The sequence below is a fragment of the Triticum urartu genome, chromosome 4A (genome assembly GCF_056163025.1).
Source record: "Triticum urartu cultivar PI428250 chromosome 4A, HENAU_Tu73, whole genome shotgun sequence".
Classification (NCBI taxonomy): domain Eukaryota; kingdom Viridiplantae; phylum Streptophyta; class Magnoliopsida; order Poales; family Poaceae; genus Triticum; species Triticum urartu.
Window position 1 is genome coordinate 21,612,121 of NC_141876.1, and position 72,089 is coordinate 21,684,209.

General features: G+C 43.9%; 3 protein-coding genes and 1 long non-coding RNA gene across 5 annotated transcripts; 2 read left to right on the plus strand and 2 right to left on the minus strand.

Annotated features, from left to right (window-relative positions):
• The first annotated feature begins 33,045 nt into the window (after positions 1-33,045).
• Positions 33,046-37,669, plus strand: LOC147974544 (uncharacterized). The gene is made up of 3 exons (XR_015600150.1): positions 33,046-33,369; positions 34,651-34,724; positions 35,992-37,669. It is a non-coding gene; the product is annotated as an uncharacterized LOC147974544 (long non-coding RNA).
• Positions 37,670-38,367: 698 nt separating this feature from the next.
• Positions 38,368-42,753, plus strand: LOC147974545 (FLUCTUATING-LIGHT-ACCLIMATION protein 1, chloroplastic-like). Its single transcript, XM_087517558.1, has 6 exons — positions 38,368-39,154; positions 40,480-40,582; positions 41,109-41,164; positions 41,509-41,673; positions 41,996-42,109; positions 42,418-42,753. The coding sequence occupies exons 1-6, from the start codon at positions 38,507-38,509 to the stop codon at positions 42,508-42,510; spliced, it is 1,179 nt and encodes a 392-aa protein (XP_087373684.1). The 5' UTR covers positions 38,368-38,506; the 3' UTR covers positions 42,511-42,753.
• A 471-nt stretch (positions 42,754-43,224) lies between these two features.
• Positions 43,225-45,605, minus strand: LOC147974546 (proteasome subunit beta type-2). Its single transcript, XM_087517559.1, has 3 exons — positions 45,319-45,605; positions 45,053-45,176; positions 43,225-43,766 (listed from the first exon to the last, which is right to left on the minus strand). Exons 1-3 carry the CDS (start codon positions 45,474-45,476, stop codon positions 43,407-43,409), a joined length of 642 nt encoding a protein of 213 aa, XP_087373685.1. The 5' UTR covers positions 45,477-45,605; the 3' UTR covers positions 43,225-43,406.
• Positions 45,606-46,166: 561 nt separating this feature from the next.
• On the minus strand, positions 46,167-58,750 carry CLC-D (chloride channel D). Of its 2 annotated transcripts, none has more exons than XM_087517557.1 (23): positions 58,342-58,750; positions 58,181-58,253; positions 57,004-57,225; positions 56,882-56,928; positions 56,704-56,802; positions 55,919-55,993; positions 52,010-52,098; positions 50,499-50,639; positions 50,348-50,418; positions 49,768-49,847; positions 49,531-49,680; positions 49,371-49,430; positions 49,219-49,293; positions 48,688-48,839; positions 48,430-48,565; positions 48,200-48,331; positions 48,019-48,096; positions 47,888-47,943; positions 47,723-47,800; positions 47,338-47,494; positions 47,159-47,260; positions 47,017-47,058; positions 46,167-46,540 (listed from the first exon to the last, which is right to left on the minus strand). In XM_087517557.1, exons 1-23 carry the CDS (start codon positions 58,549-58,551, stop codon positions 46,523-46,525), a joined length of 2,343 nt encoding a protein of 780 aa, XP_087373683.1. In that variant the 5' UTR covers positions 58,552-58,750; the 3' UTR covers positions 46,167-46,522. The 2 variants fall into 2 exon arrangements, with proteins under 2 accessions (XP_087373683.1, XP_048549739.2); XM_048693782.2 differs by having other exon boundaries at positions 47,012-47,058.
• Between the last annotated feature and the right edge of the window lie 13,339 nt (positions 58,751-72,089).

Consider the following 72,089-nt stretch of genomic DNA (forward strand, 5'->3'; position numbering starts at 1 on the left):
ACCATAGTCCTCGATAATATTGTAGTGGTGCTTAGGTGAAGCCCTGAGATAGTAGAACATCAAGATCGTCACCACGCCGTCGTGCTGACGGAACTCTTCCCCGACACTTTGCTGGATCGGAGTCCGGGGATCGTCATCGAGCTGAACGTGTGCTAGAACTCGGAGGTGCCGTAGTTTCGGTACTTGATCGGTCGGGCCGTGAAGACGTACGACTACATCAACCGCGTTGTGCTAACGCTTCCGCTTCCGGTCTACGAGGGTACGTAGACAACACTCTCCCCTCTCGTTGCTATGCATCACCATGATCTTGCGTGTGCGTAGAAATTTTTTTGAAATTACTACGTTCCCCAACAGTGGCATCCGAGCCTAGGTTTTATGCGTTGATGTTATATGCACGAGTAGAACACAAGTGAGTTGTGGGCGATATAAGTCATACTGCTTACCAGCATGTCATACTTTGGTTCGGCTGTATTGTTGGATGAAGCGGCCTGGACCGACATTACGCGTACGCTTACGCGAGACTGGTTTTACCGCCGTGCTATGCACACAGGTGACTAGCGGGTGTCAGTTTCTCCAACTTTAGTTGAACCGAGTGTGGCTACGCCCGGTCCTTGCGAAGGTTAAAACAGCACCAACTTGACAAACTATCGTTGTGGTTTTTGATGCGTAGGTAAGATTTATTCTTGCTTAAGCCCGTAGAACCACGTAAAAATTGCAACAAACAAAATAGAGGACGTCTAACTTGTTTTTGCAGGGCATGTTGTGATGTGATATGGTCAAGATATGATGCTAAATTTTATTGTATGAGATGATCATGTTTTGTAACCGAGTTATCGGCAACTGGCAGGAGCCATATGGTTGTCGCTTTATTGTATGCAATGCAATCACCCTGTAATGCTTTACTTTATCACTAAGCGGTAGCGATAGTCGTAGAAGCATAAGATTGGCGAGACGACAACGATGCTACGATGGAGATCAAGGTGTCGCGCCGGTGACAATGGTGATCATGCGGTGCTTCGAAGATGGAGATCGCAAGCACAAGATGATGATGGCCATATCATATCACTTATATTGATTGCATGTGATGTTTATCTTTTATGCATATTATCTTGCTTTGATTGACGGTAACATTTTAAGATGATCTCTCACTAATTATCAAGAAGTGTTCTCCCTGAGTATGCACCGTTGTGAAAGTTCTTCGTGCTGAGACACCACGTGATGATCGGGTGTGATAGGCTCTACGTTCAAATGCAACGGGTGCAAAACAGTTGCACACGCGGAATACTCAGGTTAAACTTGACGAGCCTAGCATATACAGATATGGCCTCGGAACATGGAGACCGAAAGGTCGAACGTGAATCATATAGTAGAAATGATCAACATAGTGATGTTCACCATTGAAAACTACTCCATCTCACGTGATGATCGGACATGGTTTAGTTGATTTGGATCACGTGATCACTTAGATGACTAGAGAGATGTCTGTCTAAGTGGGAGTTCTTAAGTAATATGATTAATTGAACTTAAATTTATTATGAACTTAGTCCTGGTAGTATTTTGCAAATTATGTTGTAAATCAATAGCTCGTGTTGTTGCTTTCATATGTTTATTTTGATATGTTCCTAGAGAAAATTGTGTTGAAAGATATTAGTAGCAATGATGCGGATTGGATCCGTGATCTGAGGTTTATCCTCATTGCTGCACAGAAGAATTATGTCCTTGATGCACCGCTAGGTGACAGACCTATTGCAGGAGCAGATGAAACGTTATGAATGTTTGGCTAGCTTAATATGATGACTACTTGATAGTTTACTGCACCATGCTTAACGGCTTAGAATCGGGACATCAAAGACGTTTTGAACGTCATGGACCATATGAGATGTTCCAGGAGTTGAAGTTAATATTTCAAGCAAATACCCGAGTTGAGAGATATGAAGTCTCCAACAAGTTCTATAGCTAAAAGATGGAGGAGAATCGCTCATCTAGTGAGCATGTGCTCAGATTGTCTGGGTACTACAATCGCTTGAATCAAGTGGGAGTTAATCTTCCAGATAAAATAGTGATTGACAGAATTCTCTATTCACCATCACCAAGTTAGTAGAACTTCGTGATGAACTATGATATGCAAAGGATAAATTCCCAAGCTCTTCGTAATGCTGAAATTGACGAAGGTAGAAATCGAGAAAAACATCAAGTGTTGATGGTAGACAAGACCACTAGTTTCAAGAAAAGGGCAAAGGGAAAAAGGGGAACTTCAAGAAGAACAGCAAGCAAGTTGCTGCTCAAGTGAAGAAGCCCAAGTCTGGTCCTAAGCCTGAGACTAAGTGCTTCTACTGCAAAGGGACTGGTCACTGGAAGCGGAACTACCCCAAGTGATTGGCGGATAAGAAGGATGGCAAAGTGAACATAAGTATATTTGATATACATGTTATTGATGTGTACTTTACTAGTGTTTATAGCAACCCCTCAGTATTTGATACTAGTTCAGTTACTATGATTAGTAACTTGAATCAGGAGTTGCAGAATGAACAAAGACTAGTTAAGGGTGAGGTGACGATGTGTGTTGGAGGTAGTTCCAAGATTGATATGATCATCATCGCACACTCCCTATACTTTCGGGATTAGTGTTGAACATAAATAAGTGTTATTTGGTGTTTGCGTTGAGCATGAATATGATATGATCATGTTTATTGCAATACAGTTATTCATTTAAGTTAGAGAGCAATTGTTGTTCTGTTTACATGAATAAAACCTTATATGGTTACACACCCAATGAAAATGGTTCATTGGATCTCGATCGTAATGATACACATATTCATAATATTGAAGCCAAAAGATGCAAAGTTAATAATGATAGTGCAACTTATTTGTGGAACTGCCATTTAGGTCATATTGGTGTAAAGTGCATGAAGAAACTCCATGCTGATGGACTTTTGGAATCACTTGATTATGAATCACTTGATGCTTGCTAACCATGCCTCATGGGCAAGATGACTAAGACTCTGTTCTCCGGAACAATGGAGCGAGCAACATATTTGTTGGAAATCATACATACTGATGTATGTGGTCCGATGAATATTGAGGCTCGCGGCAGGTATCATTATTTTCTGATCTTCATAGATGATTTGAGCAAATATGAGTATATCTACTTAATGAAACACAAGTTTGAAACATTTTAAAAGTTCAAAGAATTTCAGAGTGAAGTGGAAAATCATCATAACAAGAAAATAAAGTTTCTATGATCTGATCGTGGAGAAGAGTATTTGAGTTACGAGTTTGGTCTTCAGTTAAAACAATGTGAAATAGTTTCACTACTCACGCCACCTGGAACACCACAGCATAATGGTGTGTCGGAACGTCATAACCGTACTTTATTGGATATAGTGCAATCTATGATGTTTCTTACCGATTAACCACTATCGTTTTTGGGGTTATGCATTAAAGACAGCTGCATTCACGTTAAAAAGGGGCACCATCTAAGTCCGTTGAGACGACACAATCTGAACTGTGGTTTGGCAAGAAATCAAAGTTGTCGTTTCTTAAAGTTTGGGGTTGTGATGCTTATATGAAAAGGTTTCATCCTGATAAGCTCAAACCCAGATCGGAGAAATATGTCTTCATAGGATACCCAAAGGAGACTGTTGGGTACACCTTCTATCACAGATCCAAAGGCAAGACATTCTTTGCTAAGAATGGATCATTTCTAGAGAAGGAGTTTCTCTCGAAAGAAGTGAGTGGGAGGAAAGTAGAACTTGATGAGGTAACTGTACCTGCTCCCTTATTGGAAAGTAGTTCATCACAGAAATCTGTTCCTATGACTACTACACCAATTAGTGAGGAAGCTAATGATGATGATCATGTAACTTCAGATCAAGTTACTACCGAACCTCGTAGGTAAACCAGAGTGAGATCCGCACCAGAGTGGTACGGTAATCCTGTTCTGGAGGTCATGTTACTTGACCATAACGAACCTACGAACTATGAGGAAGCGATGATGAGCCCAGATTCCGCGAAATGGCTTGAGGCCATGAAATCTGAGATGAGATCCATGTATGAGAACAAAGTATGGACTTTGATTGACTTTTCCAATGATCGGCGAGCCATTGAGATTAAATGGATCTTCAAGAGGAAGACGGACGCTGATAGTAGTGTTACTATCTACAAAGCTAGACTTGTCGAAAAAGGTTTTTGACAAAGTTCAAGGTGTTGACTACGATGAGATTTTCTCACTCGTATCGACGCTTAAAGTCTGTCCGAATCATGTTAGCAATTGCCGCATTTTATGAAATCTGGCAAAATGGATAACAAAACTGCAATCCTTAATAGATTTCTTAAAGACGAGTTGTATATGATGCAACCCGAAGGTTTTGTCAATCCTAAAGGTGTTAACAAAATGTGCAAGCTCCAGCGATCCATCTATGGACTGGTGCAAGCATCTCGGAGTTGGAATATACGCTTTGATGAGTTGATCAAAGCATATAGTTTTATACAGACTTGCGGTGAAGTCTGTATTTACAAGAAAGTGAGTGGGAGCACTACAGCATTTCTGATAAGTATATGTATGACATATTATTGATCGGAAATAATGTAGAATTATTCTGCAAAGCACAAAGGAGTGTTTGAAAGGAGTTTTTTCAAAGAAAGACCTCGGTGAAGCAACTTACATATTGAGCATCAAGATCTATAGAGATAGATCAAGACGCTTGATAAGTTTTTTTCCAATGAGTACATACCTTGACAAGATTTTGAAGTAAGTTCAAAATGGAACAGTCAAAGAAAGAGTTCTTGCATGTGTTACAAGGTGTGAAATTGAGTAAGACTCAAAGCCCAACCACGGAAGAAAGATAGAAAGAGAATGAAAGTCATTCCCTATGCCATGGCCATAGGGTCTATAAAGTATGCCATGCTGTGTACCAGATCTATTGTATACCCCACACTAACTTTGGCAAGGGAGTACAATAGTGATCTAGGAGTAGATCACTGGACAGCGGTCAAAATTATCCTTAGTGGAATAAGGATATGTTTCTCGATTATGGACGTGACTAAAAGGTTCGTCGTAAAAGATTACGTCGATGCAAGTTTTGACACTAATCTAGATGACTCTAAGTCTTAATCTAGATACATATTGAAAGTGGGAGCAATTAGCTAGAGTAGCTCCGAGCAGAGTATTGTTGACATAGAAATTTGCAAAATACATAAGGATCTGAATGTGGCAGACCCGTTGACTAAACTTCTCTCACAAGCAAACCATGATCACACCTTAGTACTCTTTGGGTGTTAATCACATAGCGATGTGAACTAGATTATTGACTCTAGTAAACCCTTTGAGTGTTGGTCACATAACGATGTGAACTATGGGTGTTAATCACATGATGATGTGAACTATTGGTGTTAAATCACATGGTGATGTGAACTAGATTATTGACTCTAGTGCAAGTGGGAGACTGAAGGAAATATGCCCTAGAGGCAATAATAAAGTTATTATTTATTTCCTTATTTCATGATAAATGTTTATTATTCATGCTAGAATTGTATTAACCGGAAACATGATACATGTGTGAATACATAGACAAACAGAGTGTCACTAGTATGCCTCTACTTGACTAGCTCGTTGATCAAAGATGGTTATGTTTCCTAGCCATAGACATGAGTTGTCATTTGATTAACGGGATCACATCATTATGAGAATGATGTGATTGACATGACCCATTCCATTAGCTTAGCACCTGATCGTTTAGTATGTTGCTATTGCTTTCCGAAGGAGAGGACGTCACCGAGCCGAACGTGTGCAGAACTCGGAGTTGCTGTGCTTTCGGTGCTTGGATCGGTCGGACCGTGAAGACGTACGACTACATCAACCGCGTTGATATAACGCTTCCGCTTACGGTCTACGAGGGTACGTAGACAACACTCTCCCCTCTTGTTGCTATGCATCACCATGATCTTGCGTATGCGTAGGAATTTTTTTGAAATTACTACATTCCCCAACAGTGGCGTCCGAGCCAGGTTTTATGCGTTGATGTTATATGCATGAGTAGAACACAAGTGAGTTGTGGGCGATATAAGTCATACTGCTTACCAGCATGTCACACTTTGGTTCGGCGGTATTGTTGGATGAAGCGGCCCGGACCGACATTACGCGTACGCTTACGCGAGACTGGTTTTACCGTCGTGCTATGCACACAGGTGACTAGCGGGTGTCAGTTTCTCCAACTTTAGTTGAACCGAGTGTGGCTACGCCTGGTCCTTGAGAAGGTTAAAACAGCACTAACTTGACAAACTATCGTTGTGGTTTTGATGCGTAGGTAAGAACGGTTCTTGCTCAGCCCGTAGCAGCCACGGAAAACTTGCAACAACAAAGTAGAGGACGTCTAACTTGTTTTTGCAAGGCATGTTGTGATGTGATATGGTCAAGACGTGATGAGATATAAGTTGTTGTATAAGACAATCATGTTTTGTTGAAGTAATCGGCAACTGGCAGAAGCCTTATGGTTGTCTCTTTATTGCATAAGATGCAAGCGCCAAATAATTGATTTACTTTATCGCTATGCGATAGCAATAGTTGCAAGAGCAATAGTTGGCGAGACGACCATGTGATGACACATTGATATAGATCAAGATGATGGAGATCATGGTGTCATGCCGGTGATGATGGAAATCATGACGATGCTTTGGAGATGGAGATCAAAGGCACAAGATGATGATGGTCATATCATGTCACATATTTTGATTGCATGTGATGTTTATCTTTTATACATCTTATTTTGCTTAGTTCGACGGTAGCGTTATAAGATGATCTCTCACTAATTATCAAGGTACAAGTGTTCTCCCTGAGTATGCACCGTTGCGAAAGTTCTTCGTGCTGAGACACCACGTGATGATCGGGTGTAATAGGCTCTATGTTCAAATACAACAGGTGCAAAACAGTTGCACACGCGGAATACTCAGGTTATACTTGACGAGCCAAGCATATACAGATATGGCCTCGGAACACGGAGACCGAAAGGTCGAGCGTGAATCATATAGTAGATATGATCAACATAGTGATGTTCACCAATGAAACTACTCCATCTCACGTGATGATCGGACATGGTTTAGTTGATTTGGATCACGTGATCACTTAGAGGATTAGAGGGATGTCTATCTAAGTGGGAGTTCTTAAGTAATATGATTAATTGAACTTAAATTTATCATGAACTTAGTCCTGGTAGTATTAGCATATCTACATTGTAGATCAATAGCTCGCGTTTAGCTCCCCTGTTTTATTTTTGATATGTTCCTATAGAAAACTAAAGTTGAAAGATGTTAGTAGCAATGGTGCGGATTGGATCCGTGACCTGAGGTTTATTCTCATTGCTGCACAGAAGAATTATGTCCTTGATGCACCGCTAGGTGACAAACCTATTGCAGGAGCAGATGCAGATGTTATGAACGTTTAGCTAGCTCAATATGATGACTACTTGATAGTTTAGTGCACCATGCTTAAACAGCTTAGAATCGGGACTTCAAAGACGTTTTGAATGTCATGGACCATATGAGATGTTCCAGGAGTTGAAGTTAATATTTCAAGCAAATACCCGAGTTGAGAGATATGAAGTCTCCAACAAGTTCTATAGCTAAAAGATGGAGGAGAATAGCTCAAGCAGTGAGCATGTGCTAAGATTGTCTGGGTACTACAATCGCTTGAATCAAGTGGGAGTTAATCTTCCAGATAAAATAGTGATTGACAGAATTCTCTAGTCACAATCACCAAGTTAGTAAAACTTCGTGATGAACTATAGTATGCAAGGGGTGACGAAAAGGATTCCCGAGCTTTTCATTATGATGAAATCGATGAAGGTAGAAATCAAGAAAGAGCATCAAGTGTTGATGATTAACAAGTCCACTAGTTTCAAGAAAAGGGCAAAGGGAAAGAAAGGGTACTTCAAGAAGAACAGCAAGCAAGTTGCTGCTCAAGTGAAGAAGCCCAAGTCTGGACCTAAGCATGAGACTAAGTGCTTCTACTGCAAAGGGACTGGTCACTGGAAGCGGAACTGCCCCAAGTATTTGGCGGATAAGAAGGATGGCAAAGTGAACAAATGCTATATTTGATATACATGTTATTGATGTGTACTTTACTAGTGTTTATAGCAACCCCTCGGTATTTGATACTGATTCAGTTGCTAAGAGTAGTAACTCGAAACGGGAGTTGCAGAATGAACAGAGACTAGTTAAGGGTGAAGTGACGATGTGTGTTGGAAGTGGTTCCAAGATTGATATGATCATCATCATACACTCTCTACACTTTCGGGATTAGTGTTGAACCTAAATAAGTGTTATTTGGTGTTTGCGTTGAGCATGAATATGATTTGATCATGTTTATTACAATACGGTTATTCATTTAAGTTAGAGAATAATTGCTATTCTGTCTACATGAATACAACCTTCTATGGTTATGCACCCAATGAAAATGGTTTGTTGAATCTCGATCGTAGTGATACACATATTCATAATATTGAAGCTAAAAGATGCAAAGTTAATAATGATAGTGCAACTTATTTGTGGCACTGCCGTTTAGGTCATATTGTTGTAAAGCGCATGAAGAAAATCCATGCTGATGGGATTTTGGAATCACTTGATTATGAATCAGTTGATGCTTGCGAACCATGCCTCATGGGCAAAGATGACTAAGACTCCGTTCTCTAGAACAATGGAGCGAGCAACTAACTTATTGGATATAATACATACTGATGTATGAGGTCCGATGAGTGTTGAGGCTCGCGGCGGGTATCGTTATATTTCTGACCTTCACAGATGATTTGAGCAGATATGGGTATATCTACTTGAAGAAATGTAAGTCTGAAACATTTGAAAAGTTCAAAGAATTTCAGAGTGAAGTGGAAAATCATCGTAACAAGAAAATAAAGTTTCTACGATCTAAGATCGCAGAGGCGAATATTTGAGTTACGAGTTTGGCCTCCAATTAAAACAATGTCGAATAGTTTCACAAAACTCATGCCACCTGGAACACCACGGCGTAATGGTGTGTCCGAATGTCGTAACCATACTTTATTAGATATGATGCGATCTATGATGTCCCTTACCAATTTACCACTATCATTTTGGGGTTATGCATTAGAGACAGCTACATTCACGTTAAATAGGGCACCATCTAAATCCTTTGGGATTTTGGAATCACTATGGTTTGGCAAGAAACCTAAGCTGTCGTTTCTTAAAGTTTGAGGTTGCAATGCTTATGTGAAAAAGTTTCAACCTGATAAGCTCAAACCCAAATCGGAGAAGTGCGTCTTCATAGGATACCCAAAAGAAAATGTTCGGTACACCTTCTATCACAGATCCGAAGGCAAGATATTCATTGCTGAGAATGGATCCTTTCTAGAGAAGGAGTTTCTCTCGAAAGAAGTGAGTGGGAGGAAAGTAGAACTTGATGAGGTAACTGTACCTGCTCCCTTATTGGAAAGTAGTTCATCACAGAAATTTGTTCCTGTGACTACTACACCAATTAGTGAGGAAGCTAATGATGATGATCATGTAACTTCAGATCAAGTTACTACCGAACCTCGTAGGTCAACCAGAGTAAGATCCGCACCAGAGTGGTACGGTAATCCTATTCTGGAGGTCATGTTACTTGACCATGACGAACCTACGAACTATGAGGAAACGAGATGAGCCCAGATTCCGTGAAATGGCTTGAGGCCATGAAATCTGAGATGAGATCCATGTATAAGAACGAAGTATGGACTTTGATTGACTTGCCCAAAGATCGGCGAGCCATTGAGATTAAATGGATCTTCAAGAGGAAGACGGACGCTGATAGTAGTGTTACTATCTACAAAGCTAGAATTGCCGCAAAGGTTTTTGACAAGTTCAAGGTGTTGACTACGATGAGAGTCTCTCACTCGTATCTATGCTTAAGTCTGTTTGAATCATGTTAGCAATTGCCACATTTTATAAAATCTGGCAAATGGATAAACAAAATTACATTCCTTAATGGATTTATTAAAGAAGAGTTGTATATGATGCAACAAGAAAGTTTTGTCAATCCTAAAGGTGCTAACAAAATATGCAAGCTCCGGCGATCCATCTATGGACTGGTGCAAGCATCTCGGAGTTGGAATATACGCTTTGATAAGTTGATCAAAGCATATAGTTTTATACAGACTTGCGGTGAAGCCTGTATTTACAAGAAAGTGAGTGGGAGCACTACAGTATTTCTGATAAGTATATGTGAATGACATATTGTTGATCGGAGATAATGTAGAATTATTTTGCAAAGCATAAAGGAGTGTTTGAAAGAAGTTTTTCAAAGAAAGACCTCGGTGAAGCTGCTTACATATTGAGCATCAAGATCTATAGAGATAGATCAAGACGCTTGATAAGTTTTTCAATGAGTACATACCTTGACAAGATTTTGAAGTAGTTCAAAATGGAACAGTCAAATAAAGAGTTTTTTCCTGTGTTATAAGGTGTGAAACTGAGTAAGACTCAAAGCCCGACCATGGCAGAAGATAGAAAGAGAATGAAAGTCATTCCCTATGCCTTGGCCATAGGTACTATAAAATATGCCATGCTATGTACCAGATCTATTGTATACCCTACACTATTTTTGGCAAGGGAGTACAATAGTGATCTAGGAGTGGATCACTAGACAGCGGTCAAAATTATCCTTAGTGAAATAAGGATATGTTTCTCGGTTATGGAAGTGACAAAAAGGTTCGTCGTAAAAGGTTACGTCGATGCAAATTTTGACACTGATCCAGATGACTCTAAGTCTCAATCTGGATACATGTTGAAAGTGGGAGCAATTAGCTAGAGTAGCTCTGTGCAAAGCATTGTTGACATAGAAATTTACAAAATACATACGAATCTGAATGTTGCAGACCCGTTGACTAAACTTCTCTCACAAGCAAAACATGATCACACCTTAGTACTCTTTGGGTGTTAATCACATAGCGATGTGAACTAGATTATTGACTCTAGTAAACCCTTTGGGTGTTGGTCACATGTCGATGTGAACTATGGGTGTTAATCACATGGTGATGTGAACTATTGGTATTAAATCACATGGCGATGTGAACTAGAATTATTGACTCTAGTGCAAGTGGGAGACTGAAGGAAATATGCTCTAGAGGCAATAATAAAGTTATTATTTATTTCCTTATATCATGATAAATGTTTATTATTCATGCTAGAATTGTATTAACCGGAAACATAATACTTGTGTGAATACATAGACAAACAGAGTGTCACTAGTATGCCTCTACTTGACTAGCTCGTTAATAAAAGATGGTTATGTTTCCTAGCCATAGACATGAGTTGTCATTTGATTAACAGGATCACATCATTAAGAGAATGGTGTGATTGACTTGACCCATTCCGTTAGCTTAGCCCTTGATCGTTTAGTTTGTTGCTATTGCTTTCTTCATGACTTATACATGTTCCTATGACTATGAGATTATGCAACTCCCATTTACCGGAGGAACACTTTGTTACATGAATACCCCTACGGATATTTCCTCGCACTTGCCGAGTATCCGCTCATCCCCAGTTGTTCAGGTGTTTCACAAAGGTCTTCGAAATACCATTCGATCTCCTAAAAATCATCAACAGCCTATTGCTCTCGAAATTCTTACTCGCTTGCATTATGATTGATCCCATAAGTATGGTAATCTTATTGGCATCCTTAGTCATTATCAGTTTGAGTCGGTTGAATCAATATGTTGTGAATGCTCGCAATCCTTAATCAGATCCTTCATCTCGTCCTTCCGGCTCAAACGTCATTTTAAACATGAGCTGGATCTCGACCAATCAAATTGCCTTCGATTGTACCCCTAAGGCTATTCAACTTATCCATCCCTAATCAGAGCATTGCTTCTAATCCTTCGTTTTGGGAACCAATATTATTTCTACCTAAGCATCAGACTAATCAGGTGATTCTTGAATCTGATGCCTCTGCATTCTTTCTTTCTCTGAGTGAGTATCGATACTCACATCAGCTTTGTTGTGGATCGCCCGATCCATTGTTGGATTTTTATCCGACAGTGTCCTTCATATTCAATCACCTTGTGAGTTCTTCCCCTGATACATAATGTCTTTGGTAAATTGTATTCTCTGCTTGGCCAACCATGCTCTGCTTTCGAGCTTCTGTATTTACTTTTGAAACTTGTGGTATATGTTACTAAGATGCCCGATGGGTTGAACCTATGCCTTCCCTTAGTCCGTGAGAACCCGAAAGTTTTCACAAGTCATACTCTTCCGGTGTTCTACCAGATAAAATTCCAACACTACAGTTATATCAAAGTGAGAGGTGAATGAAATGATCTGCATTAAAGAAGTGGGAGTCGACCTTGAACTTTGTGTTCATGCCCATGAAAATGATGTAGACCGTCTCGGAAGCTTCTGGCAAAATGATTATCCAACTTTGATTCGTTCGATATTCTTGAAATTGATTCCTTACAGTTATGGTTCCGACCATGCTGTCTTGATCTGATATATCTTATGGGAATTCATTCCAGTGCCTCGTCTATTTTTGGCAAGGTTGAAGTATCTACTGTCATAGGTCAATGAATCGGTTCTACTTCTATCATGTTCTACCTTTGAGTATTACCTCCTGGTATCTTGGAGATGTCTTGCCATTGCACCACAGCTTACTAACTTTGTTGAAGTAATGTCTTTCCTTGTCGTAATCACTCTACGGGTTCTGGGTTGTTATCAACCAAGGACACCGACTAGTGAAATTATTCCGCACTACAAATCAAATACCCCTAGTATGTTTACTAGGAAATTCTGAACTCAATCTGGTCATTCCTAGACTATCGGCTGCATCCTGGTCTTGCTACCTTTGACTGTGCTACCTTGTCATTCTCTGGTGCACGTATTCTTCAGTGTGTGAGCACGACTTACGTCAAGCTTTCAACATCTTGTTGTTTTCCTTGAAAGGCAACCTTGGTTCCGAGCTTTCCTCTTATATATTGATCCTATAACTTGCCACTTCGTCATTTCCTTGCTTGTTGCCATTGTTATTTGATTGCATCCTCTTGAAACCTCCCGGCAAATGTGTCGGATCACCTTCAACACTTTGACTTCTTCCGAGATGTCAACTGTGTTCATGATGAGAAATACCCTCCTTGCCCTCGATGATTTTTATTATCATCGACAACACCCTTGACTTCCTTTCATCGCAAACTTGTCCACATAATGAATGCAACTTGCTCTCCAGCTAGTGTTGTGTTCTGCCTTGAAGTATTACTGTCTATTATGTCGAGAATGTTGTTGGGATTGCTCCACCTCTTACAAATTCTCAGCATGATGATACTTCTCACCATCACCATTCTTCCTTGGCCCCCATGTTGTTTTTAACCAGGATACCAATATGCCAACGATGCTGTTTGAGTTCTGTATTTCTAGCAACCCTATTGCTTTCTTAGACTGTTGGTTATTGAGCCGTCACTCTAACATTGATCTTGCTGCCTAAGGTCATACTTCGGTCACACCCTTCAACTAATGATTGATGGTATATGTTTTCCTAGAGCATACAACATTATATCATTTGAATTGACAAGTGTCATCTTCTTGTTCACATTATTGTGGAAAGCCATCCGTTTGGAATTCTCGATGAATTGTCGCTGAGCCCATCAGCCACCTTCTCATCCCCTCCTTGGTTTAATGATGAACTATTGTTTCAGGAACCCGCTCCCATAGTTCATTTCCCGAGAATCTTGCAATGTCATTTCGTCTATTTGTGTTGCACCTTTTCTTCTCGGACATCCTGAGTCTGAGGTATCATGACACCTATCGGATCTGAATCTCGGTCAGATATGATGGTTGGGACATTTCCAAGAGTTATAACATTGGTCTTTATATGACCCGGTAAGGTGATGTCATGCCTAGCACACCTGGCCGGAGGACCTATTATTATAGTTTCCTTTTGGCAAGGTTAGTCATTCTTCCTTGAGGAAATTGTAAGACTTATTCTATAAGTTGTTCCTGATGGATCCTTTTTGTTTCCAAAGTCTGATCTTCACCTGTTGACCATGTCAATGCTATCTCGAAGCATGTCTATGATACTCCAATTTTCAACAGGAACATTTAAAGCCCAATGTTAAATGTTTCCTGCTCAATTATCTAAACACCGCTGTATGGGTAATTGTTGGGGAACGTTGCAGAAAACAAAAAAAATTCTACGGTTTCACCAAGATCCATCTAGGAGTTCATCATGCAACGAGTGATTAGATGCATCTACGTACCTTGTAGATCGCGAGCGGAAGCATTCAAAGAACGTGGATGAGGGAGTCGTACTCGACGTGATTCGAATCACCGAAGATCTTAGCACCGAACGGACGGCACCTCCGCGTTCAACACACGTACGGAACAACCACGTCTCCTCCTTCTTGATCCAGCAAGGGCAGAGGAGAGGTTGAGGGAGATGGCACCACCAGCAGCACGACGGCGTGGTGTTGATGGAGCTGCAGTACTCCGGCAGGGCTTCGCCAAGCACTATGGAGGAGGAGGATGTGTTGGAGAGGGAGAAGGAGGCAACCAAAGGCGTGGATGAAAAGCCCTCCTACCCCCACTATATATAGGAGGGCCAAAGGGGGGGCGCCGTCCCTAGGAGATCCAATCTCCTAGGGGGGTGCGGCCAAGGGGGAGGAATCCCTCCTCCCCAAGGCACCTAGGAGGTGCCTTCCCCTCCTAGGACTCTTCCTCCCTTGAAACCCTAGGCGCATGGGCCTCTTGGGGCTGGTGCCCTTGGCCCATGTAGGCCAAGGCGCACCCCCTACAGCCCATGTGGCCCCCCGGGACAGGTGGCCCCACCCGGTGGACCCCCGGGACCCTTCCGGTGGTCCCGGTACAATACCGACAACCCCGAAACTTGTCCCGATGCCCGAAACAGGACTTCCCATATATAAATCTTTACCTCCGGACCATTCCGGAACTCCTCGTGACGTCCGGGATCTCATCCGGGACTCCGAACAACATTCGGGTTACTGCATATACATATCCCTACAACCCTAGTGTCACCGAACCTTAAGTGTGTAGACCCTACGGGTTCGGGAGACATGTAGACATGACCAAGATCGCTCTCCGATCAATAACCAACAGCGGGATCTGGATACCCATGTTGGCTCCCACATGCTCCACGATGATCTCATCGGATGAACCACGATGTCGAGGATTCAAGCAACCCCGTATACAATTCCCTTTGTCAATCGGTATGTTACTTGCCCGAGATCCGATCGTCGGTATCCCAATACCTCATTCAACCTCGTTACCGGCAAGTCACTTTACTCGTACCGTAATGCATGATCCCGTGACCAGACACTTGGTCACTTTGAGCTCATTATGATGATGCATTACCAAGTGGGCCCAGTGATACCTCTCCGTCATACGGAGTGACAAATCCCAGTCTCGATCCGTGTCAACCCAACAGACACTTTCGGAGATACCTGTAGTGCACCTTTATAGTCACCCAGTTACGTTGTGACGTTTGGTACACCCAAAGCACTCCTACGGTATCCGGGAGTTACAGGATCTCATGGTCAAAGGAAAAGACACTTGACATTGGAAAAGCTCTAGCAAACGAACTACACGATCTTGCGCTATGCTTAGGATTGGGTCTTGTCCATCACATCATTCTCCTAATGATGTGATCTCGTTATCAATGACATCCAATGTCCATAGTCAGGAAATCATGACTATCTGTTGATCAACGAGCTAGTCAACTAGAGGCTTACTAGGGACATGTTGGTGTCTATTATTCACATGTATTACGATTTCCGGATAATACAATTATAGCATGAATACAGACAATTATCATGAACAAGGAAATATAATAATAATGCTTTTATTATTGCCTCTAGGGCATATTTCCAACAGTCTCCCACTTGCACTAGAGTCAATAATCTAGTTACATTGTGATGAATCGAACACCCATGGAATTCTGGTGTCGATCATGTTTTGCCCTAGGGAGAGGTTTAGTCAACGGATCTGCTATATTCAGGTCCGTATGTACTTTACAAATCTCTATGTCTCCATCTTGAACATTTTCACGAATGGAGTTGAAGCGACGCTTGATGTGCCTTGTCTTCTTGTGAAACCTGGGCTCCTTGGCAAGTGCAATAGCTCCAGTGTTGTCACAGAAGAGCTTGATCGGCCCCGACGCATTGGGTATGACTCCTAGGTCGGTGATGAACTCCTTCACCCAAATTGCTTCATGTGCTGCCTCCGAGGCTGCCATGTACTCCACTTCACATGTAGATCCCGCCATGACGCTCTGCTTGCAGCTGCACCAGCTTACTGCTCCACCATTCAACATATACACGTATCCGGTTTGTGACTTAGAGTCATCCAGATCTGTGTCGAAGCTAGCATCGACGTAACCCTTTACGACGAGCTCTTCGTCACCTCCATAAACGAGAAACATGTCCTTTGTCCTTTTCAGGTACTTCAGGATATTCTTGACCGCTGTCCAGTGTTCCTTGCCGGGATTACTTTGGTACCTTCCTACCAAACTTACGGCAAGGTTTACATCAGGTCTAGTACACAGCATGGCATACATAATAGAACCTATGGCTGAGGCATAGGGGATGACACTCATCTCTTCTATATCTTCTGCCGTGGTCGGACATTGAGCTGAGCTCAATTTCACACCTTGCAAAACAGGCAAGAACCCTTTCTTGGACTGATCCATTTTGAACTTCTTCAAAATCTTATCAAGATATGTGCTTTGTGAAAGACCTATGAGGCGTCTCGATCTATCCATAGATCTTGATGCCTAATATATAAGCAGCTTCTCCAAGGTCCTTCATTGAAAAACTCTTATTCAAGTAGGCCTTAATGCTGTCCAAAAGTTCTATATCATTTCCCATCAAAAGTATGTCATCTACATATAATATGAGAAATTCTACAGAGCTCCCACTCACTTTATTGTAAACACAGGCTTCTCCATAAGTCTGTGTAAACCCAAACGCTTTGATCATCTCATCAAAGCGAATGTTCCAACTCCGAGATGCTTGCACCAGCCCATAAATCGAGCGTTGGAGCTTGCACACCTTGTCAGCATTCTTAGGATCGACAAAACCTTCCGGCTGCATCATATACAATTCTTCCTTAAGGAAACCATTAAGGAATGCCGTTTTGACGTCCATTTGCCATATCTCATAATCATAGAATGCGGCAATCGCTAACATGATTCGGACGGACTTCAGCTTCGCTACCGGTGAAAAAGTCTCATCGTAGTCAACCCCTTGAACTTGTCGATAACCCTTAGCGACAAGCCAAGCTTTATAGATGGTCACATTACCATCCGCGTCTGTCTTCTTCTTAAAAATCCATTTATTTCCTATGGCTCGCCGTTCAACGGGCAAGTCAGTCAAAGTCCATACTTCGTTTTCATACATGGATCCTATCTCGGATTTCATGGCTTCTAGCCATTTGTCGGAATCCGGGCCCGCCATCGCTTCTTCATAGTTCGAAGGTTCACCGTTGTCTAACAACATGATTTCCAAGACAGGGTTGCCGTACCACTCTGGTGCGGAACGTGTCCTTGTGGACCTTCGAATTTCAGTAGGAGCTTGATCAGAAGTATCTTGATCATCATCATTAACTTCCTCTCTAGTCAGTGCAGGCACCTCAGGAACATTTTCTTGAGTTGCGCCATTTTCCGGTTCAAGAGGTAATACTTCATCAAGCTCTACTTTCCTCCCACTTACTTCTTTCGAGAGAAACTCTTCCTCTAGAAAGGACCCATTCTTGGCAACAAAGATCTTGCCTTCGGATCTGAGGTAGAAGATATACCCAATAGTTTCTTTAGGGTATCCTATGAAGACGCATTTTTCCGATTTAGGTTCGAGCTTTTCAGGTTGAAGTTTCCTGACATAAGCATCGCATCCCCAAACTTTTAGAAACGACAGCTTAGGTTTCTTCCCAAACCATAATTCAAACGGTGTCGTCTCAACGGATTTCGACGGTGCCCTATTTAAAGTGAATGCGGCAGTCTCTAAAGCATAGCCCCAAAAGGATAGTGGTAAATCGGTAAGAGACATCATAGATCGCACCATATCTAATAGAGTGCGATTACGACATTCGGACACACCATTACGCTGAGGTGTTCCAGGCGGCATGAGTTGTGAAACTATTCCACATTTTCTTAAGTGTGTGCCAAATTCGTGACTCAAGTATTCTCCTCCACGATCTGATCGTAGAAACTTGATTTTCCTGTCACGTTGATTCTCAACTTCACTCTGAAATTCCTTGAACTTTTCAAAGGTTTCAGACTTGTGTTTCATTAAGTAGACATACCCATATCTACTTAAGTCATCAGTGAGGGTGAGAACATAACGATAGCCACCGCGAGCCTCAACACTCATTGGACCGCACACATCAGTATGTATGATTTCCAATAAGTTGGTTGCTCGCTCCATTGTTCCTGAGAACGGAGTCTTGGTCATTTTACCCATGAGGCATGGTTCGCACGTGTCAAATGATTCATAATCAAGAGACTCTAAAAGTCCATCTGCATGGAGCTTCTTCATGCGTTTGACACCTATGTGACCAAGGAGGCAGTGCCACAAGTATGTGGGACTATCGTTATTAACTTTACATCTTTTGGTATTCACACTATGAATATGTGTAATATTACGTTCGAGATTCATTAAGAATAAACCATTGACCATCGGAGCGTGACCATAAAACATATCTCTCATATAAATAGAACAACCATTATTCTCGAATTTAAATGAGTAGCCATCTTGTATTAAACGAGATCCTGATACAATGTTCATGCTCAAACTTGGCACTAAATAACAATTATTGAGGTTTATAACTAATCCCGTAGGTAAATGTAGAGGCAGCGTGCCGACGGCGATCACATCGACCTTGGAACCATTCCCGACGCACATCGTCACCTCGTCCTTCGCCAGTCTCCGTTTATTCCGCAGCTCCTGCTGTGAGTTACAAATATGAGCAACAGCACCGGTATCAAATACCCAGGAGTTACTACGAGAACTGGTAAGGTACACATCAATTACATGTATATCAAATATACCTTTGGTGTTGCCGGCCTTCTTGTCCGCTAAGTATTTGGGGCAATTCCGCTTCCAGTGACCACTTCCCTTGCAATAAAAGCACTCAGTCTCGGGCTTGGGTCCATTCTTTGGCTTCTTCCCGGCAGCTTGCTTGCTGGGCGCGGCAACTCCCTTGCCGTCCTTCTTGGAGTTCTTTTTACCCTTGCCCTTCTTGAACTTAGTGGTTTTATTGACCATCAACACTTGATGTTCCTTCTTGACTTCTACCTCTGCTGATTTCAGCATAGCAAATAATTCAGGAATGGTCTTCTCCATCCCCTGCATATTGAAGTTCATCACAAAGCTCTTGTAGCTCGGTGGAAGCGACTGGAGGATTCTGTCAATGACCGCATCATCCGGGAGATTAACTCCCAGCTGAGTCAAGCGGTTATGTAACCCAGACATAGTGAGTATGTGCTCACTGACAGAACTATTTTCCTCCATCTTACAGCTGAAGAATTTGTCGGAGACTTCATATCTCTCGACCCGGGCATGAGCTTGGAAAACCATTTTCAGCTCTTCGAACATCTCATATGCTCCATGTCTCTCAAAACGCTTTTGGAGCCCCGGCTCTAGGCTGTAAAGCATGCCGCACGAACAAGGGAGTAGTCATTGGTACGTGCCTGCCAAGCGTTCATAACGTCTTGTTCTACAGGGAGAACAGGTGCATCACCTAGCGGTGCTTGTAGGACATAATCTTTCTTGGCAGCTATGAGGATGATCCTCAGGTTCCGGACCCAGTCCGTGTAGTTGCCGCCATCGTCTTTCAGCTTGGTTTTCTCTAGGAACGCGTTGAAGTTGAGGACTACGTTGGCCATTTGATCTACAAGACATTTTGTAAAGATTTTAGACTAAGTTCATGATAATTAAGTTCATCTAATCAGATTATAATGAACTCCCACTTAGATAGACATCCCTCTTCTAGTCATCTAAGTATTACATGATCCGAGTTGGCTAGGCCGTGTCCGATCATCACGTGAGACGGACTAGTCAACGTCGGTGAACATCTTCATGTTGATCGTATCTTCTATACGACTCATGCTCGACCTTTCGGTCTTCTGTGTTCCGAGGCCATGTCTATGCACATGCTAGGCTCGTTAAGTTAACCCTAAGTGTTTTGCATGTGTAAAACTGTCTTACACCCGTTGTATGTGAACGTAAGGATCTATCACACCCGATCATCACGTGGTGCTTTGAAACGACGAACTTTAGCAACGGTGCACAGTTAGGGGAGAACACTTCTTGAAATTGTTGTGAGGGATCATCTTATTTACTACCGTCGTTCTAAGTAAACAAGATGCAAAACATGATAAACATCAAATGCAATCAAATAATAATAGTGACATGATATGGCCAATATCACATTGCTCCTTTGATCTCCATCTTGGGGCTCCATGATCATCTTGTCACCGGCATGACACTATGATCTCCATCATCATGATCTCTATCATTGTGTCTCCATGAAGTTGCTCGCCAACTATTACTTCTACTACTATGGCTAACGCATTTAGCAATAAAGTAAAGTAATTTACATGGCGTTTCTCAATGACACGCAGGTCATACAAAATAAAGACAACTCCTATGGCTCCTGCCGGTTGTCATACTCATCGACATGCAAGTCGTGATTCCTATTACAATGGTATGAACATCTCATACATCACATATAGATCATTCATCATTCATCACAACTTTGGCCATATCATATCACAAAGCACTTGCTGCAAAAACAAGTTAGACGTCCTCTAATTGTTGTTTGCAAGTTTTACGTGGCTGAAGTAGGGTTCTAGCAAGAACGTTTTCTTACCTACGTGAAAGCCACAACGTGATTTGTCAACTTCTATTTACCCTTCATAAGGACCCTTTTCATCGAATCCGCTCCAACTAAAGTAGGAGAGATAGACACCCGCCAGCCACCTTATGCAACTTGTGCATGTTAGTCGGTGGAACCGGTCTCACGTAAGCATACGTGTAAGGTTGGTCCGGGCCGCTTCATCCCACAATACCGTTGAAGCAAGATAAGACTAGTAGCGGCAAGAAAGTTGACAACATCAACGCCCACAACAAATTGTGTTCTACTCGTGCAAGAGAACTACGCATAGACCTAGCTCATGATGCCACTGTTGGGGAACGTTGCAGAAAACAAAAAAAATTCTACGGTTTCACCAAGATCCATCTAGGAGTTCATCTCGCAACGAGTGATTAGATGCATCTACGTACCTTGTAGATCGCGAGCGGAAGCGTTCAAAGAACGTGGATGAGGGAGTCGTACTCGACGTGATTCGAATCACCGAAGATCTTAGCACCGAACGGACGGCACCTCCGCGTTCAACACACGTACGGAACAACCACGTCTCCTCCTTCTTGATCTAGCAAGGGCAGAGGAGAGGTTGAGGGAGATGGCACCAGCAGCAGCACGACGGCGTGGTGTTGATGGAGCTGCAGTACTCCAGCAGGGCTTCGCCAAGCACTATGGAGGAGGAGGATGTGTTGGAGAGGGAGAAGGAGGCAACCAAAGGCGTGGATGAAAAGCCCTCCTACCCCCACTATATATAGGAGGGCCAAAGGGGGGGGCGCCGGCCCTAGGAGATCCAATCTCCTAGGGAGGTGCGGCCAAGGGGGAGGAATCCCTCCTCCCCAAGGCACCTAGGAGGTGCCTTCCCCTCCTAGGACTCTTCCTCCCTTGAAACCCTAGGCGCATGGGCCTCTTGGGGCTGGTGCCCTTGGCCCATGTAGGCCAAGGCGCACCCCCTACAGCCCATGTGGCCCCCCGGGACAGGTGGCCCCACCCGGTGGACCCCCGGGACCCTTCCGGTGGTCCCGGTACAATATCGATAACCCCGAAACTTGTCCCGATGCCCGAAACAGGACTTCCCATATATAAATCTTTACCTCCGGACCATTCCGGAACTCCTCGTGACGTCCGGGATCTCATCCGGGACTCCGAACAACATTCGGGTTACTGCATATACATATCCCTACAACCCTAGCGTCACCGAACCTTAAGTGTGTAGACCCTACGGGTTCGGGAGACATGTAGACATGACCAAGATCGCTCTCCGGTCAATAACCAACAGCGGGATCTGGATACCCATGTTGGCTCCCACATGCTCCACGATGATCTCATCGGATGAACCACGATGTCGAGGATTCAAGCAACCCCGTATACAATTCCCTTTGTCAATCGGTATGTTACTTGCCCGAGATCCGATCGTCGGTATCCCAATACCTCATTCAACCTCGTTACCGGCAAGTCACTTTACTCGTACCGTAATGCATGATCCCGTGACCAGACACTTGGTCACTTTGAGCTCATTATGATGATGCATTACCGAGTGGGCCCAGTGATACCTCTGTTGGGGAACGTAGCATAAATTCAAAAAAATTCCTACGTGTCACCAAGATCAATCTATGGAGTCATCTAGCAACGAGGGAGGAGTGGATCTACATACCCTTGTAGATCGCGCGCGGAAGCGTTCAAGAGAACGGGGTTGATGGAGTCGTACTCGTCGTGATTCAAATCACCGATGATTCTAGCGCCGAACGGACGGCACCTCCGCGTTCAACACACGTACGGAGCAGCGACGTCTCCTCCTTCTTGATCCAGCAAGGGGGAAGGAGAGGTTGATGGAGATCCAACAGCACGACGGCGTGGTGGAAGTAGCGGGATTCCAACAGGGCTTCGCCAAGCGCTGCGGGAGGAGGGAGATGTGTCATGGGAGGGAGAGGGAGGCGCCAGGGCTCAGGTATGTTTGCTCCTCCTTTTCCCCACTATATATAGGGCCAAGGGAGAGGGGGGGGCGCAGCCCTTGACCCTTCCTCCAAGGAAGGGTGCGGCCAAGGGGGGGGAGGAGTCCATCCTCCCCAAGGCACCTCGGAGGTGCCTTCCCCCTTTAGGACTCTCCCCTTTTTTTTCTCTCTTGGCGCATGGGCCTCTTGGGGCTGGTGCCCTTGGCCCATATAGGCCAAGGCACACCCCCTACAGCCCATGTGGCCCCCCGGGGCAGGTGGACCCACCCGGTGGACCCCCGGGACCCTTCCGGTAGTCCTGGTACAATACCGATGACCGCGAAACTTGTCCCGATGGCCGAAATAGCACTTCCTATATATAATTCTTTACCTCCGGACCATTCCGGAACTCCTCGTGACGTCCGGGATCTCATCCGGGACTCCGAACAACTTTTGGGTTACCGCATACTAATATCTCTATAACCCTAGCGTCACCGAACCTTAAGTGTGTAGACCCTACGGGTTCGGGAGACATGCAGACATGACCGAGATGACTCTCCGGTCAATAACCAACAGCGGGATCTGGATACCCATGTTGGCTCCCACATGTTCCACGATGATCTCATTGGATGAACCACGATGTCAAGGACTTAATCAATCCCGTATACAATTCCCTTTGTCTAGCGGTACGATACTTGCCCGAGATTCGATCGTCGGTATCCCGATACCTTGTTCAATCTCGTTACCGGCAAGTCTCTTTACTCGTTCCGTAACACATCATCCCGTGATCAACTCCTTGATCACATTGTGCACATTATGATGATGTCCTACCGAGTGGGCCCAGAGATACCTCTCCGTTTACACGGAGTGACAAATCCCAGTCTCGATTCGTGCCAACCCAACAGACACTTTCGGAGATACCTGTAGTGCACCTTTATAGTCACCCAGTTACGTTGTGACGTTTGATACACCCAAAGCATTCCTACGGTATCCGGGAGTTGCACAATCTCATGGTCTAAGGAAAAGATACTTGACATTAGAAAAGCTTTAGCATACGAACTACACGATCTTTGTGCTAGGCTTAGGATTGGGTCTTGTCCATCACATCATTCTCCTAATGATGTGATCCCGTTATCAACGACATCCAATGTCCATGGTCAGGAAACCGTAACCATCTATTGATCAATGAGCTAGTCAACTAGAGGCTTACTAGGGACATGGTGTTGTCTATGTATCCACACATGTATCTAAGTTTCCTATCAATACAATTATAGCATGGATAATAAACGATTATCATGAACAAAGAAATATAATAATAACTAATTTATTATTGCCTCTAGGGCATATTTCCAACAGTCTCCCACTTGCACTAGAGTCAATAATCTAGTTCACATCGCCATGTGATTAACACTCACAGGTCACATCGCCATGTGACCAACATCCAAAGAGTTTACTAGAGTCAATAATCTAGTTCACATCACTATGTGATTAACACTCAATGAGTTCTGGGTTTGATCATGTTGCTTGCGAGAGAGGTTTTAGTCAACGGGTCTGAACCTTTCAGATCCGTGTGTGCTTTACAAATCTCTATGTCATCTCCTAGATGTAGCTACCACGTTCTATTTGGAGCTATTCCAAATAACTATTCTACTTGGAGCTATTCTAAATTGTTGCTCCATTATACGTATCCAGAATCTCTACTCAGAGCTATCCGGATAGGTGTTAAGCTTGCATCATCGTAACTCTTTACGTCGAACCCTTCATCACCTCCATAACCGAGAAAATTCCTTAGTCCACTAGTTACTAAGGATAACTTTGACCGCTGTACTGTGATCCATTCTTGGATCACTCTTGTACCCCTTGACTGACTCATGGCAAGGCACACTTCAGGTGCGGTACACAGCATAGCATACTGTAGAGCCTATGTCTTAAGCATAGGGGACGACCTTCGTCCTTTCTCTCTATTCTGCCGTGGTCGAGCTTTAAGTCTTAACTTCATACCTTACAACTCAGGCAAGAACTCCTTCTTTGACTGATCCATCTTGAACACCTTCAAGATCATGTCAAGGTATGTGCTCATTTGAAAGTACCATTAAGCGTTTTGATCTATCCTTATAGATCTTGATGCTCAATGTTCAAGTAGCTTAATCCAGGCTTTCCATTGAAAAACACTTTCCAAATAACCCTATATGCTTTCCGGAAATTCTACGTCATTTCTGATCAACAATATGTCAACAACATATATTCATCAGAAATTCTATAGTGCTCCCACTCACTTCTTTGGAAATACAAGTTTCTCATAAACTTTGTATACACCCGAAAACTTTGATCATCTCATCAAAGCATACATTCTAACTCCGAGATGCTTACTCCAGTCCTTAGAAGGATTGCTGGAGCTTTGCATACTCATTAGCATCTTTCAGGATTGACAAAACCTTCCGGTTGTATCACATACAACCTTTCCTCAAGAAAATCATCGAGGAAACAGTGTTTGACATCCTATCTGCAAGATTTCATAAATAATGCAGTAATCGCTAATATAATTCCAACAGACCTTTAGCATCGCTACGGGTGAGAAAGTCTCATCGTAGTCAACTCCTTGAACTTGTCGGAAAGCATCTTAACGACAAGTCGAGCTTTCTTAATGGTGACATTTACCATCATTGTCCGTCTTTCTTTTAAAATCCATCTGTACTCAACAGCCTTACGACCATCAAGTAGTTCTTCCAAAGTATACACTTTGTTTTCATACATGGATCCTCTCTAGGATTTAATGGCCTTGAGCCATTTATCGGAATCCAGGCCCACCATCGCTTCTCCATAGCTCGTAGGTTCATCGTTGTCTAGCAACATGACTTCTAAAACAGGATTATGTACCACTCTGAAGTAGTACGCATCCTTGTCATCCCACGAGGTTTGGGAGTGACTTGATCCGAAGTCTCATGATCAATATCATAAGCTTCCACTTCAATTGGTGTAGGTGCCACAGGAACAACTCTTTGTGCCCTGCTATACACTAGTTGAAGTGACGGTTCAATAACCTCATCAAGCCTCCACCATCCTCCCACTCAATTCTTTTGAGAGAAACTTTTCCTCGAGAAAGGACCCGATTCTAGAAACAATCCCTTATTGCTTTCGGATCTGAGACAGGAGGTATACCCAACTGTTTTGGGTGTCCTATGAAGATGCATTTATCCGCTTTGGGTTCGAGCTTATCAGCCTGAAACTTTTTCACATAAGCTTCGCAGCCCCAAACTTTTAAGAAATGACAGCTTAGGTTTCTCTAAACCATAGTTCATACGGTGTCATCTCATCGGAATTACGTGGTGCCCCTTTTTAAAGTGAATGTGGTTGTCTCTAATGCCTAACCCATAAACTATTGTGGTAATTCGATAAGAGACATCATGGTATGCATCATATCCAATAGGGTGCAGTTATGATGTTCGGACACACCATCACACTATGGTGTTCCAGGCTGTATTAGTTGTGAAACAATTTCCACAATGTCTTAATTCTATGCCAAACTCGTAATTCAGATATTCATCTCTATGATCATATCATAGATCTTTTATCCTCTTGTCACGACGATCTTTCAACTTCACCCTGAAATTACTTGAACCTTTGAATAATTCAGACTCGTGATTCATCAAGTAAATATACTCAACATCTACTCAAATCATCTGTGAAGTAAGAACATAACGATATCCACTACATGCCTCAGCACTCATTGGACTGCACACATCAAAATGTATTACTTCCAACAAGTTGCTTTCTAGTTCCATTTTACTGAAAAACGAGGCTTTCAGTCATCTTGCCCATGTGGTATGATTTGCATGTCTCAAGTGATTCAAAATCAAGTGAGTCCAAACAATCCATCTGTATAGAGTTTCTTCATGCATATCTACCAACAAACATGGTTCGCATGTCTCAATCCTTTCAAAAATGAGTGAGTCCAAAGATCCATCAACATGGAGCTTCTTCATGCGTTTTATACCGATATGACTTACGTGGCAGTGCCACAAGTAGGTGGTACTATCATTACTATCTTATATCTTTTGGCATGAACATGTGTATCACTATGATCGAGATTCAATGAACCATTCATTTTAGGTGTAAGACCATTGAAGGTATTATTCAAATAAACAGAGTAACCATTATTCTCCTTAAATGAATAACCGTATTGCGACAGACATAATCCAATCATGTCTATGCTCAAAGCAAACACCAATCTCGATGGTAGAAGGAGCGTACGATATTTGATCATATCAACATTGGAAACACTTCCAACACATATCGTCAGCTCACCTTTAGCTAGTCTCCGTTTATTCCGTAGCTTTTATTTCGAGTTACTAACCCTTAGCAACCGAACCGGTATCTAATACCCTGGTGCTACTAGGAGTACTAGTAAAGTACACATCAACACAATGTATATCCAATATACTTCTATCGACCTTGACAGCCTTCTCATCTACCAAGTATCTAGGGTAATTCTGCTCCAGTGGTTGTTCCCCTTATTACAGAAGCACTCAGTCTCGGGTTTGGGCTCAACCTTGGGTTTCTTTACTAGAGCAGCAGCTGAATTGACGTTTCATGAAGTATCCCTTTGTTCCCTTGCCCTTCTTGAAACTAGTGGTTTCACCAACCATCAACAATTGATGCTCCTTCTTGATTTCTACTTTCGCGGTGTCAAACATCGCGAATATCTCAAGGATCATCATATATATCCCTGATATATTATAGTTCAACACGAAGCTCTAGCAGCTTGGTGGTAATGACTTCGGAGAAACATCACTATCTCATCTGGAAGATCAACTCCCACTTGATTCAAATGATTGTTGTACTCAGACAATCTGAGCACAAGCACAACAATTGAGCTTTTCTCCTTAGTTTGCAGGCTAAGAAAATCGTCGGAGGTCTTATACCTCTTGACGTGGGCACGAGCCTGAAATCCCAATTTCAGTCCTTGAAACATCTCATATGTTTCGCGACGTTTCAAAAACGTCTTTGGTGCCTCAACTCTAAACCGTTTAACTGAACTATCATGTAGTTATCAAAACGTGTATGTCAGATGTTCGCAACATCCACAGACAACGTTCGAGGTTCAGCACACTGAGCGGTGCATTAAGGACATAAGCCTTCTAAGAAGCAATGAGGACAATCCTCAGTTTACGGACCTAGTCCGCATAATTGCTACTATCAACTTTCAACTAAATTTTCTCTAGGAACATAACTAAACAGTAGAACTAAAGCGCGAGCTACGACATAATTTGCAAAGATCTTTTGACTATGTTCAGGATAATTAAGTTCATCTTATGAACTCCCACTCAGATAGACATCCCTCTAGTCATCTAAGCGATTACATGATCCGAGTCAACTAGGCCGTGTCCGATCATCACGTGAGATGGACTAGTCAACGTCGGTGAACATCTTCATGTTGATCGTATCTTCTATACGACTCATGCTCGACCTTTCGGTCTTCTGTGTTCCGAGGCCATGTCTATGCACATGCTAGGCTCGTCAAGTTAACCCTAAGTGTTTTTGCATGTGTAAAACTGTCTTACACCCGTTGTATGTGAACGTAAGGATCTATCACACCCGATCATCACGTGGTGCTTCGAAACGACGAACTGTAGCAACGGTGCACAGTTAGGGGAGAACACTTCTTGAAATTTTAATGAGGGATCATCTTATTTACTACCGTCGTTCTAAGTAAACAAGATGCATAAACATGATAAACATCATATGCAATCAAATAATAATAGTGACATGATATGGCCAGTATCACATAGCTCCTTTGATCTCCATCTTGGGGCTCCATTATCATCTTGTCATAAACATCGACATGTAAGTCGTGATTCCTATTACAAGAACATGATCAATCTCATACATCACATATATCATTCATCACATCCTTTTGGCCATATCACATCACATAGCATACCCTGCAAAAACAAGTTAGACGTCCTCTAATTGTTGTTTGCATGTTTTTACGTGGCTGCTATGGGTTTCTAGCAAGAACGTTTCTTACCTACGCAAAGACCACAACGTGATATGCCAATTGCTATTTACCCTTCATAAGGACCCTTTTCACCGAATCCGATCCGACTAAAGTGGGAGAGACAGGCACCCGCTAGCCACCTTATGCAACTAGTGCATGTCAGTCGGTGGAACCAGTCTCACGTAAGAGTACGTATAAGGTCGGTCCGGGCCGCTTCATCCCACGATGTAGCCAAATCAAGATAAGACTAGTAACGGCAAGCATATTGAACAAAATCAACGCCCACAACTACTTTGTGTTCTACTCGTGCATAGAAACTACGCATAGACCAAGCTCATGATGCCACTGTTGGGGAACGTAGAATAAATTCAAAAAATTTCCTACGTGTCACCAAGATCAATCTATGGAGTCATCTAGCAACGAGGGAGGAGTGGATCTACATACCCTTGTAGATCGCGCGCGGAAGCGTTCAAGAGAACGGGGTTGATGGAGTCGTACTCGTCGTGATTCAAATCACCGATGATTCTAGCGCCGAACGGACGACACCTCCGCGTTCAACACACGTACGGAGCAGCGACGTCTCCTCCTTCTTGATCCATCAAGGGGGAAGGAGAGGTTGATGGAGATCCAACAGCACGACGGCGTGGTGGAAGTAGCGGGATTCCAACAGGGCTTCGCCAAGCGCTGCGGGAGGAGGGAGATGTGTCATGGGAGGGAGAGGGAGGCGCCAGGGCTCAGGTATGTTTGCTCCTCCTTTTCCCCACTATATATAGGGCCAAGGGAGAGGGGGGGGCGCAGCCCTTGACCCTTCCTCCAAGGAAGGGTGCGGCCAAGGGGGGGGAGGAGTCCATCCTCCCCAAGGGACTCTCCCCTTTTTTTTCTCTCTTGGCGCATGGGCCTCTTGGGGCTGGTGCCCTTGGCCCATATAGGCCAAGGCACACCCCCTACAGCCCATGTGGCCCCCCGGGGCAGGTGGACCCACCCGGTGGACCCCCGGGACCCTTCCGGTAGTCCTGGTACAATACCGATGACCCCGAAACTTGTCCCGATGGCCGAAATAGCACTTCCTATATATAATTCTTTGCCTCCGGACCATTCCGGAACTCCTCGTGACGTCCGGGATCTCATCCGGGACTCCGAACAACTTTCGGGTTACCGCATACTAATATCTCTATAACCCTAGCGTCACCGAACCTTAAGTGTGTAGACCCTACGGGTTCGGGAGACATGCAGACATGACCGAGATGACTCTCCGGTCAATAACCAACAGCGGGATCTGGATACCCATGTTGGCTCCCACATGTTCCACGATGATCTCATTAGATGAACCACGATGTCAAGGACTTAATCAATCCCGTATACAATTCCCTTTGTCTAGCGGTACGATACTTGCCCGAGATTCGATCGTCGGTATCCCGATACCTTGTTCAATCTCGTTACCGGCAAGTCTCTTTACTCGTTCCGTAACACATCATCCCGTGATCAACTCCTTGATCACATTGTGCACATTATGATGATGTCCTACCGAGTGGGCCCAGAGATACCTCTCCGTTTACACGGAGTGACAAATCCCAGTCTCGATTCGTGCCAACCCAACAGACACTTTTGGAGATACCTGTAGTGCACCTTTATAGTCACCCAGTTACGTTGTGACGTTTGATACACCCAAAGCATTCCTACGGTATCCGGGAGTTGCACAATCTCATGGTCTAAGGAAAAGATACTTGACATTAGAAAAGCTTTAGCATACGAACTACACGATCTTTGTGCTAGGCTTAGGATTGGGTCTTGTCCATCACATCATTCTCCTAATGATGTGATCCCATTATCAACGACATCCAATGTCCATGGTCAGGAAACCGTAACCATCTATTGATCAACGAGCTAGTCAACTAGAGGCTTACTAGGGACATGGTGTTGTCTATGTATCCACACATGTATCTGAGTTTCCTATCAATACAATTATAGCATGGATAATAAACGATTATCATGAACAAAGAAATATAATAATAACTAATTTATTATTGCCTCTAGGGCGTATTTCCAACAACCTCTCCGTCATACGGAGTGACAAATCCCAGTCTCGATCCGTGTCAACCCAACAGACACTTTCGGAGATACCTGTAGTGCACCTTTATAGTCACCCAGTTACGTTGTGACGTTTGGTACACCCAAAGCACTCCTACGGTATCCGGGAGTTACAGGATCTCATGGTCAAAGGAAAAGACACTTGACATTGGAAAAGCTCTAGCAAACGAACTACACGATCTTGCGCTATGCTTAGGATTGGGTCTTGTCCATCACATTATTCTCCTAATGATGTGATCTCGTTATCAATGACATCCAATGTCCATAGTCAGGAAATCATGACTATCTGTTGATCAACGAGCTAGTCAACTAGAGGCTTACTAGGGACATGTTGGTGTCTATTATTCACACATGTATTACGATTTCCGGATAATACAATTATAGCATGAATACAGACAATTATCATGAACAAGGAAATATAATAATAATGCTTTTATTATTGCCTCTAGGGCATATTTCCAACAGTAATGTCATGAAAATTCTCTCCCGTACCTAAAGAATTTTCTACATTATATCCTGTCATGGATATCATGCTCTGCTTGTCCTTGGGGAGGATATACCCCTGAAATATGTGTTTAAACACATTTTTCTTTCCATTGTTCTGTTTAATCTGATAATCATACTATCCTTTCCATTGTATTGTTTAACCTTTCCAGTAATCTGACTTAACTGAGCAGTGACATTTCCCTGCTTAGGTAAGCACCTTGTTGTACCACTCTATCAGTAAGACCTGTTGCTATTGATGATGACATTTCGGTAACCACCGATGGACGAGAACTTTGCCTATTGGCCCGCCTCGTTTCAACGAGCAGGAAAGTGGTTCTCTTCGTCCCTCGCCCTTGGTACCGATGTTGTTGCCGACATAACTAACAGGCTATCCCCTAACATGCCTTGCTTACATGATCGTGCAAGACGTCACTGTCCTTCCTACTTTTAACACACATGGTGGGCCCATAACCCACAGTTCCACAGGATTGAAACCCGACTCTCCTGTACAACCCTGTTTCTAAAGTTATTCCTCACGCTTGGCTTCGTATGTAATTCACGAGCCACCTTCCGTGAGATCATCAATTCTGGTATTAAACACAATACCTATTCCCGTTGCCTTGGACCCCTTTAACGTGTTGTTTCAGGCAACTACGATTGTCTATCCGCTTCAAACTTCTTATGGTACCTTCTTACTTTGCTCTCGATGTGTTTCATTTGTTCAACTCGAGAGATACTCTTATGATCATCCTTGGGATACCCCCCAGATGATTTTCCCTTATAACATTCAATTGTTGTAAGATTGCCCCTGACCTATTCGTAAGGACGATGGAGTTCTCGAAGAAAGGACGACAACTTCATCATGATGACCTGAAACAGTGAAATGAAGACATCAATGTAATGGATCAACCTCTTCGAGAAGAACAACCAAGACCAAGAACACTCCCTAGAATTTCGTAACCCGAACCTTCCCCCTTTACTCCCCTCTTAAATCTCGGGACGAGATTTCTTGTAGTGGAGGAGAATTGTGACGCCCGGATAATTAAGCTACAGTAATTCCCTGCTAATGATGCCATGTCACCACGGTTACTGTTGTCGATCTCGCGATGGTTCAAAATCAATACAAATTTAAATTTAAAATAGAGGCAAACAATAAAAGTTTTCAAATAAAGAAAACTAAACTAAAAACTGAAAACTAAATGTTCAAATATAGAAAATAAATCATGGATGATTGTGGTGGAGAAATCACATATTCATAAAATGTTTAGATGCAAGAAATTAATTAAAACAGTGGACCAACAACACCTTTTTATCCCATTTAAATATAAACTCAAGCTTAATAAATTATTTTGAACCCAAATTAATTTTTTTTGGTGGCAGTGCAAAATAATGCATAGTAATTATATGGCAAGGTTTTACATTTAAAAAAATATTTTGATGCAAAAAGAAAGTACAAAACAATAGCTAAATAATTAAATAGAAAAGGAGATGGAAAATAGTAGTAAAATGAAAAGGGGACCTAAACTACTGGACCCCTGGCCCATTTAGCAAAAATAAGTCCAGCCCACCCCGGCTCCTTCCCTTTCCTCTGTTCATCAGAGGCGGGGTGGACGCCTGTACGCCGTCCATGGCGCCGTTGGACACACGGCGGCCATCCCGCGGCCCCCTGGATGGTTATGGACGCACCCTCGACCCCCCTGAGCAAACCGTAGCTCGATCCCCTTTCCTCTCTCGCCCCATCTTCCTCTGCCCCGTTCACACCACAGCCGCCCGTAAGCACCATGACCGCAGTGACGTGAAGCTCGTGGCCACCGTCGACCCAGGCGCCTAGAGGCTTGACCATCCGCTACACCGCGCATTGCTGCTTCGTCTACGACCAACGGATCAAGTCAGGAGCCCTTGCATCGAGCGAATCGAGCACTTCTTCCGCTTTGGCTGTCGGCGATCTTCCTCAACCCCGGCGCCCCTGCTGCTCCTAGCCCCTCGCCGGCCTTCTTGTGCCCCTCAGTGAGCCCCCCCCCCCCCCCCCCCCGTCCGTTCCCCCCTTTTCCCCTTTTTATTTCTTGCGGATTCCTTGCCGTAGACGACGTGTGTCACCGCTGCCCGAGCTCGCGCTTGTCCCGGCCGTCACGCCTCTGTACCCCGCGCTCACCTCCGACCGTGGGCACACTGGGTTTCCCTGCCCGCGCCCGTCCGCGCTCCCGCGCGCCCTGGTCGCCCCGTTCGTGCCCAGGCCATGCCCGTTTCGCCCGCCAGCGCCCGTGCCTGCCTGCCGAGCCCGTGGCCACCGCGTTGCCGCTGCTCCCTCCTGCGGTGCTCCTCGCCTCTGCTGCTCCTTCCCCGCGTACCCGCGAGCGCCTGCCCAAGCGTGACCTCGTGCCACTGCCTGCCGCCGCTCGCCCCCGCCGTGCCCTGCTGCTCCCCATCGCGCCATGTTTGCCCGCCCGCTGCCGCCTACTGCTTAGCGTCGCTGCTTCTACTGCTGTTTCTGCTCGCGTACTGCTGCTGCTTGCCAGTTGCCACTGCTGCGCGCCCTCTGCCTGCTGCTCTTGGTGCTGCTATGTGCTGCTGCTCAAGGCTGCCGCTGCTATGCTTCTACTGCTGCCCGTTGCTCTGCAGATGATGCTAGCCGCCGCTGTTGCTTAGTTGCTGCTGCTGCTGCTGCAGGCCATAGCCATGGCCAAGTGCGGCTATATGTGTGTGAGTGCGTTCTGTGTGTGTGTGTGCCGTGCGTGTGGCCGGTCTTGGTTTAAATTAGTCCTATGGTTTAGCTAGTATTAATCATATTAATTAGTCATAAGATAGTCTAGTAGTAGTTGACATGTTGGCCCCATAAAATAAGTTAGGTTTATTTATCTGTTTAGTTAAATAGTCCATGACATGTGGGCCACTCCTGCCCTTTTGACTAGTCAAGTTGACTCGGTCAATTTGGATTAAACTATTTATAATAATTTTAGAATATTGATAAAACTTTAGAAAATCATATAAATTAATCTATAACTCGGATGAAAATGTTTTCTACATGAAAGTTGCTCAGAACGACGAGACGAATCCGGATGCGCAGCCCGTTCGTCCGCCACACATCCTTAGCATAGCGAACACGCAACTTTTTCCCTTCGTTTCATTTGTCCGAAAACGCGAAACACCGGGGATATTTTCCCGGATGTTTTCCCTCCTTCACCGGTATCACCTCATACCGCGTTAGAACACGTCTAGCTCTGCCTGTTGTCCTGTTATGCACTTGCTTGCTATGTATTTACTGTTTCTCCCCCCTCTTCTCTTCGGTAGACCCCGTGACGATGTTGATGCCCCTGTGGTCGACTACGTCACCGACGACCCCTCCTTCTTGTCTGAGCAACCAGGCAAGCCCCCCCTTGATCACCAGATATCGCCTACTCTACTCTCTATACTGCTTGCATTAGAGTAGTATAGCATGTTACTGCTTTCCGTTAATCATATCTTGATGCATAGCCTGTCCTTGCTACTACTGTTGTTACCTTTACCTGCAATCCTAATGCTTAGTATAGGATGCTAGTTTATCATCAGTGGCCCTACATTCTTGTCTGTCTGCCATGCTATACTATCGGGCCGTGATCACTCGGGAGGTGATCACGGGTATATACTATATACTTTATACATGATACATGTGATGACTAAAAGACGGGTCGGCTCGTAGGAGTACCCGCGAGTGGATCTTTGTGGCGAAGCGACAGGGCAGGTTGAGACCACCTAGGAGAGAGGTGGGCCTGGCCCTGGTCGGCGTTCGCGGTTATTTCAAGATAACACGTTTAACGAGATCTTGGTATTTGATCTGAGTCTGGCCACTGGCCTATACGCACTAACCATCTACACGGGGACAGTTATGGGCACTCGACGTCGTGGTATCAGTCGAAGCGTTCGTGACGTCAGCGACTGAGTGGCGTGCGCCGGATTGAACCGTAAGCCTGCTCTTGTATTAAGGGGGCTAGTTCTGCTTCCGGCCGCGTTCGCAACGTGCAGGTGTGCAAAGGGCGATGGGCCCAGACCCCTGCGCATAGGATTTAGACCGGCGTGTTGACCTCTCTGTTGTGCCTAGGTAGGGCTGCGACGTGTTGATCTTCCGAGGCCGGGCATGACCTAGAAAAGTGTGTCCGGTCAAATGGGATCGAGCGTGTTGGGTTATGTGGTGCACCCCTGCAGGGAAGTTAATCTATTCGAATAGCCGTGATCTTCGGTAACAGGACGACTTGGAGTTGTACCTTGACCTTATGACAACTAGAACCGGATACTTAATAAAACACACCCTTCCAAGTACCAGATACAACCGGTGATCGCTCTCTCACAGGGCGACGAGGGGAGGATCATCGGTTAGGGTTATGCTATGCGATGCTACTTGGAGGACTTTAGTCTACTCTCTTCTACATGCTGCAAGATGGAGGTTATCAGAAGCGTAGTCTTCGAAAGGACTAACTATCCCCCTCTTATTCCGGCTTTCTGCAGTTTAGTCCACATAAGATATCCTTTTTTTCCATTTGATACCAATGCATACATATGTAGTGTAGCTCCTTGCTTGCGAGTACTTTGGATGAGTACTCACAGTTGCTTTGCTCCCCCTTTTTCCCCCTTTCTATACTCGATTGCTGCGACCAGACGTTGGAGCCCAGGAGCCAGACGCCACCGTCGCCGACGACTACTACTACTCGGGAGGTGCCTACTACTACGTGCAGCCCGCTGACGGCGACCAGGAGTAGTTAGGAGGATCCCAGGCAGGAGGCCTGCGCCTCTTTCGATCTGTATCCCAGTTTGTGCTAGCCTTCTTAAGGCAAACTTGTTTAACTTATGTCTGTACTCAGATATTGTTGCTTCCGCTGACTCGTCTATGATCAAGCTCTTGAATTCGAGCCTTCGAGGCCCATGGCTTGTAATATGATGCTTGTATGACTTTTTTTTGTAGAGTTGTGTTGTGATATCTTTCCGTGAGTCCCTGATCTTGATCGTACACGTTTGCGTGTATGATTAGTGTACGATTGAATTGGGGGCGTCACAGGCGCGCCATAGAGAGGGCCGGCCGCTCCCCTCCTTCACTCCTTTATATACGTGGCCAGGGGCACCCCATAGACACAACAATTGATCTCTTAATTTCTTAGCGGTGTGCGGTGCCTCCCTCCACCATAATCCACCTCGATCATATCGTAGCGGTGCTTAGGCGAAGCCCTGCGTCGGTAGAACGTCATCGTCGTCACCACGATGTCATGCTGACGTAACTCTCCCTCAACACTTGGCTAGATCGGAGTTCGAGGGACGTCATCGGGCTAAACATGTGCTGAACTCGGAGGTGCCGTGCGTTCGGTACTTGATCGGTCAGATCATGAAGACGTACGACTACATCAACCGCGTTGTGCTAACGCTTCCGCTTTCGGTCTACGAGAGTACGTGGACACACTCTCCCCTCTCGTTGCTATGCATCACCATGATCTTGCGTGTGCGTAAGAAAATTTTGAAATTACTACGTTCCCTAACAGATATCAGTAATCCAACCGGCCCAACAAAAGAGCCCCCCGACAAGGTTATACAAGGGTCCGGAGAAAGAAGTGGGAGGAGGAGAGGGCGAAGCGAGAATGGGCGGCGGCCAAGATGACAGAGAGGTTCGAGACGTCTTGTCCAAGAAGGAGAAGGCATACGTCAAGCGTTCTGATGCCAAGGAGGAAAAAAGGCGGAGATGTTTAATATGTTGATGGTGGCGACCGAGAAAAAGCTCAAGCTCATAGAGAAGAAGGTTGGGATCGTAGTCGCTTTGGAAGATACGAAGATGTTGACCTTGAAGATTGAGGATTTGGATGACGACACAAGGGTGATTGTGCATGCCATCTGTTTTGAGATGTTGAAGTGGCAGAAGGAAGAGCTGGAGGCGAAGAAGACGACGACGGAGAAGGAGGTGACAGAGAAGGAGGCGGCCAAGACGGCGGAGAAGGATGCAAAGGCAGCGACGGCAGATCGAGTGTGGAGGCTCGGATTGCTGGTCCAGCAGGGCGGATTCTTTTTGTACGGATTGTCGGACAATATTCTCTTGTTATCGGGTATTTAAAACTATGCATACTTGCCCCCTTTTTAGTTGTGATCAGGAGGATGTGATCCAGCATGTTATGCGATTGAATGGATTTGAATTTCAAATTAGTCGTACTAGCAGACATTTAGGGGATAGCATTGGATGGCCAACTCTCGCATCCATGTCCCTGGACCGGTCCCCCGATTCACGGATGGATGCAGTGTATGATTTAGGAGTCAGCGTTGAAGATGCCCTAACACTATAATCATGAATGGAATAAAATTGTTTTATCCCCCCCCCCCCCCCCCCCCACAACACACGCACACACACAAAAGAAAGTAGTGTTGGCGTAAACATGGCCTCGGTCAAATCATCCATGGAGGAAACCACAGGAAGGATGGGTTAAGGCGAATGCTGATGAGGCACTAGCAAAGCAACAACGTACATGAGGGGAGGAGTTGTCCTCAGAGACAACCATGGCGGGTTCATCACAGGATCATGCATTGTTTTTCTCCAACTCACGACGTGGAGGTGGCTGAGCTAATGGCATGCCGAAGGGCCCTATTCCTTGCTCAAGAACTCCAGGTACAGAAGGTCATCATCGAGGCGGATTCTCATGTGGGGGCGCGTAAGATTATGGATGTGCAGAAGAAGGATCCCTCGACTAACGAGCAACTGGTTGAGGAGATTAAAGGTTTACTGACCCCCTTTTAAGAGTTCAGAGTTTGCTTGGGTGTGACGTTCGGCAAACAAGGCTGCACATATCCTAGCTATGGAAGGTTGCATTAGATCTCTTTGTAAAACTTGGCTCCATGTGTCTTCCGAGCGTGTGAGCTCGGGGATTCCCCTCAAAAGTTAAAAAGAATGTCTTTTTTTTATCATGGTCTAATCGCAGGTTTCATCAACGTCGTCGGTCATTAGCAGGCCCGATCCAAGCCGTTGGTTGCCTCCCCGCGTAGACTGAAACTTCCACCCACCGTGCTCTTCTCTTCACGCGGCGGAAGAGGACAGACGCACACACACAAGCTCCGGCGCCGGTCATCCTCTCCATCCCGACGCTCCACCGCCACACACTCCTCAGAAAGAAAAGAAAAGAAAAATCGCGCCTTGCGCTCCGCCATGGCCGCCGCCTCCCTCCTCGAGCCCGCCCGCTTCCTCTCCCCGCACCACCCGCGCTCGCTCCCGCCCCCGCCCCGCCGCGGCCCGCACCACCTCCGCCCCTCGCCACTCCCCGCCCACGCCCGCTTCCCGCGCCTCCGCGCCCACCCGCCAGCCCCCATCCCCCCGTGCCCCGTCGCCGCCGAGCCGGCAGCGAGGCCGCCACCGCCGCACCCACTACTCGACGCGCTCAAGCGGTCCCTCCTCGACTCGCTCGCGGCGCTCAGGAAGCCCGCGCTGGCGCTCCTCCTGGCCGGCGCGCTGCTCGCGGCCGCGGCGCCCCACCACGCGGCGCTGGCGGCCTCCGGCGGCCGCATCGGCGGGTCCGCCTTCTCCTCCCGCTCCTCGCGCTCCTCCCCGTCCCCGTCCTACGGGTACACCGCGCCGGCGCCCAGGATGGGGGGAGGCTACTCCTCCGCGCCCTTCTACTCGCCCTCGCCCTTCGTGTCCGTCGGCCCCGCCTTCGGCATCGGCTTCGGGGGCTCCGGCTTCCTCCTGACCCTCGTGGGCTTCGCCGCGTTCCTCTACCTCGGTGGCTTCCTCACCGACTCCTCCGGGGGCGGAAGCGTGCTCACCGACACGCAGAAGACCACCGTCCTCAAGCTGCAGGTTCCTAATCCTACCCTTTCTTCTCCTGCTGTTTTCCTCTGGTATTTCGACCGTTTTCTTGCCTGAGTAATTCACATTAGCATAGATCAGTTGATGGACTCAACACTCTTCATTTGTTTGCACGAACACTATGCAAATGAATTGTCGTTAGCTTGGTTACTGTAAAATGTAAACCACTTCTTGATTTGCCGCGCCATTTCTTGAGCATGCTCTTGGTTAACTGATACACTAGAAGCCGAGTGTGCCTAGAATTGATATTTGTAGCACTTGGGTTGTAAATTATTCTGACTGTTCCTCAAATGAATTGTTGGTAGGTTGCTTACTGTAAAATGTAAACCACTTATTCAGATGGATTGATGGTAGATTGGTTATTGCAATATCTAAACCACTTCTTGATTTGGGCACCATGTCTGTATGTCTGCATAAACTTACCTATGTACTCCACATTAGCATGGATCAATTGGTGGACTCAACACTTCACATGTTTGCACCAAAAATATGCAAATGAACTGTCCATAGATTGGTTGCAAAATGTGAACCACTTCTTGATTTGGAGCACCATTTCTATATGTTCTGCATAAAACAATGCCTAGGATTGATATCTGTGGCTATTTGATTCTAAATTGTTCTGCCTGTTCCACGGTGCCAACTTCTTGGATTCTGGATCCATCAATGGTTAAGGCTGTATTATAAAGAGTTAGCTTTAGTGCATGTATCTTTAATGAGGTTAGAAAGTTTTGGAGGAGCTCCAGCTATGTTCTTTATCTAGTGATCTTGATGTATGTTGGCAGCTGTACTGTGATGCAACTAATGATATAATCATTCAAATGAGATAATGTCAACATTATTCATGCATATAATTTAAACTCTTAAATTGTTTGAGGGCCTAGACCACAAATCGTCCTTCCAAACACATAAACAAGATTGCATTCGGTATATACCATGGAGATCGAAAGAGCTATGTTATAACAAACATATCATTAGCAGTACTTGGTTTGCTTTATCTTCTCAAGCTTAACTATGTAGTGCTGCTTTCCAAAGCGTGAACATGTTGTTTACACATACTGTGCTTAGATGTATAGCAATTGGTAATTGCCAAATCAGGACTGCTAGTGGCAGCATTAATTTGTTTCTCAGTAATCATGCTTACATTAGGCAATCAGAAATTCTTGCTAGCAGTAATCTTTTTTACCAGTAATCATCCCAAAGTTACTCATAATGTACAACAATTGCACAAATACTTGATCCACATAGCATACTCAATTATTTATGTGTGGAAGGAGTCCATTTTAATTTCCTAATCTATATGTTGAATATGTTCCTAGGTTGGCTTGCTAGGCATGGCCCGATCATTTCAAAAGGAGCTTGATCAAATAGCCGAGAAAGCAGATACATCTACCCCAGCTGGGTTGAGCTTTGTACTAACAGGTAAAACCAGATAACCGTGTTGCTTCATTATACTACTTCAAGTTATGCTGGTATATGGTATAAATATTGGGCAACAGCATAATTGTTGGGTGACCATTTTTATTATTGGCATGTGAAGTCAACATACTGCTTTATTATATCTGATTTGCTATTGTGTTAGCCTTGTGATCTAAGATGGTTTCCCTCCTTTTTCTCGTCTGAGTTGTCTGGTTGTCGGGTTCTGCCCCCCTTGGTTTGTTTGGAAAGATTGTTTTCATCCTATAATAGACCAAATGTCTATCTGTCATGGAAAACTGGGGGGTAGTTTTGGCCTCCAGTCTCTCGACGTATAATTCTGTTTCACAGGTTTATTTTATTGCTAAGGATACATATCTCCTGATATACAATTAACATAGTGATGATAAATTGCATCACATTATGCTTCAGAACCAAGCACATTGTGAAGATTTGTTATTTTCATAAGAGTTTGACCTTTTTTCTTCTGCATTCAACCTAACCATTCTGTTGTTGATATGATGTCTTCCAGAGACAACATTGGCATTACTTCGACATCCAGATTGCTGTATCTCAGCTTATTCAACAGTAAGCACACTTAGCTCTTTAATTTATATTCAGTTTTTGCAGCCTATATATATTTTCCAATTCGCTGGTAGTGTCGCAGTCATATTTATCAATGTTTCATCACCAAAAATATATATTTGGAAATTTTGAATGGTACACTATGCTTTCATACTTAAGTTTGTAGGTTACCTAACATCCCATCCCATACATGAGCACTATATATCATGTAATCAGTCTCTCTTTTTTGCCAATCAAGGAAAGGAGCTCTGCCTGTCTTACAAGCGAGATCTTATATATTTGGAATCAGTAAATTTCTAGTTCGGATTTATATTTCTTAATCTCTTTGGTTTTCACTTGTTCTCAAGGTGGATGTCAAACGAAGCATGGATGATGGGGAGAAACGTTTCAATCAACTGTCAATTGAGGAACGAGGCAAGTTTGATGAAGAGACACTCGTGAATGTAAACAGTATCAAGAGGCAAAAGGCAGGCACTCAACGATCAAGTGGTTTTAGCAACGAGTACATTGTGGTATGCTTTTTATATAAATATTCAAATTAAATGGTAGCAGTCTTTTGATGTTTATATATCTCATACTAGTACTGATATTTGGGACCTTCATAATATGTAGAGCTTCACTTATTCTAGTCCTTCCTACCTACACCCTCCGTCCCGTAATATAAGAATGTTTTTCAAGCTATGCAGCTTGAAAAACGTTCTTATATTGTGGGACGGAGGGAGTAGTAAAATAAACACATTTACTGTGGAAATATTCTCACCCTTGTTGCAAATTTGTTAGCTGCTAATGGTAATCATCATTTCATATCTGAAATTGTTTATTACTTATTTGTAGATTACCATATTGGTTGCTGCTGAGGGGGTGTACAAGCTACCTACTATAAACAGCAGCAGTGACCTGAAGACAGCTCTACAAATGCTTGGTGGCGTACCGTCAAGCAAAATAATGGTATTATCTGCTTGTTTCTTTTCTTTCTTAATGCCTTGTCAACTGTACTGGAGTCAAAAGAATGTAAACCAGCGGCAAACTGGTTACAGTAACTAAAATTAACAATGCTTTGTAATAGATCTGGTTAGGCCCACCACAAATTTTGCACTCCACTAGTATCAAAAAATCTGACATTATTGCGTTATGCCCGCTCGATGAGCAACATCTTAGATTTTTTTTTCTTGCAATGCATGTTGTTATCCACCTTTGGTTGATTTGCTGAGGCTATAGCAATAGTGTTTAACCATTTTCATTGACCTTCTTCATAGGCGGTCGAGGTCTTATGGACACCACAAAATGAGAACGACACATTGTCGGAGCGGGAACTCCTGGAAGATTACCCACTTTTGAGGCCCCTATAGAAGGATTTAAGATGTATACTGCCCTGCCCCTACAAAGGATTTCATTTTTGACAGTCCAGCTTATTAACTATAGCTCAGGTTTTGTGTTTGTAAAAATATAATTGTAAATGAAGTCACTTGCTCTTAGCAGCTACATGAAAGTTTGCTCAACGCAGCAGCGCAGCATACAGGATCTAACATAGTATGGTAGTATCATTCAGTTTTTCTGATGTGACCCAAGTTTGCAAGCAAGTTTCTTCTGCATGAACAGATTAGTCATATCTCGCATGGCATTTTATTTACCACTGAATCATGTCAAGAAACAGTTTCTCGCGTGGCATTTTATTTACCACTATGAATCAAATCAAGAAACATTTGTGAAGAAACGAATATAATGACAAACCGGCAGATGAAATGCATGTTTCTTGAAAGTGTTTCTTCCCGTTCCAGGTTATCAGGCTAAGCATAGAGTACAAGAGTAACAATCCCAAGCAAGAAATTGCATATGTATCCTCACATTGTAACAGTACCATTTGCAAGCAAACAATGCCAAACAGTTTCCACTCAGGCACATCACCACTTCAGTATTTAAGACAGCGCAGTTCGTGGTGTTGTATGAGCATATGAGCTATGCAGCACGCGTTATACACAAATTCTCAGCATCGACAACAGCTCAACAGTAATAAGCAGCAGCAATAAGCAGGAAGTCCGAAATACCCGGAACACAGCATTCGATAGCAAGAAACAGTGAAACATATAACCATGAAATAGGGGTCATAAACAGACTAGTCCACATCTGGGAGAATTTGCAACACAGCTCTCAAACTGAAACGTATTGCGATTACATAGTGACGAAACAATTAACAGGAAGGTTCAGCCTCCACCCAGCCAAATGACCACCGACAGGGCCAATCACCTCAGGCAGTTGTTGCTATTGTTGCGCTTGCACTTGCGACTGCAGGACTGTCACCTCCGATCTCACGCCTAGCATAGTCCCTGGCGCCATCCTTGTCCACGATCTTGATGGCGAAATTCTGAGGCGCGACGACAAGCCGGAGTCTGATCTCCTTGATGCACTTGTCAACAAGGTCTACCGCTTCCTCAACAGTCATGTCAGGGCGGTACAACTTGTCCATCAGCGACAAACAGAAGTATGACCCGTACCCAAATGCGCCCTTGTCGATCTTGTGGAGTGTTGCGATGTAGTCAATGTAGTACATCGATGCACCAGCGTCTTTATCAAACCCTGCAAGTATGATGTTTACAGAGTAGGGATTCTGCAAAATGAAACAAAGACATAACGTCAGAAATTGTCAAGAGAAAAAGATGAATACGTCGCCACAAAAATCAGTTAATGATGCTGCTGATGAATTCAACTAGTGCTCTACACTAGTAATCTCAGTGGAAACTAAGGCAAACGGAAAAGGTGGCACAGAGGTACTGACCACAAAGTAAATGCAATTAAGTCACAAATTGGAATAGCTAGGTGGTGTAGCTCAAGCCTGGGGTGAATATCAGGAGTTCTTAATCTGTAGATTACAGCAAAGATTTCTCTTTCTAATAAACTTCCAACTAGGAGCCAAACAACAACAAAATGGAAGACAGAACCCTGTACTTGCTTCCTTAGTGCAAGTTAAAATATTAAAACATCTCTCTCTAAAATGCTACCTCGTTCACATGAATTCTCACAAGTGTAAACAACAAATTTTGTAAATGAATCAATATACAATACAAGCAACAAAGACAGCACTCAAGGTCCATCAGGAATCATGTCAAGTTTTATCTTTAATTTAATCTGACTATACAGTGAAACAGCATTAAGCTGGTAAGAATTTGTGACATATTATAAAAAAGATGCAGCATTGCAAAATTCCAAATAAATTCCATGTCACTATTCAAGTGTTGCAAGATTCGTCCATAATATGAACAAATGGTCAACAGAAAAAATAAAGTTCAGAAGGTGCAATATCATAGGCACTACACAATTCATAGGTGTACTGTAGAACAGTTCTTCTGTGTTATTAATGTATCGTTGTTCTATGATCCTAGTGCTGGAAACATGAAATCAACTTAAAACCAGCATAAATGCATATCTATTAGAAGGGAAAATAATCCTCAGAAACAGTTGAAGCCCACATGCAGAACATAGTTGAGCAATTCCATCTAATGTAGAGGTTCTGCTTGGCATTGATTTAAAACTAGCATATAAAGTCTTAAACACAGAGTTGTATGTAACACAGACACTAATTTTCCAAAAATTGTTTGACAAAGAAGTAACAGACAATAGTATTCATCAGCAAACTGTAAGTATGAATAAGAAACCTACAAGGCTACACAATGGTAAAGCCTTAAGACCCCATTTAAGTCGGCAAAAAATCCCCAATCACATACACAATCGAACAACAGGTCTACACCAGACCAAGTAACCTGAACAAACCCTAAGAAAGCGGAACCGGTGTGAGACCCTAGGGATAGCGAACCCTAGCCCCTCCCAGAGACACTCACAGACAATCCACAGCAGAACCGCTGGAGAGTATAAGAGAAATCAGGGCTGAAGGTGAACCTTGCGGAGGGCGGTGGCGAGCTCGCCGCGGGTGAAGTTGGCGGTGGCGGCGGTGCTGAGCGGCATGTTGTTGCGGAACTGGTAGAGGTGGAGGTTCTTCTGGATGAACTCGGTGAACTGCACGCTGTTGCCGCCCCACGGCCCCAGAAAAAAAAACACAAAGCCAGATCGGGTCAGATCGAGACCGCAAAGCCGCCCCGAACAGAAAAGCGAGCCCGGAACCGCCGGGGCGGGCGGATCGACGGCGGGCGTGGAGGGGTCCTTACCGGTCGCCGGGCTCCCCGGAGGCGCCCATGAGCTTGTGGGAGTCGAGGAGCATGATCTTGTCCTCGTCCGTCTTGTGGACGAGGATGCTCTGCACGGCGGACGTGTCCGCCGCCACCACCGCGAAGTCGCGGCCGACCACGCCGATGACGCACTCCATCACCGGTGACGCCGCCGGGGTTCGGCTGGGGTTGGTGGGGGAGTAGGGATTTGGGGGGCGGGCGAGCGAGCGAGCAGACGGCGAGAGAGGGTTGTAATTTGGGGGAGCGGAGTCGAGTCCGGCTTCGGTCCCAAGAAAGAAAAGAACGAGCCGAGAGAGTCGAGTCAGAGAGAGGCGAGGACTTCGGGCCTGGGCGGGCTGGGCTGGGCCGCCTTGCGGTATTACTTGCAGGCCTGTGGGGCTGCTGCAGCTTTTTTTTAGAAACGAAAAGACACTGAAAAAAATTCTCTGAAAAGAACTGTTGACAGAGCTGTGTGTTTTTTAGGGTAGAAGTGTGTGTTTTGTGGTGTGCCTGTTGGTTGGATTTTTTTTTAAAACACTATATGCGCACAGACACCCTACCCATACGAACATCTCTAAGACTGAGCTAGCAAATCCTGTTGGTTGGAGGAATTGTTGTGAGTTTCCAACTGGCTTCAAATTTGAAGGATCATATGGGGTTCGGATCCAACAGTTGAACAAGGACCTGAATCGCCTTCATATTCATCTTCAGATGTTGCCATAAATGTGCTTGTTTTCAGATGCAGAACCGGAACTAAACGAGATGACAAAGATTAGACCCAGTGCATGCACAGTTCGGAGCGAGACCAGTGTCACCAAAACCTGAACAACGGAGAGGACCGTTCGCCATGTCAACCTACAGAGAAGCAATTTACTCGAAAGAATTTCAGTTTCTCGTGGTTTACATGGATAACGGCTACAAACATCAGTGAGTCTATAAACATTTTTGTTTACAATCGCCTAATTAGTCACCACCGCATGGGGCCATCCTCCCGTTGCATCATCGACCTCGAAGAATCCTGCGTCTGTAGCTCGCTGGGCGTTGCTTGGTTTGTGTACCATTCCGACATGCAGTGGAAGAAGGTTAACTGCTTGCTATCAAAATTATCTTTGAGACTCTCTGTATGTTGTGCTATGTATTTACTCCTCCGATCATCAGGCTGTCAAGAAGAGGGCGCTCCAGGTGCGCGCTCCCCCCTGCCGTTTTACCGTTCAGGTAGGCTCTGCAAAGACGAAACAGTCTCAAGTCAACCCAAAATGGAATCGACAAGTCGTTGCATCACATCCAAATGTCACCAGCCTATTTCGTTGATGTAATGCTTCTCTAGACAAGCACCGGTGGATCCAGCGCAGCATAGAATGCCACCGTCAATACGCAGGCGGTTTAGTGAATCCGATCAGACCTTGTTCGGTTACACCCTTTGTCAAGAGGATTGGAGGGGATTTGGGGGGATTTTGACTTGTAGGGGATTAAATCCACCTCAATCCCTGCCAAAACCCCTTCACAACCCTGTCAACCGAACACGGCCTCAGTGAGACAGTCTGGGCACTTATGTGCTTGAGCATGGTAAAAGCATCGCATTATAATCTACGCAGTGTTTCCAATGAGATATCGAGAGAGTTGCTAACTTCAGTTCTGCGCATAGCGGCGCAGCAACGAAAAGCTCAGCTTGCAAGAAGTAGATAATATAGACCTTACACTGGTCGACTGGAGCTCTGTTGTCGCGGTATTGCCATCCTCCTGTAATCAAAACAATAGAGCTGAGAAGGATGTCCAGCCAAATATTCTTTCTTAACTTCTGTACAATATACGACAGCAACGGTTGTGTGGCTTATATCACCTCGAGTAAGAGATCTTTTCTTGTTATCAGACCCACGACCCGAGAAGGCCGAGGAACGATGAATATATGCCTCAATCCTAGTTGGCGGAAGAGATTGTATACCTGGGAATCGTTACAAAGATTATCTCATATCCAACTCGCTGAAATGAGTGTATGGTCCAAATAAAAGCTGGCTTTACCTTTGCCAAAGACATGTCCTCTGGCACTATGTAAGGAGACGGATTTAGAAATGGAGCGAGATCTAAATACAACCCAAGCTCATCATCCGTCAAATGAATGTCATCAATCGACTTTCCCTTACTTGAAGCTGGCTTAACAAAGTCACTAAAATTGTGCCTGCGTAACAGCAAAAACAGTCCATTATTACCAGTCAATAGACTATTGGTTCCTACTTAAGGCTGTCCATGGCATTGCGGTGGATTCTCATTATCACGTTTGCCCCATCCGCTTTTCCCTATTTTAGTGTTTGTTTGAACCAGTTTTGCCTACTTTTGTGCATAATTTTTCATAGCAGATTATAAAATAAGCACAATTCAGCACCCGCAAACTGAGCCTTAGACAAACCTGTTCAGTATGCCTGGCCCACAAGGGAAAGGAGTATTCTGGAAATCTACTTTAGATTGCAAAAGCACCAACAAGTGACTGGAAGAAGAGGACAAATGATGGGTCAGTGTTAAGTGTACAAGGTAAACCAAGAAAGCAAGAGTCACATGATACTGCATCTTATACCTCCGAAGTATGAGACCTATGACAAGTGACTCGCCATTCTGCCCACGTTCAACAATCTGAACAACAAAAGAAAATCTGTTATTTAAACCCCCCACAGAAGCAGCTGTGTTCTAGAACTGGCATCTACTTACAGGGAAGCCATTGTGCTTGTTGCTTTGCAGAACAGAAACAATATCAACAACTCTTGAAACACGAGGAAGGCACACAACCTAACACCAAACACCAGAATATTGGACGTGTTAGATTTGGAACTATACTGACACAAGATGTAGTTCTTTCTTCCACCTTGAATGGAATAAAAATCATCAGAACCTTTTGATTCTTGCAGGCATCCTTCGCATTCATGTTTCTCATCACTTGTTTAGGCCTAGAGTCAAGTAAAGGGATGCCCTTTAATCTGGCCTGCTCTTCATATAGCCCCTCGTTAAAAAAATCACCAACAGCCTACATGAATAGAAGTCAGAAGGAACACTCTGCATGTTCAACAAGGAGTCAAAGTTCGCAGAGTTTGAGACTTTGAGTCAATGTTGCAGAGTTTTTACCTTAGAGATTAGAAGAACAAGCATAATTAATGGCAAGAGTTGCAAGTTGTTTGTAATCTCAACCATAATAACACATAAAGACACAGTCATTCTCATCGAACCACCAAGAAACGAAGCAGCACCAAGTAGAGCATACCTATAGCGATATTAATAATGGTAAAATACCCAGAGCAGAAAGGAAGAATAAAATTCAAGGGGGCATTAATGCAAAACTAAGAAGCCTAATAAATATAAACTGGAGAGATAGTGATAACTCACGTGCCCTCGTCAACATTTAGTTTCTTATAGAACTTAACAACAGACATTCCAACAAGCCGGCCATACGTAGATCCAATCATTATTCCTGGGACAAATTGACCAGCTGGAACAGCAGTTCCAAATGTTACAACAGCTAAGGAGTAAAACACGACCTGAGCAAAGCAAGAAAAGGGGGAAAGGTAAGTATATGACAAATAAAACTTCTTGATATCCCAAAACTCGTCCAAATGATGGTAAATGGAATGGCGAGAAATAAAGTTCGCTACAGCATCGGAATATGCATAGAGTAGCGATAACCATCATTTTTTATTATACCAATAGCATGTGCTACTAATACAAGAAAACACAATCGAACTTCGACGAGACTACTGATTATTCAAAACTTTTTAAAATCATGATTATTTGGACTTGGTAAGTACTTTTTCATGTTTTTCCTAACTTACAAAAACTGCACTAGTTCAACAGCTCATGGAGTTAGGAAGATATTACGAGGTATAATATTCCATAAATCAAGCAGACAGAAAAGGGTACCAGGAAGGTGATAAGGCTTTGTGCGCTGTACTCATGGAATGTTTTTGCACTGAACAGATTGCGTATTGCATCATCCTGCGAGAGAATGTTGTTGAATATCGTGACATGGAATACGGAATATGGAAGGAAAAGCTTTCCGAATATATTCTGACCTGAGAATTGAAGAAAATGGTTGCCAGATCATTGTATTCATTATCTTTTGAGCAGTAAAACTGCAAATATACGGACAACATATTAAGAAGAACACAACCAATATTACTGTAGCTAAAGAGAACATGTAATTCAAGTTGAAAAATCCTAGAGTAGACTCACATTAACGAAATTCCCATCTGTTCCAGGTGGATGAGGGCACTGGATACCAGAACTGGTTTCTAATTCAGGACATGGGCTGCATTTCCTCAGTAGTGGCAACACAAAGGAAACAGTGGATGTTATCAAAGATATGAGGCAAGCTTCAAAGATCTGCAAATATTAACCTGGATGTTAGGTATATAACTACAAGAGGAGCTCTACCTTTATAACCATTAATATATCATATCTCCAGCATACCTGGACTCGTTTCCCTTTCTTATGAAGATATGTTCGCCGCCATTTAGTTATATACAGGGTGAGTTGATTAAATAGCGCTCCTGAAGAAACACCCAATGAATTAACTGAAAAATATCAAATATGGCACAAATATACTAGGACTGTTTATTTGTTTTGGGCCTACAGTGAGTTTGTGGGCAGGCTTTTTCACAACTGTGATACGTCGGTTAATTAACATATTATTTTCATGTAACTTGATCCAACTCTAACTACAGGGAATTCTCTACAAGACACCCTCAGCTGTTTAGCCAACTGTGACTTAGCATAGTGCAGTACTTACAAAATCAGTAGGGAGAAAATGAGCTAGACTGAGGGAATAAACCCCCCAGTCGGCCTAAAGTTCAGTGAGTACAAGAATCCAGGCTAGCTATTGCTTCTTTAGCCAGTTGACATCCAAAGGACATCTCGTCAAGTAAACAATGTTGACTGTAGCAATTCTAGATATTACTGGGTAAACTTTATGAATGAGTTCTCGTCAGGTACAACGCGTGACTATGGCATTTCTAGATATACTGAGTCAATTTTGCATACTGTAACTTACCAAGAAGTCCACCAATAACACCAATAATTGCCACCGGCAGAAGTTCCTGGTAAGAGTAATCTTCTTGACCTCTTTACGAAAAAGTAAACAATCAATATCACAATTCACAGGTCATTTTCATTCCCTTATAACTAGGAAAATGTAATCATACCCAGATATGTCCCAGATTATGAAACCGCCAGCCCCAAAATGACCACATTTTCCGCTGTTACACCAATTCATTGCTGATCGCACCACAACAGCCACGACAGCAGATGTAAAGAATACTCTCCACATAAGATGGCTTCTCCACCTTCAGCAATATAATGATAACATAATCAATCAAATCATATTACATTAAAGTGCAAGACCCGCAGTTGAACAACATATTTCATATCATTAGGCTACCCGGCATGCGTAGATGTCCATAAAAAGAACTGCCATGAGAGGTTCCACTTCATAAGTGTATTACCAACATTACATAATGAATTGGATGACAGTAATACCCACCACAAGCATACTAAGTAGTAGGTCTAAACAACTAGCTACATCAAACTACAGAGTAAAAGCAACAAATCTATGTAAAAATGTATTACCGTTGCATCTAAAGTAAGTTCCACGGGGAGCAAGAGACCCAATTTACATGCAACATGATTGGTTGTTGCACATAATACAAAAATGTGGAACAAACTTTCTAATGATTATCTTTCTTGACCCAAAAGTACACTTATAATAGCATTATAAAACGTGTAATAAAACAGGAAATGGCGGTTATCTCACAACCCTAAAATATGGTATTACATAACAGTGGTACTTAGGTGGCAACCATGCTCTTGATCTTCATAGTAAGTCAACTCATGTGTATACTATTGGAAGCACAGGGCCAAAATCTTGGGAAAACTAATACGGCAACACAAGTGAAACGAAGTGCACTCAGGTGCATCTCTTGAGTTGCAGCCTGGGAAACCTGGTAATGTCACTCATGATAGACTAATCCATCAGGTAGCCAGTCCCTAAATAACATGTATTCTAGACTAATCCATCAGGTAGCCAGTCCCTAAATAACATGTATTCTAGACTAATCCATCAGGTAGCCAGTCTCTAAATAACATGTATTCAAAACGGATGTTCTCAAGTCAATTTAAAACTAAACAAATGCCCTTGCATGCTGTTGCAGTGCAGCAGAAGTGCAGCCTATATTCATCTATGACAACATTTTGAGTATTTATATTGGTCATGCAAACAAATGAAGCAGGTTCCTCATAAAGGTACTTTAATAAGTGCATTGTTATAAACAAATCAGAGAGACATAATGAGCAGAAAACTGCTGCTGATGCATTTCTACTTTTGTACTCATTTGGCAATTTAATAGTCGATTGTGGAGTGAATCACATTTGTGCTAAAGGTTTTCTTGATAGCAGCTACAGAAAGAAATAACTAAGCCAGAAAAGGACATATATAAGCTGTCAAAAGTGTATTCAAAGTTATTGAATCAGAAAAACCTGTTAGTACTGCCCTACTGCTTACTGAAAAGTATATGAACATTCTCAAACTGAAATAGTTGTCTACTAAATGCAAAGAAAACAATAGGGTAAGACTAGAAGTATAGATCAAAAGATGGAACAAATTACATTGGTCAACATGGCTAATTTTATTATTAGTATGATGAAAGAACATTCTTACCAGGATGTAACTTCCTCCAGAGCAAATAGTACCCCACCAACCGGAGCTCTGAAGGCGGCAGCAACTCCAGCTGCACATCCACATGTCACCTTTTGAAACATTATCAATATAGCTTTGAGATCTTTAATATGAAAACTCAACCATTCTATTTTAAATACAGGCTTAATGCCATGTTAGTATTTGAACTTTAATGTACACACACAATCTGATTTACTTTACCAGGTGAAACAAAGAAATGCGCATGTATCGAATAGAAGCCAAAAAAAATTAACAGCTCACTTACAAAAAGTAAATTTGTCTATTCAGATATCTCAGCAAATCCGATTGACTTTGAAGGTAAGACAGGTTAGGGTACCAGCAAGCCCATCGACTGGTTCCAGGAACTGAGAGGCATCAGGCACATAGCCAGTACTAGCCAATATGATTACACCAAGAGGTTATACTCCCTCTGTCCCAAAATAAGTGTCTTAACTTCAGTACTGCACAACTTTGTACTAAAGTTAAGACACTTATTTTGGAACGGAGGGAGTAGATTTTATCAAGAAAGAAGGGATTACCACTTATCCTCAAGCCCATCTGCTTGATCCAATAGCTAATAGAGACATTGTGCAGAGCCAGCACTAGCCAATATGATAGCAACAGAGGTTACAGACTTCCCTCATCAAGAAAAAAGGGGCTCTAGATGGCACCAGCCAGGAAGTTTTAGACTGGTGCTACCATGTGAGACATGACAGGAGAGCCACGGTTGCACCAGGCCAAGGAGGAGGTATGTTGGATAAGAATAACAAGTTATGATTTGAAGTTATGCCCCTGATTCTCAAGCTAGTTTGTCTCACACATTGGTTTTGGTTTAGCCCCAAAGTTGATCTCCTGGGAGTGTAACGCAGGCTATACAATGCATTGTACTCCACCAATAAAGCAAACAAGAATTGTCAACCTCCCTAATCTCTATTGCTGACTGCCGCTTCATTGCCCCACCCTCATGGCAGAAAGGTGACAAGGTCCTGGACCTTGCCCTCCTGTTGACCCTACGACCTAGGCCCAGTTCTTTTGGCTCAATTCTGAAGAATTACTGCCCGGAGAATCACAATCGCAAAAGAACTCGTTTCTTCCCCAGGAATCATCCGAGAATTATCAGAATCGCTAGTGTATTTGAGAATCGTGGAAACTCGGCAATCGTTAAAAGAAAATTGTTCGGTTTGAACTACTACCCCAATTGGGGACTCAAATTACAGCCAATATGTCACCGGGCCAGCCCCACCGAGCGACCTCATACAACAATTACAGGTTAGAATTACAGAAAAGAACTGGACAGACAATTCTGTGGGCAGACGATTCTGCGGGCAGTTTCCAGAATCATAATTCTCCAGAATTATAGGGCGAAAAGAACTGGCCCCTAATGTCCAAACAAGGCCCCCATAGAGCATCCACAGTGTGATGGTTTGCTGCCTCTAAGGCAGCCTCTAAGCCCTTAGAGGGCGGTCCCATACACTGCAGGCGACACAAGCATAGTGTCCACCTCCAACCTTTTCTTCGGACTAAAATAATCCGCTGGCCCGACTTGTCATGCGCGGAGAGTGTGCTGACCATGTCGAGAAGATGAGAAGAAGTAGGTTGTGAATCAGGGTTTTTATTTTATTTTATATGGGTCCACCTTAGAGGCTCGGAGTATTTGTTATACACTACAGAGTTTTGAGCTAAGCTTAGAGGCTGGGCATGGGTCCCAGCTTGGAGGCAAGCCATCCTCTAAGCACTGGGGACGCCCTTAGCTCCCTAGAATGTGCAAATGCTTCCATTCAAATCCCGCATTTTAAACAGAGAAGAGGAAACTGGTCATTTAAGTGTTAGCCTTAAGCTAGAGTAGTCAAGTTTTAAACTAGAAAGATAGTTTTAGTGTCTGAAATCTGAACCATTTCAATCTCAATGGAACAACCTTAGTTAACAATATTAACATGGACTGTGATATTTGGCACATGTGTGCCATATAAGCAAAACTGCCACATCTCTACTTCTTTCATTTTAATGCACCACACGATCCCTCCTCCTTTGACCTCGCCTCCTCCCAAACGACCCCGCAGGCTCGCCCCAGAAACCTCCTTCTCCCGCACATCTCGGGCGCCCACCCCCGAGAAAACTGCCACTTCTTCACGTCTACCACATGATTTCTCCTCAGGACAAAGTTATCATGGTATTCGTATGCAAGTTATCAGGCCTGTGTTGCATAACTTACCGTGCTATTTACATAGAACGTACCAGGTACTATGCTTCAACAACTACACCCCTTCAAAGTTACCACTGTGTTTTGTACACAAGTTATAAGGTCTTCGATGTGTAAAATACCGTGGTACTTACACATAAGTTATCAGGGTATATGTACATCAACCTCCCCCGGTCAAAGTTACCATGGGGGATTGTACATGAGTTACCGGGTCTACAGTTCGTATATTATCATGGTACTTGCACCTAAAAACCTGGGTGTGTTTCGGTAGCTTTTTCCATAGGTAAAAAATTACCACGATGTTTTTGCGTAACTTATCACGCCTATAGCACGTGTGCCCCTCATGACACTAAACATTATGTGACTTTCCCGTGGCACGTCATGTGTTGTGTTCATCCAAGAGGCCCACGCGCGAGGCGAGTGTATATTTTTAACAACTTATTTTCCTTTGGTAAAAAAGTTACCATCATGTTTATATTACAAGTTATCGGTTATGTGGTGCTTATATTATCATGTTATTTACACAAAAATTATTGGGGATGTTTTGAACAATTTTTTCCTGGGACAAAAAGTTATCATGGTGATTCTAGTAACCTATCAAGCCCGTAGTGCTTAAAATATCATGCTATTTACACAAATTTTATCAGGGGTATGTTTCAGCAACAAATCCCCCCCCCCCTCCCACTGGTCAAAAACTTTAGTTATCGCAGTGCATATGTTTTCATGCTATTTACAAATAAAAATGCCAGGAGAGGGAGGTATACTACCATGCTATTTACACAGAAGATACCGGAGTATCTTTTCAAAAAAAAAATCCCTACGGTCAAAGTTACCATGGTGTTTCTACCTCAGTTATCAGATGTTCGCTGCGTATATTACCACCTATTTACACATAAATTATCGGTATCTTTTCACATTTTGTCTTCCCCAATGGTTAAAGTTACCACGATGTTTGTATCTAAATTATCAGGTCTATGGCATGAATGTTATCGTGCTATTTACAGAAATTACCGGGGGGGCGGGTTCAACAAATTTATTCCCAATGATCATAGTTACCACGATGCTTGAAACAAAAAGTTTTTCAGTGCTAACATATTAAAGGCAAAAACATGTCAAAAACAGTATTTCCCTTAGCTTGTTCAACAACGAGTGTCATAGGTGAGGTGGTTAGCTCCCTTTGTTGATTACCTGCAAACCAGAGATCAAATCCTAGTCCAAGCATTATTTTTGCCGAAAATCAGAAAGGCGTGTGGGGCCATAATTGACGATTACGAAAATTGGGAAGGCACGAGCGGGTTGCGGGAAGGAAGGAGATCGGGAGGCGTGCGGGAAAGGAAAGAAATTGGGGAGGACGTGCGGGAAAGGAAGGAGATCGGGAGGGAACTGACGGCGTTGGATGCGTGTGGCAGTTTCGCAATCTGCCACACGGTTGCCATATACATATTTCGTATTAACATATAACAAATGCCAATACAACATTCTATACTATACCCCAAATATCTCATGCAACCAGGATATGCTCATTTTTTCTGTTGACTGGCAGATAGCAGGCAGTGACACTAGTCACACTACAGATTTTTAAATCTAATAAAACGGTTCAGCTGGAACGTTAATACAGAAAAAAAAGCCATACATCAAGAGATGGAAACGTCAAAAAAAATTGGCATTGCATGCGAAATGAAATAACTTACAAGATCTCGCCGATCTCGATCGCTTTCAAAAATCTGTACCCATCTAGAATTCAAGTGGTACTTCGCGGATCCACCCTATGTATATGCACAGAGTAATTAGTTGGCAAATTTATGTGCGCAGAATAATCATAAATTACTTACAAAATGGAAATGAAGTAAAGCAAGAAAAATAGAAGCTGCTGGCAAGTCCTTGTTTACTGGGTTTGGGGACAAACAATTATTGGTCAATATAACAGAGTTACAAGTATAAATGGATCCACAGTACCCAATCCGCTCAAGTAAACATCACTACTTATATCTCAAATATTCATGAGATGTTGTATCACCACTTTTAATTTCCCTATAAAAACAGCGTCAATGGTAGCATGCTTTATGACTTGATGAGGTTGTTGATTATTATATCACACTATCAGACTACAAAATCACGCCAAGTACTATGTTACATGTAATAACAACCATCTTTGTTAATTTTATCATGATGACACTGAAAATTCTTGAGAGGGTTTCCATGGGTTTTCCAAATTGATGGTGGTCACTGGTCACTGGTGAGAAACTGACAACTCTTTGGAATGTAAACAAAAGGCTTCCTGGTTGATCCACAGGCCTATGAGTCTATGACCCCTTTACAGGACAGGGGATACCACTAGTGAATATTTTGCATTATGTCTATGCTGATCAAAAGACAAATTACAAACATGATAGAAAAAAATCATAAATCTACAGTTTAATTTTTTACTGAGATAAATGTTGAATGGAACAAAATTTATATCACCAACATAACCTACTTGCCCAAGAAGAGAAGCAATGCAGGCTCCAGTGTGAACAAGAGGACCTTCTTTTCCTAGAGCCAATCCACCTCCAACTGATCCGATGCTCCCAAAAATCTATTACTCAGAGCAGCAGCATTTGAGCATGGCATGACATATCATAAATTCATAATAGCTGACGGGAGTGTAAACTCACCTTCCCAACTAATGTCCTAAAAAGTAGGATTCCATGTGTATCAACTCCTACATAAATATTCCAGATTATGTCCCAAACTTATCATAATACCAATATCAGGAATTCAAGTGGTTTAACCTTACCATTTAAGTAACCTTTGATCTCCGGGATACCAGATCCAGCAGCTGCTGGTGCAAATTGTGTGACTATGTATACAGACGAGAAGACGAGGGCTAGATTGAGAAGAATGTACACCAAGAACCCCACAAAATATGAGTGTTGTATTATAGCAAAAGTCAAAGTAAATTTCCATCCAGAGAAGTTCTCAACGGCCAAATTTATGAATATAGCAGCCAATCCGGTACCTGAAAACAGGATGATTGCATCATATAACAGAACAAAAATCCACTCTGTGCAAAAAAATGGACAATGGGCACAGAGAGGGGCAGAGGGAAAAATATAAAAGTATAAAAACAGTTTCCACTGAAAGATGTGTGATCTACTATGTTAGGATTTCATATTTTTCGTATCAAATAAATCATACTTGTAAGGAATAGCCAGTTTGGAGTGAATTGGAATAGGAATTCCAGCATAGCAGTGTTTGCGGATACATAAGGCCAGGAACGAGGAAAACAATATTTGTATTGAATCAACTAGGAGAGGGATTTTTAACTGGTGGAGGTAAAATTTCACAATTTACAGTAACTGACTAAACAATCCAGTAGTATAAAACTCAGAAACAACAGTTATAGGTACCAGTTGTGCAAGTCACTCAATAGCACCTAGTCAGTTCAGTAGCTGCCAGCTTGTTCTAAACATTAAACATAAATATTGCTTCGGCATCTTGTGATCAATGCTAGCTTGCACTACTCACTTGGTCATCCTTTAGCCATTAAATACCAGCTAACCAGCCAATATAAGGCGTAACCAGTAGACTATGCAAGAACCTCGAAGACGCTTATTCATTGTACATGGCTGATCTTTTGGAACATTGCCGAGTTTCATCAGTTAACTGGGGGATTTCAGGGGTTGGGATGTAGTAAATCATAGTGATTTCTATATGGATCACATAGAGCAATTATTACAGTAATAACTGATATAAAAGATTTCTATATGGTCAGCATTCATAGTGCTTAGCTTCCTGGGATGATAAAAATGCTTGCTCATTCACATGACGCAACCCGATTTAACAGTTACAGGGTCCTCCTACCAAACAATGCATAACCTGCTTGCACACATCTGAAATCGCCAGATTAAGCTTTTTCTAGCCCCTGACAGACACGAAATTCCGGACAAACAGGTCATGGAGGAGGCACTGACCGACGCCGATGAGCAGGGCGAAGAACCACTTGAGCATGATGTAGTAGGGCACCCAGAACTTGCTCCGCTGGGCCTGCAAGCAAGAGCTCATGTCACCGAACACAGATAAACCACGAGGGTGGGAGGCAAAGAGGGGCAGCGAAATGTGCGGCGCGGCGTACCTGCTCCTCCCGGTAGGCGTAGTTCTCGATGACCTCGTAGTCGAGGCTCTCGACGGCGCCGACGAAGAGCTCGTCCTGGGCCGCGGCCGCGGGGGCGGAGGCGGCGGGGCCCTCCGGCAACGGCGCGGCGCCGTCGGCGGTGGGGAGGCGCGACCAGGCCAGGCGCGCCATCCCGATGCCGTCGGGGAGGCCCTGGTCGCCGGAGAGCATCGGATCCCGCCGAGGGGGCGGGGCGGGCGATTCGAACGGCTGGACGACGGTGGGGAGTTTTTTACTGGACGGGGCGAAGCTCGGGGGGCAGCTGCGGGGGGCTCGGTTGGAATCGGGCTGTCAATTTTTTGTGGGCTTGTTGTCTTGTTGCGTACTGCCGGGTGCGGGGTGCTCTCGCGTCGCGCGTGTGCGGTCGTCGCGGGGCGGGGCGGCGCTGCGGTTAGTTACGGTGGGGGAGACGGATCGGGGCGGCGTGGGGCGCGCCGGAGCACGTGGCAGGAGGGAGGAGAGACTGCCCCCATCCGGTCGGTCTACATGGTATGGACTCTGAGATTATTCCGTGAAGAGTTAATTACTACTCCCTCTCTCCGTTTCTAAATATTTGCCTTTCTAGAGATTTCAACAACTGATTGTAGCCCTAAAAAAACAACTAATTGTTTCATATGAGTTACAGAACAGGAGAATAATACAATTGGAACTGAATTTAACTCCCAACCACGGAGACCCAGCTATGAATTTGGGATTTCTACAGCAGTAGCTAGATAAACTAGGGTTTGATAGTTTGGGGATACAATGATTGAATTCCCTCAGTGATGCGCACGTAGGCGCCTTATAGCCCAGCACCGAGCTGGAAAGCGAGGTGAAAAGAAAGGTAAAAAAAGAAAAGGGACGGCGGCAATAACTGAAGAAAGGCAGTGCTTGGTGCTGCATCGACCGTCCATTTCGCTCCGCCATCTCAGCCGTCGAATCATCATAACTGTGGCTGAACCGACACACTGCATATAACTGAACTTACAACGGTGTTGAATCAGAGGATGCAGGTTGCTGACAATACTCCCCACTGAAGATCAGACTTGTCCTCAAGTATGTTTGTTAGGGAACCAACTTTTGATGGTGCTTGCAAAAAATGCTGGAAAAACTTGCTTCATGAAGTTGACGTCCTCCCAAGTTGCTTCGTCAGGCTTGAGGTTCTCCCATTCAACTAGCCACTGAGTTACAAGGACCCCGTTGCGCGGCAGGGAACGTGTCTCTAGAACTGCTAGAGGTTCTGTTTTGATTTTGCCATCAGGTCCAACAAGTGGTAGATCTGCCGAGGGAATGGCATGGGTGCGCAGGTGATTTTTGAGTTGGCTGGCGTGGAAAACAGGGTGAATGCCCACATTATGTGGCAGTTGGAGTTTATAAGCCACATGACCAATCCTTTTCAAAATTCTGTATGGTCCATAAAACTTTGTGGTGAGTTTGATTGCTTGTCTGAGGCCAAAAGCAGCCATTCTGTATGGTTGCATACGTAGGTAGACCATGTCTCCTACTTCAAAGTGCCTCTCAAGTCGTTTCATGTCTGCATACTTTTTCATCCTGCCTTGAGCTTGAGCCAGATTGGTCTTGAGCTGGGATAGTATTTCTTGTTTTTCAGCTAGAAAATCCCTTGCTTCACTGTCAATAGGGCCTGGTATGGCTACTTCACTTATCAGGGGGGGTGGGTAGCCATAGAGGGCTTGGAAGGGTGTAAACTTGGTAGTTGTGTGGTACGTTGTGTTATACCACCACTCAGCTAGTGGCAGCCAAGAGCACCACTTCTTTGGTTCTTGAAATGCCATGCACCGGAGATAATTCTCAAGGCACTGATTCACTCGTTCGGTCTGGCCATCACTCTGAGGATGATAAGCAGTGCTGAGTCTCAATTTGACTTTCATAGCTTTGAAAATTCCTTGCCACATGTTGCTTGTGAAGATTCTATCTCGATCTGTGACAATACTGATTGGAGGGCCATGTAGTTTGAATACATTGTCGATAAATGCTTGAGCAACCGTGTGCACGGTGTAAGGGTGTTGAAGGGGGATGAAGTGGCCATATTTGGTGTATCTGTCCACTACTACAAGTATTACCTCCTTCCCGTTGGATTTTGGCAGGCCTTCAATAAAATCCATAGTGAGGTGTGTCCAGGCCATGTCCGGGAGGGGTAATGGATCTAGCAGTCCAGGGTAATGGCAATGTTCAATTTTGGCCCTTTGGCAAACAGCACATTCAGTGATAAATTTTTCCACATCTTTCTTCATGCCAGGCCAGTAAAAGATTCTCTTTATTCGTTGGTAATTGGCTACAATCCCTGAATGCCCCCCTACTGCAGATGCATGGAGTGACTCTATTAGTTGTTGTCTTAATTCCACATTATTTCCAATGTATATTCTGCCCTTATATCTTAACACTCCTGCCGCGAGAGTGTAGTGTTGTTCTGCATCTGGCTTGATTAGTAGTTTCTGTAAGAGGTCTTGACAATGGGGATCTTGGAGATAACTGGACTCTACAGACTCAACCCAGGTGGGTGTTACCACAGTAATTGCTATGATACTTTGATCTGTTCTGCTAAGGGCGTCTGCAACTCTATTGTCTTTTCCTTTTCTATACTCAATGGTGTAGTTGAACTCCAGGAGTTTGAGTAGTAACTTATGTTGTACCCCTTCAGAGACTTTTTGTTCAGTAATGAACTTGAGGCTTTTCTGATCCGTCCTGATAAGGAGCTCGTTGACAACAAAATAATGTCTCCATTTTTTGAGGGCCTCCAGAATTGCCAATGCCTCTTTTTCATAAGTGGAGAGTGTTGAGGATCTGGGGCCTATGGATTTGCTGTAGTAAGCAAGAGGCCTTCCTTGCTGCATAAGCACAGCTCCTAGCCCTGTTCCGCTAGCATCAGTCTCTAAGGTGAAGGGGAGGGCAAAGTTTGGCAGTGCCAGAATAGGGGCAGTTGTGAGGCTTTGCTTAAGTTTGTTAAAAGCTGCAGTTTGTTCCTCGGTCCAGTGAAAAGCTTCTTTCTTGAGCAAGTCATAAAGTGGTTTGCAGATGACCCCATAAGACTGCACAAATCTCCTGTAGTAGCCTGTGAGGCCAAGGAAACTTCTTAATTGGGTAATGTTTTGTGGAATAGGCCACTGAGCTATAGCTTCGATCTTCTGTGGGTCTGTTTGCAGACCTTTTCCAGAGATTATGTGTCCCAAGTATTCTACTTGAGGAGCAGCAAAGACGCACTTATTGAATTTTGCATATAACTGTTGTGCTCTGAGTGTTTGCAGTACCAGCTTCAAGTGTTCCAAGTGTTCTGCCAAACTCCTGCTGTATATTAAGATATCATCAAAGAAGACAAGCACAAACTTCCTGAGATATTTGGTAAGAACTTTGTTCATGAGTGATTGAAATGTAGCTGGTGCATTAGTAAGACCAAAAGGCATTACTAAGTACTCAAAATGCCCAAAGTAAGTCCTGAATGTTGTTTTGTGCACATCTTCTGTATTCATTCTCACTTGGTGGTAGCCAGCTCTCAGGTCAAGCTTTATGAAATATTCTGCTCCATTCAGTTCATCAAATAGGTCCTCTATGACAGGGATGGGAAACTTGTTCTTGACTGTTTGGGCATTCAGTTTTCTGTAGTCGATGCACAGTCTCCAACTTCCATCTTTCTTTTTGACCAGGATGGCAGGTGCCGCATATGGGCTTTCACTGTGTCTTATAACAGAGGTGTCCAGTAGCTCTTGAATCTGCTTTTCCATTTCAGCTTTTTGCTGGTGAGGCACTCGATAAGGCCTAACTGTTGGTGGTTCAGTACCTACTTTTAGCGGAATGGCATGATCACATTCTCTAGGAGGTGGGATGCCTTTAGGATCTTGGAAAACATCCTTGTACTCGGTTAAGAGGTCTTCTATCTCCTTGCAAGGTTGTGCAATTTCAGGTTTTTTTGGAGAGACAGGAATTAGGTAGTAACCCGAAGCTCCAATAGCAGAAAGTTTTTCCATCCCGTGTACTGAGATTAAGGGTACTTGCTCTTTTCTGTTATTGTCCCTCAGTGTGACCTTTGTTTTGCCTTGTAAAATCACTTGCATTTTCCTCTTAACAAAGTCCATAGTAATGGGACTATGGGTTTCCAGCCAGTCACAGCCTAATATGATGTCATAGCCTTTGAGAGGGAGCACTTTAAATGAGTTACTGAACTTGTGTCCTTGGATAGTGTATGGAGTGTTGACCACATGGGAACCAGATTGGAGTGTACCTCCTCCTGCTACTTGTACTATTTCCAAGGGGTTGCTGACAGTATGACAAGTAGTTTTCAGTGTGAAATTCATGTCTATGAATGTGTGAGAGCTGCCTGAGTCCACCAAGGCTATTCCACATTTGCCCCCAATGCTGACTTTAAGGGAGAATGTGGCAGAAATCTTCTTTTTTTCCTACAGCTTGAGAGGAAATGCGCATGCATTGTTCATCTTCAGTTGGAGTAGTTGTTGGTGTGGTGTTGTCTTCAGGTTGGTCCTGTCCTTGCAACATTTCATCAGGTGACTCTTTAGTATGCTCTTCAGTGGCCATGAGGTTAAGTGTCTTATATTGTGCACATTTGTGGCCAAAGAACCACTTGCCTCCACAATATCTGCAAGTGCCAGGCTCTCTGAACTTCTGTTCTGGTTTAGTTGTCTTGTCCTCTCCTTCCCTCCTCTGTGGTGTCTCATTTTGCTTATATTTATTGGGGAAATTAGCAGAGTTGTTTGTTTTTGCATACCCACTATTGGGTGTATATCTTTTCTGGTTTGCTTGGGCTTGAACTCCCATTTCCATGTCCCTGGCATTTTCTACTGCATCATACAGTGTAATTGGTTTAAAGGGCTTCAGGTAGTGTTTGATTTCAGGTCTTAACCCATTGATGTAGCACTTGACATAGTATCCTTCAGCAGCTCCAGGATTCTCTTTTTTGTATGCAACCATTCTTTCCTCGAATTTATCAGTATATGCAGCAACTGAATCAGCTTCCTGTTTGAAGGAGTTGAAATTTTCCACTATCTCATAAGAGCTATCTCCAGAAAATCGTTGAAGGACTGCTGCACAGAACTGGTCCCATGTCAAGTTTTCCTGAAGAATGCCAGAGTTTCTTAACCAAGTATCAGCTCTACCAGTGAGATACATCTGGGCATAGTCCCATTTTGCTTCTTCTGGTACATGGACCATAGAAAAGAATTTCTCTGTCATCCGAAGCCATTCCATTGGATTTGTACCATCAAATCTAGGGAATTCTATTTTAGGAGCTTTGGCAATTGATCTGTAGAAGTGGGCATCTCTGTCTTGACCTCTGTTATTGTCATAGTGCCTGTCAAAGTGCTTGACTTGCTCTGGGTTTTGCTGGGACTGGTGTTGCGCTCTGTTTTGTGGAGGGGGGGCTTGTATGTACTGTGGCTCTGGTGGATAGTAATGGTGGTATTCGTATGGGACTTGTTCAGGGGGATAGTAGTGTGGAGGAGGGGGTGGTGGGGGTCTGATTGGGTAAAACTGATGTTGTGGGACATGACGCTGATTTGGGTAGTACTCCTGATGCTGATATGCAGGTGGGTAGTACATTTGTTGCTGTTGAGCTTGAGAATAATCAGGATTGTCATTATACTGCCCTTGCATGGCGTAATTGACTTGGGGGTATTGTGTGTATGGTTGCCAATCAATGTGTTGTTGCTGCTGCTCTTCTGCCCAACCAAAGGTGAGCGCTTGTTCCTGCCCTCGGCGTCTCCAAACTGGTGTCCCCCTGTTCAACAGAGGAGATGTATTTGCCTGGGTCCTGTTAACTTGGTCAGGCTGCTGGGGAGGTGGTTGTTGCTGTTGTTGTGGTTGGAATTGGCACTGCTGTTGCTGCCCTGGTCTCGCCTCTTCTGCTATTGTTACTCTGGGACGCGGGGAAGTGTCCAGCTTCTCCTCCATCCACAACATCAATTCTTCCAACTGTGTGAGCTGCTTCTTGACTTCAGTAACCTCTGTGCGCACGCTCTCCACCTCGGTATGGAGGCCGTCGACCTTGCCATCTAGCTGCTCCATGACCAGCTTCATCTCTGCAACTTTGGCGGCATCCGCCTTGTCCTCGCCCTCCAGCTCTGGAATTTTACCACAAGGACGACCCTTGGAACCCTCGCGAGATCTCGGCTCCCTGCCGCCACCAGCGCTCCTCGCCGCCAAAAGCACATGGGCCGACCTTGTGTCGGGGAACGTAGTAATTTCAAAAAAAAATCTACGCACACGCAAGATCATGGTGATGCATAGCAATGAGAGGGGAGAGTGTGATCTACGTACCCTTGTAGATCGACAACGGAAGCGTTTGGTTGATGTAGTCGTACGTCTCCACGGTCCGACCGATCAAGCACCGAAACTATGGCACCTCCGAGTTCTAGCACACGTTCGGCTCGATGACGATCCCCGGGCTCCGATCCAGCAAAGCGTCGGGGAGGAGTTTCGTCAGCACGACGGCGTGGTGACGATCTTGATGTTCTACCGTCGCAGGGCTTCGCCTAAGCACCGCTACAATATGACCGAGGTGTAATATGGTGGAGGAGGGCACCGCACACGTCTAAGGAACGATCACGAAGATCAACTTGTGTGTCTAGGGGTGCCCCCTGCCCCCGTATATAAAGGAGCAAGGGGAGGAGGCCGACCGGCTCCCTATAGGCGCGCCAGGAGGAGTCCTCCTCCTAGTAGGAGTAGGACTCCTACTAGGAGGGGGAAAGAAATGGGGAGGGAGAGGGAAAGGGGGGGCGCCGCCCCCCTCTCCTAGTCCAATTCGGACCAGGGGGGACGAGGCGCGCAGCCCACCTCTGGCTGCCCCTCTCTCTCTCCACTAAGGCCCATATGGCCCATTACTTCTCCCGGGGGGGTTCCGGTAACCCTCCGGCTCTCCGGTTTTCTCCGAAATCACCCGGAACACTTCCGGTGTCCGAATATAGCCGTCCAATATATCAATCTTTATGTCTCGACCATTTCGAGACTCCTCGTCATGTCCGTGATCACATACGGGACTCCGAACTAACTTCGGTACATCAAAACTCATAAACTCATAATATAACTGTCATCAAAACCTTAAGCGTGCGGACCCTACAGGTTCGAGAACAATGTAGACATGACTGAGACACGTCTCCGGTCAATAACCAATAGCGGAACCTGGATGCTCATATTGGCTCCTACATATTCTACGAAGATCTTTATCGGTCAGACCGCAAAACAACATATGTTGTTCCCTTTGTCATCGGTATGTTACTTACCCGAGATTCGATCGTCGGTATCTCAATACCTAGTTCAATCTCGTTACCGGCAAGTCTCTTTACTCGTTTCGTAATACATCATCTCGCAACTAACTCATTAGTTGCAATGCTTGCAAGGCTTATGTGATGTGCATTACCGAGAGGGCCCAGAGATACCTCTCCGACAATCAGAGTGACAAATCCTAATCTCGAAATACGCCAACCCAACATGTACCTTTGGAGACACCTGTAGAGCACCTTTATAATCACCCATTTACGTTGTGACGTTTGGTAGCACACAAAGTGTTCCTCCGGCAAACGGGAGTTGCATAATCTCATAGTCATAGGAACATGTATAAGTCATGAAGAAAGCAATAGCAGCATACTAAACGATCGGGTGCTAAGCTAATGGAATGGGTCATGTCAATCAGATCATTCACCTAATGATGTGATCTCGTTAATCAAATAACAACTCCTTGTTCATGGTTAGGAAACATAACCATCTTTGATTAACGAGCTAGTCAAGTAGAGGCATACTAGTGACACTCTGTTTGTCTATGTATTCACACATGTATTATGTTTCCGGTTAATACAATTCTAGCATGAATAATAAACATTTATCATAATATAAGGAAATAAATAATAACTTTATTATTGCCTCTAGGGCATATTTCCTTCAGTCTCCCACTTGCACTAGAGTCAATAATCTAGATTACATAGTAATGATTCTAACACCCATGGAGCCTTGGTGCTGATCATGTTTTGCTCGTGGAAGAGGCTTAGTCAACGGGTCTGCAACATTCAGATCCGTATGTATCTTGCAAATCTCTATGTCTCCCACCTGGACTAGATCCCGGATGGAATTGAAGCGTCTCTTGATGTGCTTGGTTCTCTTGTGAAATCTGGATTCCTTTGCCAAGGCAATTGCACCAGTATTGTCACAAAAAAATTTCATTGGACCCGATGCACTAGGTATGACACCTAGATCGGATATGAACTCCTTCATCCAGACTCCTTCATTTGCTGCTTCCGAAGCAGCTATGTACTCCGCTTCACATGTAGATCCCGCTACAACGCTTTGTTTAGAACTGCACCAACTGACAGCTCCACCGTTTAATGTAAACACGTATCCGGTTTGCGATTTAGAATCGTCCGGATCAGTGTCAAAGCTTGCATCAACGTAACCTTTTACGATGAGCTCTTTGTCACCTCCATATATGAGAAACATATCCTTAGTCCTTTTCAGGTATTTTAGGATTTTCTTGACCGCTGTCCAGTGATCCACTCCTGGATTACTTTGGTACCTCCCTGCTAGACTTATAGCAAGGCACACATCAGGTCTGGTACACAGCATTGCATACATGATAGAGCCTATGGCTGAAGCATAGGGAACATCTTTCATATTCTCTCTATCTTCTGCAGTGGTCGGGCATTGAGTCTTACTCAACTTCACACCTTGTAACACAGGCAAGAACCCTTTCTTTGCTTGATCCATTTTGAATTTCTTCAAAACTTTGTCAAGGTATGTGGTTTGTGAAAGTCCAATTAAGCGTCTTGATCTATCTCTATAGATCTTAATGCCTAACATGTAAGCAGCTTCACCGAGGTCTTTCATTGAAAAACTCTTATTCAAGTATCCCTTTATGCTATCCAGAAATTCTATATCATTTCCAATTAGCAATATGTCATCCACATATAATATCAGAAATGCTACAGAGCTCCCACTCACTTTCTTGTAAATACAGGCTTCTCCAAAAGTCTGTATAAAACCAAATGTTTTTATCACACTATCAAAACGTTTATTCCAACTCCGAGAGGCTTGCACCAGTCCATAAATGGATCACTGGAGCTTGCACACTTTGTTAGCTCCCTTTGGATCGACAAAACCTTCTGGTTGCATCATATACAACTCTTCTTCCAGAAATCCATTCAGGAATGCAGTTTTGACATCCATCTGCCAAATTTCATAATCATAAAATGCGGCAATTGTTAACATGATTCGGACAGACTTAAGCATCGCTACGGGTGAGAAGGTCTCATCGTAGTCAATCCTTTGAACTTGCCGAAAACCTTTTGCGACAAGTCGAGCTTTGTAGACAGTAATATTACCGTCAGCGTCAGTCTTCTTCTTGAAGATCCATTTATTCTCAATTGCTTGCCGATCATCGGGCAAGTCAACCAAAGTCCATACTTTGTTCTCATACATGGATCCCATCTCAGATTTCATGGCTTCAAGCCATTTTGCGGAATCTGGGCTCACCATCGCTTCTTCATAGTTCGTAGGTTCATCATGATCTAGTAGCATGACTTCCAGAACAGGATTACCGTACCACTCTGGCGCGGATCTCACTCTGGTTGATCTACGAGGTTTAGTAGTATCTTGTTCTGAAGTTTCATGATCATCATCATTAGCTTCCTCACTAACTGGTGTAGGTGTCACTGAAACAGTTTTCTGTGATGCACTACTTTCCAATAAGGGAGCAGGTACAGTTACCTCGTCAAGTTCTACTTTCCTCCCACTCACTTCTTTCGAGAGAAACTCCTTCTCCAGAAAGTTTCCGAACTTAGCAACAAAAGTCTTGCCTTCGGATCTGTGATAGAAGGTGTATCCAATAGTCTCCTTTGGATATCCTATGAAGACACATTTCTCCGATTTGGGTTCGAGCTTATCAGGTTGAAGTTTTTTCACATAAGCATCGCAGCCCCAAACTTTCAGAAATGACAACTTTGGTTTCTTGCCAAACCATAGTTCATAAGGCGTCGTCTCAACGGATTTTGATGGTGCCCTATTTAACATGAATGCGGCCGTCTCTAGAGCGTGTCCCCAAAACGATAGCTGTAAATCAGTAAGAGACATCATAGATCGCACCATATCTAGTAAAGTACGATTACGACGTTCGGACACACCATTATGCTGTGGTGTTCCGGGTGGCGTGAGTTGCGAAACTATTCCACAATTTTTCAAATGTACACCAAACTCGTAACTCAAATATTCTCCTCCACGATCAGATCGTAGAAACTTTATTTTCTTGTTACGATGATTTTCAACTTCACTCTGAAATTCTTTGAACTTTTCAAATGTTTCAGACTTATGTTTCATTAAGTAGATATACCCATATCTGCTTAAGTCATCTGTGAAGGTGAGAAAATAACGATATCCGCCACGAGCCTCAATATTCATCGGACCGCATACATCTGTATGTATGATTTCCAATAAATCTGTTGCTCTCTTCATAGTACCGGAGAACGGTGTTTTAGTCATCTTGCCCATGAGGCATGGTTCGCAAGTAGATATACCCATATCTGCTTAAGTCATCTGTGAAGGTGAGAAAATAACGATATCTGCCACGAGCCTCAATATTCATCGGACCACATACATCTGTATGTATGATTTCCAATAAATCTGTTGCTCTCTTCATAGTACCGGAGAACGGTGTTTTAGTCATTTTGCCCATGAGGCATGGTTCGCAAGTACCAAGTGATTCATAATCAAGTGGTTCCAAAAGTCCATCAGTATGGAGTTTCTTCATGCGCTTTACACCGATATGACCTAAACGGCAGTGCCACAAATAAGTTGCACTATCATTATCAATTCTGCATCTTTTGGCTTCAACACTATGAATATCTGTGTCACTACTATTGAGATTCAATAAAAATAGACCACTCTTTAAGGGTGCATGACCATAAAAGATATTACTCATATAAATAGAACAACCATTATTCTCAGATTTAAATGAATAACCGTCTCGCATCTAACAAGATCCAGATATAATGTTCATGCTTAACGCTGGCACCAAATAAAAATTATTTAGGTCTAATATTAATCTCGAAGGTAGATGTAGAGGTAGCGTGCCGACTGCGATCACATCGACTTTGGAACCGTTTCCCACGCGCATCGTCGCCTCGTCCTTAGCCAATCTTCGCTTAATCCGTAGTCCCTGTTTCGAGTTGCCAATATTAGCAACAGAACCAGTATCAAATACCAAGGTGCTACTGCGAGCATTAGTAAGGTACACATCAATAACATGTATATCACATATACCTTTGTTCACCTTGCCAACCTTCTTATCCGCCAAATACTTGGGGCAGTTCCGCTTCCAGTGACCAGTCTGCTTGCAGTAGAAGCACTCAGTTTCAGGCTTAGGTCCAAATTTGGGTTTCTTCTCTTGAGTAGCAACTTGCTTGCCGTTCCTTTTGAAGTTCCCCATCTTCTTCCCTTTGCCCTTTTTCTTGAAACTAGTGGTCTTGTTGACCATCAACACTTGATGCTCCTTCTTGATTTCTACCTCCATAGCTTTTAGCATTGCGAAGAGCTCAGGAATAGTCTTATTCATCCCTTGCATATTATAGTTCATCACGAAGCTCTTGTAGCTTGGTGGTAGTGATTGGAGAATTCTGTCAATGACACAATCATCTGGAAGATTAACTCCCAATTGAAACAAGTGATTATTATACCCAGACATTTTGAGTATATGCTCACTGACAGAACTGTTCTCCTCCATCTTGCAGCTATAGAACTTATTGGAGACTTCATATCTCTCAATCCGGGCATTTGCTTGAAATATTAACTTCAACGCTTGAAACATCTCATATGCTCCATGACGTTCAAAACGTCGTTGAAGTCCCGATTCTAAGCTGTAAAGCATGGCACACTGAACTATCGAGTAGTCATCAGCTTTGCTCTGCCAGACGTTCATAACATCTGGTGTTGCTCCAGCAGCAGGCCTGGCACCCAGCGGTGCTTCCAGGACATAATTCTTCTATGCAGCAATGAGGATAATCCTCAAGTTATGGACCCAGTCCGTGTAATTGCTACCATCATCTTTCAACTTTGCTTTCTCAAGGAACGCATTAAAATTCAACGGAACAACAGCACGAGCCATCTATCTACAATCAATCATAAACAAGAAAGATACTATCAGGTACTAAGTTTCATGATAAATTTAGGTTCAATTAATTTACTTAAAGAACTCCCACTTAGATAGACATCCCTCTAATCCTCTAAGTGATTACGTGATCCAAATCAACTAAACCATGTCCGATATCACGTGAGATGGAGTAGTTTCATTGGTGAACATCATTATGTTGATCATATCTACTATATGATTCACGCTCGACCTTTCGGTCTCCGTGTTCCGAGGCCATATCTGTATATGCTTGGCTCGTCAAGTATAACCTGAGTATTCCACGTGTGCAACTGTTTTGCACCCATTGTATTTGAACGTAGAGCCTATCACACCCGATCATCACGTGGTGTCTCAGCACTAAGAACTTTCGTAACGGTGCATACTCAGGGAGAACACTTCTTGATAATTAGTGAGAGATCATCTTATAATGCTACCGTCAATCAAAGCAAGATAAGATGCATAAAAGATAAACATCACATGCAATCAATATAAGTGATATGATATGGCCATCATCATCTTGTGCTTGTGATCTCCATCTTTGAAGCACCGTCGTGATCACCATCGTCACCGGCGCGACACCTTGATCTCCATCGTAGCATCGTTGTCGTCTCGCCAATCTTATGCTTCCACGACTATCGCTACCGCTTAGTGATAAAGTAAAGCATTACAGCGCGATTGCATTGCATACAATAAAGCGACAACCATATGGCTCCTGCCAGTTGCCGATAACTCGGTTACAAAACATGATCATCTCATACAATAAAATTTAGCATCATGTCTTGACCATATCACATCACAACATGCCCTGCAAAAACAAGTTAGACGTCCTCTACTTTGTTGTTGCAAGTTTTACGTGGCTGCTACAGGCTTAGGCAAGAACCAATCTTACCTACGCATCAAAACCACAATGATAGTTTGTCAAGTTGGTGCTGTTTTAACCTTCGCAAGGACTGGGCGTAGCCACACTCGGTTCAACTAAAGTTGGAGAAACTGTCACCCGCAAGCCACCTATGTGCAGAGCACGTCGGGAGAACCGGTCTCGCGTAAGCGTACGCGTAATGTCGGTCCGGGCCGCTTCGTCCAATAATACCGCCGAACCAAAGTATGACATGCTAGTAAGCAGTATGACTTATATCGCCCACAACTCACTTGTGTTCTACTCGTGCATATAGCATCAACATATAAAACCTAGGCTCGGATGCCACTATCGGGGAACGTAGTAATTTCAAAAAATTTCCTACGCACACGCAAGATCATGGTGATGCATAGCGACGAGAGGGGAGAGTGTGATCTACGTACCCTTGTAGATCGACAACGGAAGCGTTTGGTTGATGTAGTCGTACGTCTCCACGGTCCGACCGATCAAGCACTGAAACTACGGCACCTCCGAGTTCTAGCACATGTTCAACTCGATGACGATCCCCGGGCTCTGATCCAGCAAAGCGTTGGGGAGGAGTTCCGTCAGCACGACGGCGTGGTGACGATCTTGATGTTCTACCGTCGCAGGGCTTCGCCTAAGCACCGCTACAATATGACCGAGGTGTAATATGGTGGAGGGGGGCACCGCACACGGCTAAGGAACGATCACGAAGATCAACTT

Coding starts and splice junctions, on each gene's coding strand:
- LOC147974545 (XM_087517558.1), top strand. CDS start 38,507: ATGGCCGCCGCCTCCCTCCTCGAGCCCGCCCGCTTCCTCTCCCCGCAC. Junction 40,583..41,108: donor GTTGAGCTTTGTACTAACAG/GTAAAACCAGAT, acceptor GATGTCTTCCAG/AGACAACATTGGCATTACTT. Junction 42,110..42,417: donor TACCGTCAAGCAAAATAATG/GTATTATCTGCT, acceptor CCTTCTTCATAG/GCGGTCGAGGTCTTATGGAC.
- CLC-D (XM_048693782.2), bottom strand. CDS start 58,551: ATGCTCTCCGGCGACCAGGGCCTCCCCGACGGCATCGGGATGGCGCGC. Junction 52,099..55,918: donor ATCGAGATCGGCGAGATCTT/GTAAGTTATTTC, acceptor ATGTTTCAAAAG/GTGACATGTGGATGTGCAGC. Junction 49,681..49,767: donor AGAAAGGGAAACGAGTCCAG/GTATGCTGGAGA, acceptor TAATATTTGCAG/ATCTTTGAAGCTTGCCTCAT.
- LOC147974546 (XM_087517559.1), bottom strand. CDS start 45,476: ATGGAGTGCGTCATCGGCGTGGTCGGCCGCGACTTCGCGGTGGTGGCG. Junction 45,177..45,318: donor TCCGGGGAGCCCGGCGACCG/GTAAGGACCCCT, acceptor GGGCGGCAACAG/CGTGCAGTTCACCGAGTTCA. Junction 43,767..45,052: donor TCGCCACCGCCCTCCGCAAG/GTTCACCTTCAG, acceptor TTCATTTTGCAG/AATCCCTACTCTGTAAACAT.